The 68,178-nt window shown below is 42.4% G+C and overlaps 2 protein-coding genes across 2 annotated transcripts; both read left to right on the top strand.

Moving 5' to 3' along the window:
- The first annotated feature begins 18,202 nt into the window (after positions 1–18,202).
- TTC5 (tetratricopeptide repeat domain 5) lies at positions 18,203–37,182 on the top strand. Its single transcript, XM_018558202.1, has 10 exons — positions 18,203–18,288; positions 24,572–24,704; positions 24,807–25,018; positions 26,460–26,610; positions 28,350–28,441; positions 29,464–29,520; positions 30,231–30,377; positions 30,625–30,803; positions 33,277–33,421; positions 36,604–37,182. Exons 1-10 carry the CDS (start codon positions 18,235–18,237, stop codon positions 36,721–36,723), a joined length of 1,290 nt encoding a protein of 429 aa, XP_018413704.1. The 5' UTR covers positions 18,203–18,234; the 3' UTR covers positions 36,724–37,182.
- Positions 37,183–43,971: 6,789 nt separating this feature from the next.
- On the top strand, positions 43,972–55,114 carry LOC108788429 (sialic acid-binding lectin-like). Its single transcript, XM_018558187.1, has 3 exons — positions 43,972–44,068; positions 47,478–47,512; positions 54,698–55,114. Exons 1-3 carry the CDS (start codon positions 43,972–43,974, stop codon positions 55,112–55,114), a joined length of 549 nt encoding a protein of 182 aa, XP_018413689.1.
- The last annotated feature ends 13,064 nt before the right edge of the window (positions 55,115–68,178 follow it).

The raw sequence follows: 68,178 nt of genomic DNA, 5'->3' as shown, positions 1-68,178 counted from the left end.
CTTTTCAGGCATAAAGTGCATATAAATGTATGTTCCATTTCTGCTTGACTGAGTGAAATCTCCTAAAACGGTCAATAATTTGGCAGCCTAAGGCAACATTCACACAGGGCATTCTGGAAGTCCTGCTGCAGGAATCTCAGGTGTTGCATTAAATTGTGGCCACTTTACTTATTGAAGTAAATGACAGGGTGACAACACCTGCATTGGTCAGCGGCAGTCAACAAGGAGTTGCGTGGTGCATCTATCTTGCATTCGGGAACCATTATCCATCCCAAACCACATGTAATCATACTATGCTGTTCACTAGCATTGCAGTACCATAGGGGGTGCTGCATTTTACATCTGGTTTGACTTGTCCTTCCGTTTCCTTGCTGTTTCTACCATGTTTTTCTCGGTCTTTGCTTTCTAAGCGACATCTGTTCCTCTCTTAGCCCCAAGATATGGACTGTGAGATTTTAGGTTGTCGCAGATTAATAATTACCTTTTTCACTCGGAGGTGTGTTATGGTGGGTTGGCTACCTCTCCACACGTCTGAATTTTGCGGGGTAAGACAGCTTCATAACATAAGGTGTTGTCCTACTTAATACTTTGTGTATATTGAAGGAATAGATGTTGGATACCTCAGGTTGGCTGACATCTAATAAATTCTTTGGGACCCTGCCCGAAGTCACATGCCACATAACGCCTCAATAGATTGCAGCTTGATTCGCATATTACTCACTCTGCTGCTGTAATGTATCACTGACATTTAGGGATGCATCGATACCGGTTTTTCATCACAAGGTGGTGAAGCATCGAGCCATCTCTGGCCAAGCAGGGGGGTGAGAAATTACAAGCTGGCCAGCGTCTTGATTGGCTGAGCTCCATGCTCACTGTTGATGAGGGAGCATAGACCGGCCAATGGGGTAATCTTCCATTTGTAATCTTTTTTTTTTTTATGAAAGATAATTGGTATTGTTAAACACGTGGCATCCTGTGCTTTGAGAGTTTGCAGGTAGAAACTGACCTAAAAACTTTGGATGTTGCTTGGTCTGTCAGTTATGGCTAGTTGAAACAAAAGGAATATATGTTTACTTATCTGCAACTTTTTAAAATGTGCACTTTATCTGAGGAAACCGTACCACATACTAGATCTAATGTGTGCTGTCATGAAAGAAAAATAACGGTTAGATCTATTTATCCTGTATAGATGTTACCGTTTCTTAAATCTATAGTACAAACTGTTCACCTGATGGCTGCCCATCTGATTGTGAGATGACAAAAGAATATATTTTTATTTTACAGCATCACCTATGGACTTCCTGGGCTAAGTTGAGCCCCCGGCCTTACCAGAAGCTTCCAATCATGATTTTAAAGATGTAACGTTCTACAGACTTGGCCATATATTGGGGTAAGGAGCAAAAGAATGATAAAACTTTGACGCTAAACTCCGGAATTAAATCTTAGAAATACATTTAAATACCTTAACTAGTAACAGAAATTGATCTTATTTGTGTAGATCCTCAAATCATCTCTGAATTGGTGCTGACACTGTCCTTCCTTCTGGAGGGTGGCTACTTTTTTGTTCCTCATCGTTCCTGTGTTGTAAAGTAGCCACCGCTCCAAGCTCACTCCAGTGATGGATTGCAATCTCGTGTTCCATTTACTAATTTGTATTGAGATTGTAGTCCATCCCAGGAGTGAGCTTAGTGCGGTGACTACTTTATAACCGCTTGGGGAACAAAAGTAGCCCCCCTCCAGAATGAATGACAGTGTCAGCACCAATTCAGAGATTTGAGGATCTACAGCTGAGTGATACACAAATAAGATACATTTGTTATTAAGGTGCTTGAAAGCATTTTAAGATTTAACTTCTTAATTTAGTGTCCCTTAAGTTTGGCAGTAAAAAAAAATTAAGGGTTTTAATAACATTTTTGAATTAACAGACTTTTCAAATGATCTCTATTTTTGCATTTGAATATCCTTTTTTAAGTCTAATTTCTTTTGGCAGAATATGTATCCTTTAGTACAGGGGTCAAAATTTCAAGTGCTGAGCTACTAGCCAGGTCTTAGGAGTTACTCGCCACCATTTGCCCACCTAATCCCTACCCTGCCCCAGCCTTAAAGGAGAACTATGGGGTTAAGGCTTTTCCCCATAGTTCTCAGGGTAACGGGAGGACACAAACTAGCGTCGGCCGTCACCCTAGGCTCAGTATATGGCGAGCTGTAGCTCGCCGTATACTGAGACGCTGAAGCGGATTCCGACAATTGTGCCGGGATACGCCCAGCTGCGTGACTGACAGCTGGCTCTGCCTACCTAGAGGCAGAGCCAGCTGTACCCTCCCCCGTCCGTTCCGCCAGTCAGTGCTAGCGGAGCGGGCAATCGAGCCCCTCCCCTGTCACGGCAGAGAGCCGTGACAGGATCAAGAGGTGAGCGAACGCCAGTATGTGTTTGCTCACCTCCCGATCTACTGAGGCGACCTGTGACAGTCTCATTGTCACAGGTCGGCTAGAACTATGAGGTGAGTGAAAAGCACTCACCTCATAGTTCTCCTTTTAACTTCGCCCCTAAACACACCCTCTTAAATCTTATAAATTACACTGTTAGATGTTTTTATGCAAAATAAAGATACAAAAATAAATTAACTTTAACAATATTACCATAAAGCTCCCTGCACCAAATATAAAATGATACACTCCGCCCTGTTCCATGCACCCCCACATATATAATATTATCCTCTGCCCCCTCTCCCCTACACATTTTTAATAAGAATCCCCCCTGTTCCCTGCCCCCTCACGCACAAGATAAGAAGCACCCTGTCCCCCACCATGTAAAGTAAAACAATGAAGCCCCCTCACCTGCTTGTCTTTCTGCATGGAGGAGACTAGCAGGCAGATCCCTGGTGATCTGGTGTGATTAGTAAGGTCTGCAGACATTACTAATCACTCAGTTTTCAACCGGAGCTCAGTGAAAAGCTGTGGCTGACAGAACAGAGCCCAGCAGGAACAGCTGCTCCCACTAGTCGGGTTCTGACTCAAGCCTGACTGAATTTCCACTCGCCTGCACTGCATTTCCACTTGCCGCAGGCGAGTGGAAATTTTGAGCCCTGCTTTAGTAGATCTGTTGTATGGTGAAGTTATTGGTATTGCATGATGAGTTTTGCATAGTCCGTGTTTCACCTGACTTCTGTGATTATACTTTATGCTCTGAGCAATACCTAGCATTTTCTTTGTGCTGTGCAGGGCCAAGTTTAAATAATACTGACTTGTTCAATTTTTTCTTTTGCAGCCTGTTTTTTTTTTTTTTTTTTTTATTGCTGACTTCCTGATCATAGGTAAACCTTTATTTTTCTATACTGTTTGCAGTTATGGACATTAGTAGGACTTCCACTTTCATGCAGGAAATACACCTATTCACATGCCTTCCATTGCATAGAATTTGGTGACATTTTTCCCTAGTTAGGCTCCTCTGACACTAGAGGAAGTTGTTTCACAGATATAAGAATCTGCCGGAATAAACATGGTCAGTAAAGAGGCTGTAAAAGAGACTGGCTTTCTGTAGATCAGTGTTTTCAGCCTTTTTTGGGTCATGCCACACTCCAAAATCTCAAGGTCCCCCAGTCTTGTCACATTTGCTGCTTGTCAGCCCATTCATTTCAATTGGCTGCCCCACACAACAAATGCAGCAAAAAAAGCTCAGTCTTAAACTGTGGCCGTCGATGGTGTCTATAGCCACATAGGACATCAGTTGCTAAGCATCAGTCGGGTACCTTACTGAAACTCTGCTCACTCCCTTAGTACTGCAAGTGGAAACCATCAAGCACATTACTCTCTTTACAATAAGACCAGAGGTGTGCTGACATGTTTCATTTTCTAGTTTCATAGAGACACATAGAGAAGCGTTTTCTGGTTAACATGGTCTTGGCTGGGATTCAATTTTAAAATGGCTGACAGGTTAATTTTAGCACTAGCCATTAAGCAGTGGTGGTCATTTTAGAAAGGCTGTCATTCAGTCGTAAGTGTGAATTTTTTTTTTCCATGCATTGCTTGCTAGTAGAAAACCTCCTAAAACAGTGGCAATAAATTGTCAGCCATTAACTGTTGGGGCTCATTCACACCAGCTGTGGTGTGAACATATGCAGTATTACGTGCGACTTAACAGGCATTTACATTGATTTTAAAGATCTCCACTTGATTTAAATAGGAAATTGAAGCTTACAGGGTTTTTTAAATTGCTGCAATGCGTTGCTCTATAAAAGGGCCTTTTTGGCACAGGTAGATTAGCAAGCTGCCATGTATGTTTTCAGTGCATTTCCTTTCTAAGCGACATCTGTTCCTCTCTAAGCCCCAAGACATGGGCTATGAGATTTTAGGTTGTCGCAGATTAATAATTACCTTTTTCACTCAGAGGTGTGTTCTGGTGGGTTGGCTGCCTGTCCACACGTCTGAATTTTGCGGGGTAAGACAGCTTCATAACATAAGGTGTTAACTGTGACTGCAGTACTTACTATTGTGACTTCTAAACTTGCGTATTTTTTATTTTAGGCTGTGTATGGAATGTTAACACTGCAATAAAGCCGTTGCCCTGTTCTCCTGAATATGCAAGTGGTATGTAGATGTGATAGAACTTTCTGAATAATGATATTGAATCAATGCTTTGGGCCAGTTTTTTTTTTCCTCTTTTAGGCCTGCACCAAAAACAGTAGAATGTGCAGTCAGGTTCATATTCTGCTGCTGGGCCTTGTAAAGAGTCCAGCGACTAGTGAAAAGATTATTCTATATAGGCTAGTCACCATACTGCCATGTTCCAAAGCTTTAGTACCTCTGGGTCACTACCTTGCATTTCAAATATGCTTATCAGTGGTTCACATTCAGATTTACTTTGATTTTAGTAAAATAGACCTTGTGTATGGGTACCCATGGGGAAAAGATGGATCTCCTTTTATGGGGGGAAGTGCTTAACACTACCTGCCCTGTGTCGAGGGGGACATCAAAGGATCATTCATTTTCTCTACTTGTAATATTTACATAAATTAAGTAAATGGACACTAACCTACGTGTCAACCTGAGAGAACAGTTTATATATAGAGGTGCAGAGCTGTGCAATGTTTAAGTAACCGCTGTGGTTCATAACCTGCACAATAGAGAAAGGAGGCAGTTGTACAGTGCACTTGGCTACTGAATAAGTAACATGCAGAGAATCGCCTATAGGCTGTAGAAAAAGGACTACTGTGAAGTGCGGTTTGTAGGAAATGTATGCAAAGTTACATCCAGCATACAGATTGTTGTCTCCTTGTGAATTTGCATTTTTACTAGGTTAAAGAACCGTTCAATAGGATTTACAGAAAAGAATAACTGGCAGATTATATTTGGTCCATATGATATAGATGCTGTAGCTTAAAAAAAATTTAGCTTTTTTGGATACACAGTGGAGGGGGGGAAATTTATCAAAACTGGATCAGGCAATGTACATCTCCTGTCACGAAGGGGTTAAACAAACTTCTTTCTGGTCGCTCTTTTGCACCTAAAATTATGATTTTGGTTGACATTTTAGTGCAGAGAATGTGCTGTATACGTAAATTAGGTATTGCATGATGAGTTTTGCATAGTCCGTGTTTCACCTGACTTCTGTGATTATACTTCATGCTCTGAGCAATACCTATAATTCTCTTCTGGTTATGTAGGACAAAGTCTGCATAAAGTCTTCATATCATTTTTTTTTTTTTGCAGGCTCTTATATTGCTGGCTACCAAAATTTACAGGTAAACATTCATTTCTATACTGTTTGCAGAACAGCAAAAGAGGGTTTCCACCTTTAGGCAGAAAATGGAATACTGACTTCTTTCCCCACTGCTTTGTAGGGGAGCTTTAAACCCAATAATGTTTGGAGCTGCCAAGTCTTTGTTTTTAGTAGCTTTAAGGTGGCCATACACTGTACAACCATCGCAAGACTTTAGTCTTGCGATGGTTGTAAAGGTTTAAAAAAACGTACGATCTGCCTATCTTGGACAGGCAGATCGCACTCTCGATCATCGCAAGCCCACCCCCCTGAGGGGGCGGGCTTCCGATGACCGCAATGCTGAACGGGCAGTGTGCGCGTGCGCACACCGGCCCGTTCAGCATTTGTCTTCCGAGCACCGTTCTAACCAGCCGAGAATCGTACGATTCCCGGCTGGTTTTCGAACATGCTGGTTCGACAGAAGACGTGCGACCGTACAGTAGAAACGGTCGCACGTCTCCGTTCACACTGCTCGATTATCGTACGAAAAACCGATCGCATACGATTATCGTACGATAATCGTGCAGTGTATGGGCACCTTTACTCCCTTTGATCAGATTGTCAGGTTGCTCAAAGAGCCTTGGTATTCTTGGAACTATTCAGCAGTGTGATGGCTATCCATTCACTTGCTTTAAAACTAAATGCAAAACTCTAATGGTATGGGAACCAATTTGTCTGGTGGGGTCTTTTACTGCTGTTTGACCACAGAGGTTGGGTTGTGTAAATTTATTTTGAGCAGTCAAGCGCTTTAAACAGGCATTTACAGAAAAGGAGCCCAGAGCTCCATCTGTTTGCTGAACATTTAAACTAAACATTTCAAATGTTTCTTACTGGAAGAACAAACGGCATTTAAATGTTCCAAGTTTTGATTTCTATAAAGTGAACATATACAACCTTTTTCACGAAGTCCTGTCTAAGGGCCTGTTCACACCAGTTGCAGTGCGTTCCAGCCTGAGTCGGGCCATAACGCACTGCCTCGCATTGTGGCGGCTCACTTTTTAGTGGGGCAGGAGGGGGCGTGGCAGGCCATTGAAGTGAATGGCACCGTAGCCACGCCCTCCGGCTGCTTTGCGATCACCCGCACGGGATCGCAAGGCCCATTGTGCCTGCGGTCCGGTGCGATAAAAAATGCTGCACTATTGCCATGTGTTGTGTTTTTATTATTGTGTTGCCCATTTGATGCAAGTACATGAAACTTTGAGCGGCCATGCAGTATTCCTGCGTTGTATATTGCAGCACATTCTGCATTATTGTATCTGGTATGCATTGGTCCTTAAATTGCCCTACTTTTTCTGACATGGTTTTTAATGTCCTAAGTGACATCTGTTCCTCTCTTAGCCCCAAGACATGGACTTTGGGATTTTAGGGTGCCACAGAATAAAAATTACCTTTTTTACTCAGAGGTGTGCTATGGTGTTAGCTGCCTCTCCACACCTTTCTGAAATTTGTGGGATAAGACAGCTTAAAGTGTTTGCAAATATAGAATTACTTTGGTTTGCTGCTAATTTTATGTTAGGATGTGTATTAACATATTTTATTTTCCCCCTCTTGCAGACCGCACCCAAGTGTTTCCAGTAAAATGTGCAGACTATCAGATTCACCTGTTGGACCCTCTGCAGAGACTGAAATCTCACTGGACACGTTTAACAGCTGATGCTTAGTGTTTGATCAACGGAAGTAGCATTGCCAAAAAAAGGTGTGCCTAGAGCACAACTGTCAGTAACCTTCTGGATAAGACCTTTCCCCGGGTTTTTAATTTCTGTGTAAAAATGTATAAAGCGACCATGAAATGCAAGTCTACAGAATATATTTTTGTTGTGTGCTGAAGTGATGCTGATTTTGTCATTCATGGTGAAGTCTGCTTTCTGTAAATCTAAGATTGCAAGAATAAAACATTAAATTTAATTGTGTGTAGGTGTTTCTCCCCCCTCCCCACCCCCAACATAGTATGCTGAGTCTTTGAGCACATCTACTGTTTTGTTAGTAAAATTGAAACCCTAAGATTATGGAGTTTCTCCAAAGGTAGTTGACCAAAAAATTATGTAGCCTCCCCTCATTCTGAATATGCTAGTTACCTCGCATTTCTAGCATCACTTATTTCTAAATCGCTGACCTGGAACAAGTATGCCACAATGTGAGTGATTTTTAGAACTGCTTACTTGATTCAGTTAATGGTATCTATGATCAAAACCTAAGAATAAATATGTATTTCTAGATTGAATGTTATCCCACTCCTCATAACCATATGTATCTTAAGTTTGTTAGAAAAACCTGCCTTCTGAACTAGAAGTCAACGTCTGAACAATTTAACATTATCATTGCTTGCTGGAAGCAATGCATGATGGGATATGTAGTCTTGAGAAATCAGGATTACATCACATCAAGCAGAAGGGAAGGACATAAACCACACTGGGAACCGAGGAAAAAGTTTAAAGTGGTGGGCAAACCGAAGGCAACACTCTACATAAAAAGGATTCCCCTCCCCCCAGTAAACTTTGATTGCATTATAAGAAGAAAAAAAAAAACTTAGCAAGCCAACAGGATAGCCTATGCTGGGACCTTAGAACGCCTCTTAAATATTGTGCCAATTGGTAAAGAAAATTGCCAGGCAAGTAGAGTTGTGTTTGAGGTCAGCAATGGCAGTCTGTATAATGATGGAAATCCTGTACCCAAAGGGTTTGCAAATGATTACTTCCTGACCTTATTAGTTGGCTGATTTGTTGTGCTGACCAGGTCAGTAATTCAGAAGTCCTTATCCAAGTACTTGTTCCTGGTTAGTGACTTGAGTATTAAAGGAAGACTGACGGCTCAAGTGTCTCAGGAAAGGATTTCTTTAAAAGCTTGTTAGATTTGTTCCATCGGATCGTATAATTCTTTTCAGCAGAATGTTCTGTAAACCAGTGCGGAAGATCCTGTTTTTAGTAATGCACATAGGGAGACTTGCACAACAAGCTGTGCCATACCACCACTCGTGCACATGCCCAATATCAAGGAACATGGATAAACTATGTTGCATTCTTGGATGGCATTTGCGTGAAGACTATTCCACACTTCTGGCCATCGCTTTTGGCATGTTTACCAAAGCAGATGCTGTAACAGACATGTCAAAATCTTATGTGAATGCTAGTAGCAGTCTGCGTTCCCTTTCCAAGATGTGTTAGAATTGGGTCTGAGCTCTCAAAGGCGAACTATGAGGTGAGTGCTTTTCACTCACCTCGTAGTTCTAGCCGACCTGTGACAATGAGACTCATAGGTCAGCTTAGTAGATCGTGAGCAAACGCATACCGGCGTTCGCTCACCTCTCGATCCTGTCACGGCTCTCTGCCATGACAGGGGAGGGGCTGGATTCCCCCGCTTCGATCCGCCATTGCTGACTGGCGGAACGGGAGGGGGCGGGTACAGCTGGCTCTGCCTCTAGATGGGCAGAGCCAGCTGTCAGTCACACAGCTGGGTGGATCCCGGCACAATTGTCAGGATCCGCTTCAGCTGCGGCGTCTTGGTATACCGCAAGCAGCAGCTCACGATATACTGCGGCGTCTCGGTGTAGCTCGCGGTATGCTGAGCCTAGGGTGACGGGAGGACGCTAGTTTGTGTCCTCCCGTTACCCTAAGGAGAACTATGGGGAAAAGCCTTAACCCCATAGTTCTCTAAACATTCCCTAAAACTACCTGCTTGGGGAGAGTTGAAATGCTTTAGGTTTGTGAGATTGTTCATGCATCATTGACATGGGCACCATGTATGAAGTGGTATGACCTTACAGCTGCTTTAAATATCAGCCTGTATATTTCTAAACTACAGTGCTGCTTTGCAAGTGTGCACTATTGGAATGAATGGAAGAGAACCAAAGCTGGGTCAAGAGCATGTGCATGGCCACTTCTACAACCAGAGTCCTTTTTGTCTGCATTGTTAAGCAGAGAACTGACACTCTGCAGGACATAGTGTAGTATACAGCAAAATGAGGTTAGGGTTAGGACTCTGTACTCCACTTGGTAAAACGATCAATAGCCATGGTAATTAGCTGGCCCAACCCTTTAATACTGTGACCCCACCCCCTAATCAAACCTGTTTAATACTGGCTCCTACAATATATAATTTAATATATCTGGTACTGATTATCAACTAATTACTTTCCAGTTGTCCATATGACGTAGGTGAAATGGTGCTTGAGCAGCTGTCAAATGTATTTACAACTTTATCTAAACTCCATGAGTCAGGTACTGCTATTGGAGGCCAAGCATTTCATTGATTTTTGTAAAGGCTAAATCTGGCCAGACGCTGTAATATTTTAGTCAACCTGTTTGCTGAAATAAGAAACTATTACATTCCTTGATCAACTCTTAACCTCTTGCCGTCCGCCCGTAGTAAAAAAACGGACGGACGGCACTGCAGCATCTGCGGGTTGCAGTCTCCAGACGGCAATTTTTTTCTGCCTAGCGGGCACGCACGGGCAGAAAAGACCCGTCCAATGCGAACACCCGGTACCGGGTGTTTCACATATAGGCGATCAGTGGGTCCATAGCCCGCCGATCGCCTATATGTGCTCGTTCGCGTCCGGTAGCCCCAGCGCGCAAAAATTACAATTGCGCTACACATGTTACATATCGCCGCGAACGTCGCAGTGAGGGCAATCATTTTAGGGCCATCAATCACTGATAACACTAAACTGAGCGGTAACAGCTTTTAAAGCGTCGCCTAGGGCCAATTTTGGGTATTATCGTTTTTTGAGGTTTCGCGCGCACGCAATTTTAAGGCTTGACATGTTTAGTGTCTTTTTACCCGACGTGACCCCATCTTTTATATTTTACCAAAAAATTGGGTAATAATAAATGTTTTATCATTTAATATAGGGGAAACTGTTTTTTTTTTTAAATTTCGGTAATTTTTCCTTAATATAGTAAAAAAATAAAACCCCCAGTGGTGAATAAATACCACCAAAAGAAAGCTCTATCTGTCCCCAAAAAAGGGTATAAAATTAATTTCAGTACAGCGCTGCATGACGGAATAAATGTCAGTCAAAGTACCGCAGCGCTGAATACTGAAAAATGGCCTGGATGGGAAGGGGGTTTAACACCGCGGATGTCAACTGGTTAAGGGCATTGATTGAGGAATCTCCTGTTTGCATTTTATTCTGACCATGACCACCACCCGCTGTCGGAATACCCAGAGTTGGCAGCACACAATTGCAGCCTAGCACAAGTGATCTGGGTGGCTATACAGCTGCCCAGATCATATGTAGTTGAGGAGCTGGCTCTTGTCTGCCTGATGTCATTGGTTGCTAGGAAGCCAGTGGCCCTAGCAACCAATGACTATCAGAGGGAGGGCCTCTGCTGGGTTATGGCTGCCAGTGGAAACACTGGCCTTTGGGGCTGGTGTATTCACTGTCAGCCGTCCATAACCCAGTGCACGTAGGCAATTGTGGTCTGGCTTTTAGTGACAGATGTTAAACCATTACAAATGGATTGTGTTTGCAGATGTATTCCAGCAGGACCAGCTCTGTAACAATCTTTCTACAGTGGAATGATATGCCAACAAGTCTTAATTCAAAACATAAGAACATTTCTGTTAACCATCTTACTTCCCACCTTTTATATGTAACCTCTACACTTCAAAAAGTAGGCTGCCGTTAGTGGAGGCCTCCAGAAATGGAGAAATGCAAAATTCCTAAATGAGACCGGTGATGGATTTGCATGCAGTTATAACCTCACAACACGGAGTAAAACTCTTGGTGTCACTAAACTTAGGCGCTAAGTCTTACAAATGCATTTAAGTATCCTATTAAAATGTAACTTATTTGCGTATCACTCGGCTGCAGAGTCTCAAATCATCTCTGAATTGGTGCTGACACTTCTGGAGGGGGGCTACTTTTCTTCCCCCCATGGTTCTTGCGTATGTTGTAAAGTAGCCACCGCTCAAAGCTTCCTCCGGTGATGGACTACAATCAACATATATCTGTAAACTAAGCGTGAGATTATAGTCCCTCACAGGAGCGAGCTTGGAGCTACATACTGCAGTTTAGTGTGATTTAAAAAAAAAAAAAAAACCACAGGAAATGCAGCATTTTTTTGTGCAGGCAAATTATAATGAATGGTAACATACATAAAAGTATACATATTGTGTTTGTAGGGCATCTGGATCATGGAAAATACATTCTCCAGGTTTCGCTCTGTTTTCATAAAGCATGATAAACAAATTGGGTTTATAACATGTGCAAATACATAAATGATTGCACATCAAAAATATTCTTTAATGCATGTGCATATGGAAGCAGTGTAGTGGTCCCTGGTTCAAATCCCGGCCAGGTCACTATCTGCAAGGAGTTTGCATGTTCTCCCTGTGCTTGTGTGGGTTTCCTCCGGGATCTCCGGTTTCCTCCCACACTCTAAAGACATGCTGGTAGGTTCATTGGCTCCTCTCTAACTTGGCCCTGTATGCATGTGAGATAGGGACCTTAGATTGTAAGCTCCTAGTGTGCAACTATGTAAAGTGCTGTGTAAATTGTCGGCGCTATATAAAAACCTGTAATAAATAAAAATAAATAAATATATTCCAGCACTGCTAGGCTTGTATGAGCAGACAAAACTAATTTGAATAAAGCCTGGCTTGCTTAAGGACCCATTCACACTTCTGCACTTGTATTCATGTGTTCAGACACTTTAAAATAAGTCAACTCGTTCATTTCACATGTTCTACCAATGCACAAATAAACACGCATGCACTACTTGGCCAGCCCAGTGCATCACGAGACTGGAGCAGACAAAATCTGGAGCAGTTGTGCATAGCAACCAATCAGGTTTATGCTTCAGTTTGTTCAATTAAAGCTGGCGCTACACCATACAATTATGTGCAGATTTTCTATGGTCAGATGGAAAAGGTGCAACAGATTCCTCCTTCTATGCTAAGCTGTGTGGATGGAGGAATCTCCCACCTGGGCCAATCTGTTGCACTTTTTCCATCTGACAACAGAAAATCTGCAGATAATTGTAAGGTGTGTGGGCACCTTTAGATTTGAAAATTAAAGAGCGAGGTTGATTGGATGCCATGCACAGCTGCTCCAGATTTGATAAATTCCCCTCTGAGTATTTACATCTGTGCATTGTGGTTAGGGCTGCAACAACTTAAAAAAAAAAAAAAAACCACAGGAAATGCAGCATTTTTTTGTGCAGGCAAATTATAATGAATGGTAACATACATAAAAGTATACATATTGTGTTTGTAGGGCATCTGGATCATGGAAAATACATTCTCCAGGTTTCGCTCTGTTTTCATAAAGCATGATAAACAAATTGGGTTTATAACATGTGCAAATACATAAATGATTGCACATCAAAAATATTCTTTAATGCATGTGCATATGGAAGCAGTGTAGTGGTCCCTGGTTCAAATCCCGGCCAGGTCACTATCTGCAAGGAGTTTGCATGTTCTCCCTGTGCTTGTGTGGGTTTCCTCCGGGATCTCCGGTTTCCTCCCACACTCTAAAGACATGCTGGTAGGTTCATTGGCTCCTCTCTAACTTGGCCCTGTATGCATGTGAGATAGGGACCTTAGATTGTAAGCTCCTAGTGTGCAACTATGTAAAGTGCTGTGTAAATTGTCGGCGCTATATAAAAACCTGTAATAAATAAAAATAAATAAATATATTCCAGCACTGCTAGGCTTGTATGAGCAGACAAAACTAATTTGAATAAAGCCTGGCTTGCTTAAGGACCCATTCACACTTCTGCACTTGTATTCATGTGTTCAGACACTTTAAAATAAGTCAACTCGTTCATTTCACATGTTCTACCAATGCACAAATAAACACGCATGCACTACTTGGCCAGCCCAGTGCATCACGAGACTGGAGCAGACAAAATCTGGAGCAGTTGTGCATAGCAACCAATCAGGTTTATGCTTCAGTTTGTTCAATTAAAGCTGGCGCTACACCATACAATTATGTGCAGATTTTCTATGGTCAGATGGAAAAGGTGCAACAGATTCCTCCTTCTATGCTAAGCTGTGTGGATGGAGGAATCTCCCACCTGGGCCAATCTGTTGCACTTTTTCCATCTGACAACAGAAAATCTGCAGATAATTGTAAGGTGTGTGGGCACCTTTAGATTTGAAAATTAAAGAGCGAGGTTGATTGGATGCCATGCACAGCTGCTCCAGATTTGATAAATTCCCCTCTGAGTATTTACATCTGTGCATTGTACTTAATAATCGGCTAACTAATCGATTTTGAAAATAATCGTTAGCTGCAGCTCTAATTGTGGTGCAATGTAACACAGATGCATTGTGAAATCCTGGCTACTTGGGTGAGTTAAAGGAGAACTATGAGGAGAGTGATTTTCACTCAACCTCATAGTTAGAGCCGACCTGTGACAATGAAGCTGTCACACGTCGGCTCAATAGATCGGGAAGTGAGCGAACACATACTGTTGCTCGCTTCTCGATTATGTCCCTGCAGAGAGCAGTGACTGTCACTGCTCCCTGCAGGGATTCCCCCCCTCCCCTGTCCGATCCTCCAGCGCTGACTGGAGGAAGGGGGAGGGGGTGGGTACAGCTGGCTCTGCCTTTAGATAGGCTAGAACCAGCTATCACTCACGCAGCTGGGTGGATCTCGACAGTAATGTAGTGATCCGTCCCGGCTGCGGCGGTCTCAGTATACTCTGATCTGTAGCTCGGAGTATACTGCGCTTTGGGTCATGCGAGGACATTAGTTTATGTTCTCCTTTGACCCTTAGGAGAACTATGGGGAAAAACACTTACCCCATAGTTCTCCTTTAACATGCAGCCTTATCATTTTGAATTGTTTCCCAATGCAGTGCACCACCCCATGCACAATAGTTCATTACCATAATTCTCAGAGCACTACAACGCGGAGGTATTGTAAATGTGTAAAAAAAAAAAAAATTTGAGTGTGCAGCGCTATTAAAGTGAATAAAGTGTAATCCCCTCTTCGGGTATATCAAAAATTTATATAAATAGGTTACGAACAAAGTTAATCGATCCTAAAGGGTATTGGATTCTGTAGAGTGAATATACAGATTTGATATATATATAGTGACAAAATAATCTATTGTGTTCCAATGGCGGTGAAAAAATATTTGTGAAATGCCACAACATAAACAATTGTTATATTCTTATATCCTCCTGGTGAAAAGAAAGACTGTGCATCAAATAATATCTAAACTTTTGTGTACGGTTATGTTGCCCGTGGACAATACAACTTAAAACAATCCCAACTGGTGATCCATTCTTTATGCAAAAAAACAAAGAATGTGATCGGTGATAAATTAAAAAAGTGAGTCCAGTGAAATCTTCAACACTTGTTTCAAGATGGTAGATTACTAGATAGCTTAACCCCACACCAGCGTGTATCAATGGTGGTAGTCCAACGTAGGTGATGGGGCGGTAGCTTTAGCGGCCTGTGGAAGTAATCAGTTTCGGTGTAAAGCCAAAAGGTGGTGGCAGCGAAAGGGTTGAATCCAGACATGAATTGTATAGGTTCTATGGCTGATTAAATTCAGGTAGGACACTAATTTATTTTAACTATGGAACCAGCAGCATAACCTGTGTAATGAATTAAAGGGATGAGGTGGCACCAGGGAAGCACTGGGAACTTTTGGCCAGGAGGGCAAACTCAACCAAGTGGCCGTTTCATGTTTGCTACAGATTATGGTGAGCTGAAGAATGTGTACAAATGCAAAGTGTGCCCTGGTGCTTTACCGATTGGTTGAGACCTTAGTGCTCCCAAATGTGGCCATTTGCTCACATGACATCTCATAGCTGCAAAGGAAGCTCTTGCTGGAAAACGTCCCTCGACCAAAAGCAGTAATCACAAGCCTGAGCAGGGAACAGGTCCTCCCTGCTCTTCCAGGAACTGCGGGTCCTACCCTAATTAATGTCTTAATGGTGAAGCTTCTTCATTCAGGTCCAAGTCCTTGTCATATTTGGACTTGCTTGGGGGGCCACAATCCCCTTTGCCTTTCAGCGGAGTGGTAGCACTATTGACAGGGCCAGATTTACCAAAAAGGGGCGCCGTGCATGTACCTACTCTGCCTAATTCCCGGTGTTTTGTCAACATACAACATTGGCAATAGCAAGGAGGGTGCATTCTGCACGAAATGCACCCTCCTGCTTCAAGACCAGCGGCGCCTACAGGAACCTCCGGCTTCCGCAAACACAGAGTAAAAGGCCCCAAAGCTGCGTAACACTGCCCTGTAAAATGCCAGTCCAATGCAGACAGGCGTTTAGGGCAGCCTTACGTGACGCCGGAGTCCTTCTCTGCATATGTGAAAGCCGGCGGGTCTCGCAGGAGGTAAGGGCGCTGGCTCAGGGTAAACAGATTTACATTTGTGCCTACAGGCGCCCGAAATGGAAATCTGGCCCTGATTATTGACCCTGCAAAAAATCTCCTACATCCCCAAGAGGAGTAGTTCAGTGCACCTATGTGTACATGCAAATAACTTCCATTGCAGCACAAGAGGAAATGGCGGGTGCACACTGGTCAAGCCCGTCTTGCTCCAGCATCAGCAGTTACTCACAGAAAAAAAAGTCCAGTCGCACACCGCACATTGCAGTGTGCGACCGGACTTTTTTTTTTGCTTTGAGTAACTAAGGGCCCTTTTCAAATAGGCTGATCAGGAGAGTATCTGTGCATGGATCAGATCTGATGGAGGAAAAAACGTAAACTGCCGGACCCCATGATGGTCTATGGGGAATCTGATGTAAATGGACATATGTCCGTTTACATCAGATTGCCCCCAATCCAGCACGATCCAGGCCGGCGAAATGGATCTCTGATCCGTCTGTCTCTCCAGACCCTGCCGGAGGCGGGGGTAACCGGGTGTAAACGGACGCTCGTCCATTTACACACAGCTTCCCATAGACTTGCATTGGGCATCCTATCGGGTCCACCTGAAAAACTGACAGGCGGACCCGACCGGACTGGCCATGTGAAAAGGGCCTTAGTGTGCATGCAATTTGTTATAAGCCCTTTTTGGGTCTATATATACATAGATATGTAAAGAATGACCATAAATGTATCCTTATTTGTATTGGATTTTCTTATAGATAGAAGAGACCATATTTACATAAAATTAACAAACTTATTCAATAAACGTTCTTATTCTTTAGTGCAATTATACAACAAACTCTCTGAATGCTGAGTGATACAAGATGAACCTTGTTTGTTTGTTATAGGTTAAAGGAGAACTATGAGGTGAGTGCTTTTCACTCACCTCATAGTTCTAGCCGACCTGTGACAATGAGACTGTCACTGGTCGGCTCAGTAGATCGGGAGGTGAGCGAACACATACCAGGTTCGCTCACCTCTCGATCCTGTCACGGCTCTCTGCCATGACAGGGGAGGGGCTGGATTCCCCTCTCCCCGCTCCGATCTGCCAGCGCTGACTGGCGGAACGGACGGGGGAGGGTACAGCTGGCTCTGCCTCTAGATAGGCAGAGCCAGCTGTCACTCACACAGCTGGGCGGATCCCGTCATCTACGTCGGGATCCGCTCCGGCTGCGGCGTCTCAGTATACCGCGAGCTGTAGCTCGCGGTATACTGAGCTTAGGGTAACGGGAGGACGCTAGTTTGTGTCCTCCCGTTACCCTAAGGAGAACAATGGGGGAAAAACACTGACCCCATAGTTCTCCTTTAATGCACCTACAGTAGTATTGAACCCTCCTCTTGTTTGGCTGTACCATATTCTTGTGTATGTTGCAAACATATATTGCAGTGTGTTTGCAAAACATCTGAATTGGTGCCGACACTGTCCTTCCTTCCTTCTGGAGGGTGGCTGCTTTTGTTCCCCACGGTCCAGGTGTGTGTTGTAAAGTAGCCACCGCTCCAAGCTTGTTCCCATGATGGACTACAATCTCACGTTTAGTTTACTCATTTGTTTTGACATTGTAGTCCATCACAGGAGTGAGCTCTACTTTACAATACACACAGGGACCATGGGGAACAAAAGAAGCCCCCCTCCAGAAGGAAGGACAGTGTCAGCACCAATTCAGATTTGAGGATCTACAGTCTAGCGCTATATATGAGGACAGTGACAGCATGAATTCAGAGATGATTTGAGGATCTACACCCAAGTGATACACAAATAAGATACATTTCTGTTAATCATTAAGATACTTGAATCTATTTTTAAGATTTAACTCCTGAAATTAGTGTCACTGTAATTTAACAAACTGAAGAGAGAAGCTGCAACTGCTCCAGATTCTGTCTGCTCCAGTTTTGATAAATCCCCCTCATCGTTTATTTGGTGCATGTCACGTACTATCACAGAAATGTGAGAACACTAGTTTATTGGGCCTAGTGTATTAGTGAAGACAGTGGAGCAGAACCTACTGTAGACTTGTAGCAGGAGCAGCTTTGTTTGCAGTAATTCCTCCTGAGCGCTGGGTGGCGCTGTGACCGGACTCCCGCCTTCCCCTTCACTAGCAATCCTTTAACAGAGTCTCCGGGAGTGAAGCATAGAGCTGAAATGATGGCAGAAGGGGGAGCGGAAACGGAGGCTGAAGTGAGGAATAAACTGCAGGTACAGCTCTTGTCGGAGGGATAGCGGGCTGTAAACAAGCTGTGGGCGGGCTATGACTTGAGTGTGTGAAATGCTCCATGCTGTGCCACCTGCCTCTATGTGTGTTCTTATTCCTCCATGTGTGTTCTTATTCCTCCATGTAGTTACAGCGTGGGAGAGTCAAGATAGTGTGATGTCTGCCCAGTCATGGACATCGCTATTGTATATGTGTGTGGAGTCCACGTGGTGCTCGGCAGATGTGACTTCTCTCGTACACTCCACTAATCATGGGCAGTGTGCCTGCCTGCCTGGTGCACCGATCACTCTGCAAGTTTACACTCACTTCTGCCTGGTGCATGTTGTCATAGCAACAATGCTTGTGGACTCTCATGTAGTCTCCATCCATGGTGACCGTGTATAAGGTGTATACTCCCTGCTGGATTTTATGGACTAAAAAGATGTTTATCATCTATATACGTTTCTCATGCTCCATAGTCACACGTGGTTTCCTCCCTTTTATGTACTGTTCTGTATTTTCCCTCTGGATCAGTACATTGGTATTTTGCACCTCCAGACTTCAGTTCAACATTTTTACACAGAGAAATGCTTAAATAACTTTCAACCCCAGCTAATAGGTATCCTATTGACAGTTTACAAGACATTGCACAGTAAGTGTTGGATAAAAGAACGTGGCATACTTGGTGTATTTGGTGCTTTACAACAGTATTACTGTCGGGTACAATAATGAAATGAAACTGCTAATGTTCAGAGAAGAAATGCAGATCATTAAACTGACACTAAACTCAGGAGTTAAATCCTAAAAATGCATTAAAGTACCCAGTGGTGTATTCTGGTTTTGTGCTGCCCTAGGCAAGACTAAACTTGCCCCCCCCCCCCAATCTACATTTGCCCCCCCTCTTCCTAATCCATGAAGCTATGAGCGTGACACCATGGATTCAGCGAGGAGTCTGCGCTGAATTAGAGACCGCCACCGGCGCTGAAGGGACTCCTGAATACAAGTGGAAGGAAGAAGATGATCGGATCAAGAGGCATCATTTAGGGTAAGTCCTTAAAGCACCATGGTGGGGGGAGGAAAGTAATTGTGACTTTAATGTTCCTTCTAAGCCTTCGATGATTCAAAGGCAGTGTACAAGAATGTATTGATTCTTGATGGGGATCATGTACCTAACATTGTAGGTGTATTCTGGTTTTGTGCTGCCCTAGGCAAGACTAAACTCGGGTGCCCCCCCCTAATCTACATTTGCCCCACCCCTTTTCACCCTAGAGCCCCGCCTCTTCCTCGCTGTACATTAAAAGTGGATTATGAATGCCTGTGCGGGGTATTAGGGGGCTGTGCGGGGCCTTAAGGAGCTGTGCGGGGTCTCAGGGGGGATGTGCTTCAGCAATGCCCAAGTGCTGATCCAGTGCGATTGCAAAAAATAGTGCATGCATTTATTTCATGCACTATTTTTAGTGATCTCACTGGACTGGAAGCTGGGCATTGCTGTACCATGCGTTCTGGTGCGGACAATCTCACTGTGGGCGGGTTGGGCATGTCTGCAGTGTCATTTACTTGAATGGCACTGCCACGCACCCTCCCACCCCAGTACGCAGGGAGGCTTGCTGTATGCAATCCAGTGCGTTCCGGACCCTAACTGTGCTGGAATGCACTGGATTAGGTGTGAACAAGCTCTAAATATAATGGATCCCAGCACAAATGGCTGCCTGTGGTACAGGTAACACCTGCATACAGGTATATACAGAGGCATAACTAGAACCTTCAAGGCCCCGGTGCAAGAAACCATGAAGGACCCCCCCACTGCCATGGCATCGCATGGTTAACAGAAAGGATGCTGAGGTCCCCAGCAAGCGCGGGACCTCGGGCAGCCGCTTCAGTTTAAAAAAATTTAGTGCGGTGTTCTGTCGAGAACGCCAACCCAGTATCTGGTTTTACGTACAGATGGGATTATCGAGGAAACCGCCATTTATTTACCGTCAAAGTATTTGTTTGTAATGGTTAAATGTGACCGTTAATAATATGGCGTCCAAGGCAGTAAATGAAGGATGGAATATTATTGACGGTCACAATTAACGATTTCAGTGAAATACTTTGTGAATAGATCCGTTTCCCCCGATAATATTGGTCTGTGCGCAAGCACAGATGCTGAGGTTGGCAAATTTGACTACGTTGGCGTTCTCAACAGAACACCGGTATCTACGTTTAGTATCGGGGCATTTTCCCGAGTATAAGTACTCGGGAAAATGCCCAGTATTGGGACTGGTGCATCCCTACTTAAAAATATAATGCATTGCTGGGAGTTGTAGTCCTACATACTTGGTGCTATTCTGCATTGCTGTATAATCCATCATACAGCAATGCAGAATACCACCAGCTATGCAGGACTACAAGTCCCAGCAATACATTGTAATAAAAGTCAGCAATGCTGAGTGCCACCAGCCCCCTTCCCCTTACCACTCCAGACTTTCCTTCCTCGTCTCCCTGACCAGGGGCGGAGCTAAGAGAAGAGGGTCCTCACAAAGCAGAATGTGCTGCCTGGCGGTGCCTGCAGCACATTCTGCGGGACTAGGGACAGCCTTTCCAGCCCTGCCGCACAGCCGCCTGTACATTCTTCGGATGGCAGAGCGGCAGGAAAGCAATGGCGCAAGAAGGGGGGGCCTCTTCTCCCTCGCTGGGCCCCCCCAACAGGGCCCTGGTAGTTCCGCCAGTCGGTATATATAATAGATCGCAGGGATCTCTATACCTGTGTCACACAAGTATAGAGATCTATTATATATACCACAGGCTGTGTGCAAAGATATATTAAACAAATCTGCCTATAGCACACATTGCACTTGCAGTGATCTTTCAGTGCTCCAGTCCACAGGACCCCATCCCCCACTGCTCTGCCCAGTCCCTTACCTTCAGCAGACAGCAGCTGAGCTCCATGGGCTGCCGCTGGTCCACCAGTGTTCAGGTCCCTGGGGGTCTTTGTTGCATTCTCCGGCCGTCCATTTCCACGGCTTTGCTCTTGAATGCCTGAGAGCAGAAGAAGAATGTCCTCGCCCCCAGCCTGTCAGCAGTGAGTATTCTTCTGCTCGGCTCGAATGCGGGAGAAAGTGAAAGTAAAAGCAGCAGCGGTCAGTCATTCCTTCGGCTGCTGCTGCTGTACACCCCCGCGTGCATTATCCAGGCTGGATGTCCCCTCGGATTATAGGAGAGGGGAAACGGGTCACCTCACTGGTTTCGGGGCGGCATTTTTGCCGCTCCCAATGAAAATGCCGCCCAAGGCAAACGCCTTGTTTGCCTTGCGGTGGATACGCCCCTGAAAGTACCCCAACTATTACCAAAAATGTAACTTATTTATGTATCACTCAGCTGTAGATCCTCAAATCATGTCTGACTTGGTGCTGACACTGTCCTTCCTTCTGGAGGGTGACTACTTTTGTTCCCCATGGTCCCTGTGTGCGTTGTAAAGTAGCCACCACTCCAAGCTCACTCCTGTGATGGACTAAGTTAGTCCATAGCGGTAATGAGCTTGGAGCAGTGACTTCTTTACAAAACACATGGGGAACAAACATAGCCACCCTCCAGAAGGAAGGACATTGTCGGCACCAATTTAGAAATGATCTGAGGATCTACAGGCGAGTGATACACAAGCTACATGTTTGTTAGTAGTTAAGGTATTGGATTAATTTTTAATATTTAACTCCTGAGTTTAGTGTCCGTTTAAAAAATTGTAGTGGTCCCATACACTGCTGGTCAGTGAGGAAGGGCCCCCTAACTAGGCAACAACTAATCGATTGCCAACGATTCGCATTATTGATTACAATGATTCTCATCATCGATTAGTTGCCACTCCTCTGTTCTGCACTCTGGTGCTGGCTGCAGAGGTCTGTGTCCCTTTCAATCTCTGCTGCTCTCCCCGCCTGTATCGGCAGAGGCAGCGGGGACACAGACCGCTGCAGCCGCCACCATGGGGAGGAGAGACCACTGTGACTCTGCAATCCGCAGTTGCTCCATTCCTCTTTCTCTGCACCCCCCGTTTCTTCTCCTCTGCCCCGTCTCCTGCTGGTTTTCTATCAATCCCTCGGACTCGAGTCAAAGGGATTGATAGAGCACTGGCGTCAAGTCTCCCATCAGCGGCTGGAAACAATAGCCAGCCTGCTATTGGATACTTTAAATTGCAATAGCCAATAGCAGCCTGGCTATTGCACCCGCCCACTGCCTCCTGTCAGTCAACAGAGGAGGACCTGATGGAGAACATTTTCCTTCAGTCCCCTCATCTGTTGATTGCGCCCGCCTGCTGTCAATAGCCAGCCAGCTATTGGCTTTTGCAATTTAATATATCCAATAGCAGGCTGGCTTGTTTCCTGCCGCTGATAGAAGACTTGACGTTGGTGCTCTATCAATCCCTTGGACTCGAGTCTGAGGGATTGATAGAACAACGACAGGAGAGGGGGCATGGGGGAGCAGAGGAAGAGGAACAGCGCCAGCCTGCTATTGCAATTTAAAATAACCAATAGCAGGCTGCCTATTGCTCCAAGCCCCTGCCTGCTGTGTTGACATTCAGCTGCCTCAGCAGCTGAATCCAGTGAAGTGGAAAGGTTACACTAGTGGTCTAAAAGACCCCTAATGTCACCCTAAAGAGAACCTGTCATCTCAAATGTGCCATCACATAGGGGGCCTGTGAGCTCCACCATGCATTGGCATTGAGGTAAAAAATAAAATAAGATTCCCTCCAAAAAAATTGAAAGTCCCCCAGCCCTGCAAACGCACATATACTTAGGGTTAGTTCACACCAGAAACGGCATCACAACTGCGTGCATCTGCTCAGTTGCATTGTGATCCGTTTTGACGCGTTTGTGATGCTTTTTTTTCCCCTGCATGTCCCTGGATGATGCCACAATCCTGTATTTTTTTTCTCCCCTTTGTATGTGTTCTGTTGCGTTTCATTGCGTTTTGATGCGCTTCGGGCAGTTAGATGCAGGTAAAATAGGACAAGCAGTACTTTTTCTGACTGCATCTGAACAGACTGTAATGGTGTGAATTAAACGCAAGAAAGCCCATAGGAAAGCATTGTGATGTATTTTGACTGCCTCACAACTGCACATGGTGTGAACTGGCCCTAAGAGACACAGAAGTCGGGTGCACCTACATGGAAAACAGACGATTGCGCTGCACATCTCAGGTATCGCCAAGTACTTTATTTTAAATTAAGGACGGTATTTTATCCGATTCTATCGGAATAATAATCGCTAGCTGCAGCCCTAACATTTGGGGTCAGTGTAATGTCTCCATGTACTGGTGGTCCATGAAGTGCTGTGTACATTGGTAGTAAATGGAGAATGATCCCTCTTAGCTTGGTAGTCAGTGGAGAAGGGCCCCATTACAATGGTGGTCAGTGAAAAAAGGCCCCATTACACTGGTGGTCAGTGGGGAAAATGCTCCTTACTCTGGTGGTAGGTGGGAAGAATGCTCCTTACTCTGGTGGTAGGTGGGAAGAGTGCTCCTTACTCTGGTGGTCGGTGGGAAGAATGCTCCTTACTCTGGTGGTCGTGGGAAGAGTGCTCCTTACTCTGGTGGTCGGTGGGAAGAATGCTCCTTACTCTGGTGGTCGGTGGGAAGAATGCTCCTTACTCTGGTGGTCGGTGGGAAGAGTGCTCCTTACTCTGGTGGTCGGTGGGAAGAATGCTGCCTACTCTGGTGGTCGGTGGGAAGCATGCTGCTTACTCTGGTGGTCGGTGGGAAGAATGCTGCTTACTCTGGTGGTCGGTGGGAAGAATGCTGCCAACTCTGGTGGGAAGAATTCTCCTTACTCTGGTGGCGGGTGGGAAAGTACTGCTTTCACTGGTGGTCAGTGGGAAGACTGTCTCTGGTATGTAAAATGATGGGAAACCCAAGCACAAGAACATTATAAGAGATCAAGTTTCCTAATTTGTTCTGGTGATAACGGTGTAAGAGGGGACTTTCCCTTCTTTGGAGAGATCTACTCTTGCATCCTGGTGTGTCTCAGAGTCAAGAAATAACAGGAAATCTTCCTGATGGCACACTGAAAATGGAAAGGGATCTCCATCCAAAACTAAAAAGAAGAAAACTTTGGCCTTTACGTACACTTATACAAAGTATTACCTCTTGTTTTCTGCGGGAAAAGTTTAAATTTCTCTTAGTGTTTTTTACTTTAAAACTTGTGTGACAGCACATACTCTTCAATTCCAATGATTGCCATCTGTCTTACTATACACAATGTTACTGTGCATCATTCTCATTCTTGACATTGAGTTTAACACGCATTTCCTTTTTCAGGAATTTGTAGACAAGCTTTATTATTTTCGGGACCATTACTTTGACACCCACAGTGTGGAAGATGCTATACGTAAACAATATGATGTCAAGCAGGAAATGGATCAAACCACTTTTCTAATAGAGGAGACTGATGGTAATGGCAAGCATGTTTAGGCTTATTGTAATCACTGTTGTGTCTGTTAGAAAAACAGTACTATTTTTATTTGTCTATTGTGTGTCTATTCTTATAATGCAGATGTTTGGAAGAATAAGGCCTTTTTCTTAATGCTGAAGGGAAAAGCTCTCAACGTATCGCCTAACTATTGTCAAGAAGCCGAAGAGCTTCTGTCTAAAGCTGTTAAGCTGGATCCTGGCCTGGTTGAAGCTTGGAATCAGCTTGGAGAGGTGTACTGGAAGAAAATGGATGTTGCATCTGCTAAGTCCTGTTTTTTGGGGGCTCTCAACCATGTAAGAATCCATTTACAGTTTTGTCTCTTAACTTTTTGTCATGTATTTTAATTTCAAAGTGAAGACCTTCAAAAACCAGACTTTTAAACATTCGTGATCAGTGTTCTTATATTTACACTAAATTGCCAAAAGTATTGGGATGCCTGCTTTTACACGCACATGAACTTTAATGGCATCCCAGTCTTAGTCCGTAGGGTTCAATATTGAGTTGGCTCACCCTTTGCTGCTATAACAGCTTCAACTCTTCTGGGAAGGCTGTCCACAAGGTTTAGGAGTGTGTCTATGGGAACGTTTGATCATTCTTCCAGAAGCACATTTGTGAGGTCAGGTACTGATGTTGGACGAGAAGGCCTGGCTCACAGTCTCCACTATATTTCATCCCAAAGGTGTTCTATGGGGTTGAGGTCAGGACTCTGTGCAGGCCAGTCAAGTTCCTCCACCACAAACTCACTCAACCATGTCTTTATGGATCTTGCTTTGTGCACTGGTGTGCAGTCATGTTGGAATAGGAAGGGGTCATCCCCAAACTGTTTCCTGAAAGTTGGGAGCATGAAATTGTCTGAAATGTCTTGGCATGCTGATGCCTTAAGAGTTCCCTTCACTGGAACTAAGGGACCAAGCCCAACCCCTGAAAAACAACCCCACACCATAATCCCCCCTCCACCAAACTTTACACATGGCACAATGCAGTCAGGCAAGTACCATTCTCCTGGCAACTGCCAAACCTAGACACCCCCATCGGATTGCCAGACATCACTCCAGAGAACACGTCTCCACTTCTCGAGTCCAGTGGTGGCGTGCTTTACACCACTGCATCCAACACTTTGCATTGCACTTGGTGATGTAAGGCTTGGATGCAGCTGCTCGACCATAGAAACCCCTTCCATGAAGCTCTCTACGCACTGTTGTTGTGCCAATCTGAAGGCCACACGAAGTTTGGAGGTCTGTAGCTATTGACTCTACAGACAGTTGGCGACTTCTGCACACTGTGCGCTTCAGCATGCTCTGACCCCGCTCTGTGATTTTACGTGGCCTACTACTTCGTGGCTGAGTTACTGTTGTTCCCAGTTGCTTCCACTTTGTTATAATACCACTAACAGGTGACCATGGAATATTTAGTAGCAAGGACATTTCACGGATGGACTTATTGCACAGATGACAACCTATCGTGGTACCACGCTTGAATTTCCTGAGCTCCTGAGAGCGACCCATTCTTTCACAAATGTTTGTAGAATAGAATAGGTCTGCATGACTAGGTGCTTGATTGTATACACCTGTGGCCATGAAGGTGATTGGAACACCTGAATCCAATGATTTGGAGGGGTGTCCCAATACTTTTGGCAATATAGTGTATATATCTCCAGTTTAAAGACCTAAAAACTGACGAAAACCCAGTATACTTTTAAATACATATGTTATTTGTTTCATTTCTACTCGGCAGTGTAAGAACAAGGTCTCCCTACGTAACCTGTCAATGGTAATGAGACAACAACGATCACAAGATGCTGATGAGAATTCCAGGAACATCATGGACAGTGTGAAGCAAGCCAAGCAAGCAGTGCAGATGGATACAAGAGATGGGACATCCTGGTGTAAGTGGCATGTATATGGCAGCCAAGTAGGCACTAGGTCAGCAATACCTACTGATCAGGGTTCTGTTTGTGGCGCCTTTCAGTGGAGAGTATGACACAGCAGTAGTAAAAGGAACTCCAGTTGTTGTAAGTTTTCCTTGCATGTATTAAGGCTTTGCTAAATATATGAAATATTTGCCAAGCAAAGCAGTAGATACATGCAGATAATGATGTCTATACTAAAGTATCCTAATCCTTTAATAGTGTATTGGCCATGTTTGCATTAGACCAAATTGTTCTGCATTGTAGTCTCATGACTTCTCAAAGGAGATGAATGCAAGCACACCTATTAGACAGTCAAGTTGGTGAGCTCGATTTTCTGCGCTGCAGTTTAGTAATGACGTTTGGTTACTGATGAATTCACAGCTCACTGATTGGGCAACCACAAACTGTCTGTGCGCTGACTCTGCTCCCCACTTCTATAAGCAAGCTTTCAGTGATGGGCTGACGGCGCTGTAAATTGCAGTCAAGTCCAGTTGGCTCACAGTGCTTCTCCTCTCTCCTCCAGTCTGATCCTTACTCTGCAGGGATTTGCAAAAAGTTAATATGAAGACAATTTCTAACATGCATGCTGTTTTAAAGAAAATCTATTTAAAATATATGAATGAACTATCTGTGAAAAAAAAAAATATGAATGAATGCATAACTAGCTTCAGTTGTTTTATGTCTCCCTAGAGTCCTGCGTTTATTCTCAGGGTGTTAGCTGTACGTTTGGATTCCCCTGTTTTATGCTGGCACATACTATTTTGACTGTACACCTGTAAGAGAAGGCAATGATTTGTTCGACCATTTTTTTTATCGCAGTGCTCTTTTATTGGTCCAGTTTATACTGGATGGATTACATCTCTTTTTGGTCTAAGAATGCCATGGCAATGGTTTAGGGATCTTCAGTCTGTGGCCAGGCAAAACAAAGCCTGATGTCCTGTTATACTTCTGTCCTTCAGCCACCACTAGAACATGCTAAAAATTAGGATCATTTTCTGTGACTGTATAAAAGTACTAATGTGACTATATGAGAAAGCATATGTCTTTGTAATATCCCCTTCACACACTGTATCGATGTACCCCAAAATCTAACGGGTGGATGGCGCCACAATATACAATCTAGAAGATATGTTGTCCGCACACCATTCTGCTTCGGAATGTCCTTTTTATTCATATTCCTTTAGTGTGACATGTGAATGCAACATTTCGGAACCTCACAGGACCCCTTTATCAGGTGTCAACCAGCAGGATACATTGCTTGACTGAGGGGTCCTGTGAGGTTCCGAAACAAGGCTTTCACATGTCGCGCTACAGGAATACAAATAAAAAGGACAATCCAAAGCAGAATGGTGTGCGGACAATATATCTTCTAGATGAGAAAGCACTCCTTTTGCAATGGGGCAAGCAGAGCCCCACTGATGGGAATTAATGTATGTGTTGGTGGGGCTGGTCTTTGACCTATTCTTTATGTGACCAGCCTGTACTCCCATTCACAGAGAGCTCTCTGTAGCATTATGCTGTTAGTGGGGCACCACTGGATCCACACCTTAAAGCTTGCATTGTATGAATGATTCCTTACGCGGGTACAAGGTGTCCATAGTCTGCTATAAATAGACTCTGACATTTTTAGAGAACTTTATGATCAGAAGACCAAACAATATACTGATATCTATCTTCATGGTTTACACTGTAATTTTTGCAATTTGCTTTCTCAGATATCCTGGGCAATGCTTATCTCTCTCTGTTCTTCTGCACTGGACAGAACCCAAAAATTTCTCAGCAGGCTCTGAATGCGTATCTGCAAGCGGTGAGATTGCTTTTTATATGTATTTGTATTCTTAATATATAATTTTGTACATACAGTTTAGTAATGGATATTTATTGTGGTCAACCATATGTGATGTATAACCAGACTCTGATAAGTCTGCTCATACATTGTCACATCTATGAAGTCACTGCGTTCCAGTTCTCAGGTCTGCCCAGCAGATGTTACAGGGGGTCTCAGCCTCACCGTTGTACCTTTTTATTGACTCTTCCTGCTTCAGCAAATAGAATAAGATTATTATTGTATTATTATTATACAGGATTTATATAGCGCCAACAGTTTGCACAGCTCTTTACAATATAAGGAGGACATTACAGTTACAATCCAAGTCAAGACAACGTGGTAAGGAGAGCCCTGCCCGTGAGAGCTTACAATCTAACAGGGAGGGAAAGATTGCATATTTAGGGGTGGAACAATCGGATAATCATGGTGGAAATGTCTTTTTGCTGGACATGCAGATAAGAAGCCAGTGGGTTATTCAGCACACCTTCATTTGCAAATAATCAAAATGTCAAATTTATTATGCATGCTTAGTGATGTATTTATAAAACATTCGCAGAAGCATTAGTGCCAAACTGCATGCACATTTGTTCTGTGCAAATGCAAGACAAAAATATTTTTGGTATAATTTTCTTTCCAGCTCTAATGTAATATCAGGAAAATACCACATAATTGCAACTAGGTGCAGCTGGGTAGCATAGCAAATAAATACGTCTTTCCTTTCTGCTCCTCAGCTCCATCTAGTGGCCATAATGTTGTATTTTCCTGACATTACATTCAACTTCGAAAGATAATCTACTAATAACATATTTGTTTCTGCCTCCTTTGGCACAGAACAAATCTACATGCAGTTTTGCAGGACAACTGGCTCTGTGACTTGTTTTTACAAATACACCCTTTAGAGTGGGGAAAAGTTTTGGTACACATACAGAAATATTGTAGACTGTTTTACTCAATTGATTACTTTTACCATTTAATTTTTACTTTTTTTTTTTCCACTGCAGGAGAGAGTTGACAAGACCGCCTCCAGTAACCCAGATCTGCACCTCAACCGAGCAACTGTAAGAGGTTAAGTGATGTGAATGTGAACTTAGGATGTTTTACATATAATCCTGTATTATTGTATGTGCCTGGTAGAATGTTAAAGCTGTGGTGATATCCATGGTAATATTAGTTACAGAGAAAGAATAACTAGATTTCATTGTTATATTTATAAAAGTTGGAATAAACCTCATCTGAGCTTGTTATAAAGCTTTTCAGTGACTAGTGAGGCCTGAAATCCGTCATAAACCAGATTTATTTGCTAGTCTTTTACTGAGAGCGGATACTATTGTATATTAAATGGTGAATATAACAAATTATGTATAGGGACTATATATTAAAGGTAATGGAGATCTCCATTAAATATAATACAGGGGACATGGCTTCTCTAGTGCTTCTGATTGTCACTCATATTTTATCTGTGCACCTAGCTTCTCTTCCTTCCAATACCCTGTAGTCACCCTGGTAAGTTGGTCTTCTTGAGGTCCTTGGTTCCTAGCTTCTGAATAAACAGGTCAACGAGTCTTCAAATCCTCCTTATGAAAAGATAGATGCACACTAATATAATATAATCTTATCCTAAATGATTTTTCAATGGCACAATAAAGCATTTTGTCACTAAAGGGTTTATGTCATACTGCTAAGCTGTTGGAAATGTTTGTGTGTAGATGAGCTCTTTTGTATTGTGAGCAGTGGAGAATCTTTGTTTGATGCAGTTTTTTCCTGCCAGTTGTGTAAATATGAGGAGAACTACCAGGGAGCTCTGGATGGTTTCTCACGAGCCGCTGCTCTGGAACCTTCGTGGACTGAACCAGTGATGAGGGAAGAACAGCTGCTTGATTATCTGGGCAGGCTGTATGGCCTGCTGAGCAACAAGGTATTGTCACTTAAACCTCACTGTGCTTTCTCATCACCTTTATCATTTGCTGCAGGTTTTTTACATTTTTTTTTTAATTGGAGCTGTTTTATAGGAGGACTCGGAGTCCCTTCTTCCTTTTTTCTTTTTGTGGGGGGGCAGGGTTGCATGGTGCACTCAAATGAGACATCTCTCTATTCCTCAATGCAGTGGCTTCTTTTACTTGTCATTGTTTTTTTGTTGATCTGCTTCACTCATATTTTAACAGGGAAAGATACGTGGAAAGCGACTCCAGAACATGCTGAGTAGTTTAAGTCCTGTTCTTCTAGGTCATTATGGAGGCCTGCAGCTAAAACCACTTAGTTCTCTACAGCCAGGAAAAAATTCTGGCTGTGTGGTTCTCGGAAGGGTTGTATTCAGCTTAATGCCTGAGGAACGGGTGCCATTGTGAGTATACCATCATCCACATGCAACATTTATATATTTAGCTGACTGAGCTAAACCTGAGGTTATTGTAAAATGACAAAAGCAGTAATTAATTATAAAGTAATTAAATAATAATGTAAGCTGATCTTAGAGAAATAACTCTCTGACTTACTGCACTTGTCTTATGATGTGTGTATTGGAGTCAGAGCCTTAGAATGACTGCCAGACAACGAACATTTTTCTAAGGCGGTCAACTGTTGTCATCCCAGTATTTCTATTGGAATAGGGTTTCCTTTAGGACCATTTTCTATGATTCCTTGTAAAACATCTTATGGCCCTGGCTTTAGTTTTAGCTAAAGTTTGTCTAAGTGTACTAACACTTGCTTGAAACTATTGATGATAAAAAGTGATGATTTTTTAAAAAAAAATCAGATTTTATTTTATTTGAAACCTTTTTTTTTTTTTTTTTTTTTTTTAAATTAATTTTAATAAAATGCTTTTTGGAGTAAAAATCTATCTAGAGATAGTTTTTCATTTAAGATACATTAATAATTTAGTCTATTCAGCATGAAATGGAGCTTAGTTATGTAGCATGAGGCTGTATATTCTGCAATATTTAAATTTTTCATTCAATGAATCCAGGCTCTGCAAGCTAAGGTAACATGCACTGCATTGATAAATTAGTAAGCATCGATGTTTAAGCAAATACAATAATATGCAACATAATGTTATTGTTTTAATTAAATAAAAGAATGAGTAGTTCTCCAACTATGTGTGATTAACCTATTAAACTCAAAAATCGGTTCTGATATCGCTGTTTTACTAGCCTGACAGCTTATTATTCTAAAATAGGAAACCTTTATTTTGTTTGCAAATAATAATATTAAAGATTCTTACTACTAGCAAGAATGAGTCCTTACATTTAAAGAGCACTTAGTGGGAATCCACTCACCTGCTGCCCGCCATGTCCCTCACCTTGTTGTGTCACTGCTGCATCACCAGCCGTCCCTTTAAAGGGAATGGGACTGCCGGTGAGTCAACAGCGGGTCAGAGGAGGAGCCACTGCAGGACAGAGATGACAGTTGCTCTTTAAAAATTATGATTTAAATCAAGCCTTTTTACTAGTTATTTAAATCGTGATTTCAATCGAAATCCACCCTGCTAGCTACTAATTCTATCTAAACAACAAAAGTTAAATCACGCTGAAAGCTCTGACTTTTCTTTTGGGTGAAGGCATGAAAAAAAATAAGAAAATAAAAATGAAATAATAAAATCTTGAGAGGCATTCTAATTTACTCTTGTATAAAATAATTTTTACCCCCTCACTGCTCTGACACCTGCCAAATAGACAGTATGTGGGGAGCCCTTGACAAAGACCCCTGTGGTCAAAACATATTCTCCTATTCATATAAACTGTGTACAGGCATTTGCTGCGCTGTTAATGGAAAAATAAGCAATAGATGTTACCCCATGGTGGTGCTACTCTACTTTGGAATTGTTACATCTTTTATAGTAGACCACACAGGTCATGCATCCCGGTCACATTTCTGGTATGAATGTATGGAGGGTAAAATGGTTATTTCTGTTACAAGTAGAGAGACTTTACCTCGCTTTTTGCTTTTTGCCTGGTTCCCAGAAGTAAATAAAAAGCCAAGAGGTTGTAACCCTTCTCCACTACATCCTAAAATAAAACATACATCTTGGCTGGAGATGGCCTTTAAGGGTTGTTATACAGAAGCAAATATGTTGCTCTGAATTGCAGTTAGTCTTCACATCCTCAAATGATCCCAGTAGGTCCCAGTTTAACTAAAAGCTCACTTTGAAAAATTCTCCATAGGAAAAGACAACATGTTATCTGTCATTTTCCAGTGACAAAGTACTTGTATAAGGCTAGAATATTGGAAGTGCTGCTAAAGTTGGTAACATTGCTTATACTGCTCTGTGTGTGGACACCCTTCATCTTACTCTACATTAGTTGGAATTAAGTTGAACTCCAGACACGCATTATTGCAGCTCTGTAATAATTTATACATAATTAGATATGTCTTTTAAATGCAGGCAGTGTACGTACCTGAATTTGACCTGGTATCAGCCTCTTACAGTCCTTGTACATCAGGACTGGAGAGTGAGAGGAAGAAGCAGTACAAGGAGCCAATCAGTTTATGTGCTAACAAGAAGCATGCTAATAAGAAGAGAAAGCAAAGTGACAGACGGATGATCTCATCACTGTTTGGTCAAAGCCTGGGGTGTGTCAGAACAACCTGGGCTCAGAGGAAGTAGGTTAAATGTACCTGGCCTTCAGGCTGAGGATATCTAGCTGCAGACAAAAGTATTGCATGAGAAAATCTTTAGACTGAGGCTGAATATTGCAGCAACATGTGGTTTAGAATTTATTGGGTATTCATATTTGGCTGAAGATCTGCTTTAAATATGAATTGTCTTGTTTTGTGATTATTTGCATTAACATTGCTTTTGTATTTTTTTTTTCCATTAGTACATTTGGGCTTGTGGATACGGAGGGGACGTGTTACTCTATAATGGTTTACAACATGGTGGAAAGTTGGGGTGTCTTGATTGCAGATTCTGTGACCATCCCAGAGCCCCACCTTAAACACCACAATGTACAGCATAAAGGACAGGTGAGAACTCACTCCAAATGTTCTGTATACACTACACAGCCAGCTCTATCGTGATGTCTAGATCAGGGGCGCCCACAATTTTTTGTGTTTAAGATCTACTTTTTACATGACCAGCTCAATGAGATCTACCAAAGGATGGCACCGCAACGCACCTCCTACAACAAAACACAGGGTAGGTGTGATTGCGATGAATGCACTGTACTATTATGAATAGTCCCTTAGTTAGATCTGGCACTCTTATCCGAGGAGGTAAACTATGGGACTATTACCTATAATAAAAACAAAAAACTAACGCTCCTAATCTCAGTCTGTGGGGGCACAGTCTGTAGGTGGGGTGCAGGCCTGTGTACAGTGGGTAAAGATAACACGGGCTGTGGTGCACAATGCGCCCTCCCTCTGAGAAAGACCACCACTCACTCTGCCCAGGCCTGTGTAGGATTTGTGTCCCCCCAAGGGAACGGCTCTCAGATTCCCCCAGAGTAGCTGCATGCTGAGCCACGGCTTCCAGTGTCAGACGCTGTTCCAGGACACAGCGCCACCTGCTGGCCAACACAGCAAACTGCACCCAGCCACCAGCAGCTGAGCTCCCACATAAACGGAGCAGCTGATTCCAACTTGCGATCGCGACCTACCAGAAACAGCTTTGCGATCTACCTTTTGGGCACCCCTGGTCTAGATGATGCCCAAGGGTTAAACTACGTGTTATGTCCTGGCCGTGAAAACACTAGAGAGGAAGTTCTTTTGCATCTATAAAGATTAATTATTTGTGGCTGGCAGAGAAATGTGGCAATTCTGTAGCATTCATTTCTGTTAACATTGTCTGTTAATGTGGTTTCCTATAACCTTTCTTAAGCTGACCATCCCCCTCCAGATGGAAAAAGTGCAACAGATTCCTCCATCTACGCTAAACTGTGTGGATGGAGGAATCTCCCACTGGGCCAAGATTCAGTATCTTGCTAGTCAGCCTGCTTGCTCTCAAAATACCTAAACAATACCTGATGATGCCTGATACTGAAATTTTTGGGTTTGATAAAGAGTTGCACCAATATCATTTGCAGCTGCCACCATTTTATTCTTCAGGGTCTATGCTTTCAGGAAATATATAATTCTGGTGGTTTTAAGTAATTTTCAGGCCTAAATTGTGGTTAATATAATTTTTCAAAAAACAAATTGGCTTTGGCAGTGAAAAGGTTAAGCTATCAGTCTGTATAACCCCGCCTCCAAACATAATGCCTCAGTTTTTTGCTCGTGTCCTAGGAGGCAGGATGCTTTACATCCATTTACTATTTCTTCCACCTCTTGATTCTTGATCTGTATGAAGGAGATCTGTGAATAAGACATGTTTTTCCCAGTCTTCATCAGCTATGGCTGTTATACCTCCAAGGCGTTCAGTCTGCCTCTCACTCGCACTGCAGATATTAGAATCCATAGCCTTTTATTTAAGATTTCACCCCTCCATATAACTAGTGGCCTCTGGTTTGATGTTTCTGTTGGGTCCATGGATAATGAAATGGTGTGCCCTCCTTGCTCCAACAGCCGCTGACATCTCCCGGTTTTTTCCCTCAATGGACTCCAATTATACAGTACTGTGCAAAGGTTTTAGGCAGATGTGAAAAACGCTGTAAAGTAAGAATGCTTTCAGAAATAAGTGTTTTTAGTTTATTTGTATCAATTAACAAAATGGAAAGTAAATGAACAGAAGAGAAATTCAAATCAATATTTAGTGTGACCACCCTTTGCTGCCTTCTAGATACACTTGCACACGGTTTTTGAAGGGATTTTGGCAGGTAATTTGTTCCAAACATCTTGGAGAACTTCTCATGTGGATGTCGGCTGCCTCAAATCCTTCTGTCTCCATGTAATCCCAGACAGACTCCATGATGTTGAGGTCAGGGCTCTGTGGGGGCAAAACCATCACTTCCAGGACTCCTTGTTCTTCTTTATGCTGAAGATGGTTCTTAATGACTTGGGGTTGTGGTCCTGCTGCAGAATAAATTTAGGGGCAATCATACGCTTCCCTGATGATATGGCATGATTGTTAAGTATTTGCTTGTATTTCTCAGCATTGAGGACAACATTGATCCTGACCAAATCTCCAACTCCATTGGCAGAAATGCAGCCCCAGACGTACAAGGAACCTCCACCGTGCTTCACTGTTGCTGCGGACACTCATTATTGTACGGCTCTCCAGCCCGTTGGTGAACAAACTGCCTCCTGCTACAGCCAAATATTTCAACTCATCAGTCCAGAGTACCTGCTTCCATTTTTCTGAACCCCAGTTCCTATGTTTTTGCACATAGTTGAGTCGCTTATCCTTGTTTCCATATCGGAGGTATGGCTTTTTGGCCGCAAGGCCCCAGCAGGTGCTCTGGGCTGATGAGTCAAAATGTAAAATATTTGGCTGTAGCAGGAGGCAGTTTGTTCACGGAAGGGCTGGAGAGCAGTACAACAAGGGGTGTCTGCAGCAACAGTGAAGCATGGTGGAGGTTCCTTGCAATTTGGTCAGGATCAGTGGTGTCCTCAATGCTGAGAAATACAAGCAGATACTTATCCATCATGCCATACCATCAAGGAGGCGTGTGATTGGCCCCAAATTTGTTCTGCAGCAGGACAACGACCCCCCAACATACAGCCAATGTCCTTATGAACTATCTTCAGTGTAAAGAAGAACAAGGAGTGCTGGAAGTGATGGTTTGGCCCCCACAGAGCCCTGACCTCAACATCATGGAGTCTGTCTGGGATTACATGAAGAGACAGAAGGATTTGAGGCAGCCGACATCCACAGAATATCTATGGTTAGTTCTCCAAGATGTTTGGAACAAAATATCTGCTGAGTTCCTTCACAAACTGTGTGCCTAGAAGGCAAAGGCTGGTCACTCCAAATATTGATTTGATTTGGACTTCTCTTCTGTTCATTTACTTTCCATTTTGGTAATTGATCAAAATAAACAAACACTTTTATTTCTGAAAGCATTCTTACGTGTCGCTAACCTCACTTAGAGAGGTTAGTGACACGGCCAGACTTGCACAGTAAAATACTTTTCCCCCTGAAAAGAAATGCATTTGCTGTCAGTTACGGAGAACGCTTTAACAATTGCAGGATTTACTTGATCGTATTAGTTGTTGCCTAAAATGAATCTTTAACTTGCTGCATTAATTTTAATTGCACTTCTCTTTGACAGACGTTTGTTTTTCAAAGTATACGAGTTGACTCTCCAGTTCAGTTGTTAGTGAATGGCAAGCCCCAGGGACCAAGCACTCAGGCCAGTGCAACAGTGGCTTACAGACCCCAGAGCGAGTAACTCCAGGACTGTGGGATTTCCTGCTGTAAGCTGTGAAAAATGGGGTATAAGAGCGGGACGGTCAGAGCTGCCGATGCCCCTTGTGTTCTGTGCTGAAGTGAAAACACTCGCAGGGATAGAAGAGACTTCCAAAATGCACTTCCTTTGGTACAATAGTTCACTTTCTCTAATGCCTTGTTGAAAGCCGATCCTCCGAGTAAGAGTAAAGTCTGCCCCCCTGCTTTTTTATAAGAGCCGTCTACATTCCCTACTGCTTCTCGTATGTGGCATTTCACTCAGCTCTTTGTGTTGTTTTACTGGCCGTAGTTGTATTTATAAAGCAGATTCAGATTGTGTTTATTTATTTTTGCCAACGCCTTTCATTGCCCTCGCGTTTAGAGGAAGATTAATATTATGTTTCTTTTTTTTTTGTAAAAAAAACCCCAAAAAATAAATTTGCATTTATTTGCTAATAATTTACATTGCATTTTGTCTGTTGATGTTTATATTTTGTGCTGTAATTTTAGCTTTTTTTTTGGCCTGTCTCCTTTAAAAAAAAAAAAAACTAAAATCGTCAGCTCACTATTTGTTTACAAGGTATTTATCATATAAATGGAACGCAAGAAGAAAAGGTATGGCTTTCTCCAGAAAGCCCTTTACTGTATATGGGGTACTTATGACTCTGATAAGTAGCAGGTCTGGATCTGGAACAAACAGCTCTGGTGGTGGTGGGAGTGATTTTAAACAAAGCCTGACTCCAATTGACTTCCACTCCTCTTACAGTAAACCTTTACGATAACTGGTTTACGTAAATGGCGTGCCGCCACTGTTAATACTTTTCTTTACTCCCCTACTGTGAAAGTAAAGAACGAACGCCCTGTGTATGGTCTAAACTGAGTTAGTTAAAGCTTGAGGACTCTCCCCTCCACAACACGAACCGGACTGTCTACCTGAGCTGCTGAGGCATCCAGTGTTGCATCATGGGAGGAGCTGGTGAGGGTAACGTGCTTCCCATACCCAGAAGTATCGGGTATTTCCTTTTATAAATGGAGTGGTGGGCGAGCTAAGTGAAGAGAAATGCGTGCAACGTGAAAAGGGCAGCATTTAAGTGACCCTGTTGCTTTTTGCCGGAAATGAGCAAAGTGCAGTTTGAGTTTAACAGCAAGTGTATAATGGCGGCCACACACCTGTGGATATGATCATTAAATCGACCAAACTGATGGAATTGAATGTCAATCACAAAGCAAATACCCTTCCTTCAGTTGATTTAGTGAGCTCTCGATGGTCTTTGATTCCAAGCCGTAATGGATTTTGTATCAATCATATTGCATTGATCTGAATGTGTGTTGGAGCGCTAATTGTAATTCAGATTGATCAAATGATCATTTCTAATTGTTTACATTTTTAACTGATCTTGTTTTTGATCGATACTTTCAGTCAATCACAGTGCGGAACAATACTAAGGGATATTTTATTCGAAAATGAATGTCTTGTGCTTAAATCGATCACAATTTGCTACACCACCTATGGCCACCTCAAGGGCTTGTGTAGACAGACAATAGCATGCCTTCCAGTGCATTCTGTTTGCATTTAAAATTCGTTTTTTTGTTTGTTTTTAATTCTTAATTTTAGAAAAGGCAGGGGAATAGCAACACACACTGATACATGAAAGTGTAACATTGGCATAACTCAAACATATATAAATAATCGTAGGCAACTTAACAAGTAAAAGTAGTAGCACTGATATTTAGCATTCTTCCATGTGCCTTTCAAGAGCAACCTCATTGAGAAAACCATTTCCATGTAAACCATCGAGTGATAGAAAGTGTGACTATTCCTCCTATGCGATTTTTACAAAATTAAACAATAGAAAATGAAGGTGTACCGAAAATTAGTTCTTTTTGAGCTTCTTTAAGACCCTTTCGTATTCTAATTGACTTGCATGGCTAGAAAAGCAAACCATTACCTGTGTACGCAAGCCTTAAGGCAGAATGATCTGTCCTGACTTTGGATTTAGAGCTTTAGGTTTTTTTGTTTTTTTTTACAAAGTTAAATGCCGGATGCGTTTTTAGTCATACATAATGCCAACATATCTTTAAAGGAGAACTATGAGGTGAGTGCTTTTCACTCACCTCATAGTTCTAACCGACCTGAAACAATGAGACTGTCACAGGTCGGCTCAGTAGATCGGGAGGTGAGCGAACACATACATACTGTAGCTCGCGGTATACTGAGCTTAGGGTGACGGGAGGACGCTAGTTTGTGTCCTCCCGTTACCCTAAGGAGAACTATGGGGTAAAGCCCTGACCCCATAGTTCTCCTTTTTAAATGTACGGACAGAAAAAAAAAATTCCTATATCTTAAATGAGCAGGCTATGCAAAAATGCATTTGGCTGTAAAAGGAGAGTAGAGCGCTGTTACCATGCATAGTGTTTGAATACTATAACTAGTAAAAAATTAGGGAAGAAAGGGCAGATAATATAAAGTCTGCTATTGGGATCCAGTGTAATGTCATTGGCTGATCAATTGTAAGATCATCACTTACAACCCATTTTTGAAGGCCAATAGTGTAACCTTACTGGCTTATGTAAAGTGAAAATATGGAAATAATAAATGCAAAGACTGCTCACATCACGTATTAAAAGTTTTTAGGGAAATAAACGTTAAAAGGTAAGCCCACTTTCCCAGGTGAGTCTGGGAAAAGGAAATACCCACTCCAATCTGTCATGTCCGTGTGTCCCCCCCATACTTACCTTTCGGCGATAGTACACCCCTACTCTGTCAGTAGGGGTGTACTATCCGTACCGGGCCCTGTGCTATATGGATTATGAATTTCGCTCACACATGGCGAGCACTCATTTGGTCAGTGTGGTCACCTGACTGCGCTGACCAATGAGAAGCGATTCCTAGTAAGAACTGCTTCTCATTGGTAAGTGCGTTCAGAAGCTGGTCTTATTGACCTATGAGAGCTCGCCATTTCTGAGTGAAATTCATAGTGCATGGCTGCGCTGCATGGCATTATGGGGTATGGATAGTACATCCGTACCGGTGGAGGGAAAGGAGCGTTCGCAGAAAGGCAAGTACAGCAGGGGGGGGGCATTGTGATGGGGTGTAATTCAATTTTCCCAGATTCATCTGGTAAAGTGGACTTACCCTTCTTAAGTGCAAATACAAGATACCTGCTATCACCGTTAGGCAGTGGACCCAAATTTCTGGTAATTTTGATGACTGTCAGATGTCCAAAGAGCTAGCACCTTGGTCATAAATGTGTCATCTTGAGAAACCACAAGTTTCAACATTCGTCAAGTCTTAAGTTCAAAATGACAGATGTATCATAAAACAGAGTAATATATATATATATTATGCATGTATATAATTTTTATTTTTTTTAAGCCTTATAATTCATGCATTGATGCCATTTTGAATAACAGATGCAATTTTAAGTACATATTTCTCCTTCAAGTCCTATAGGCTTCTGATCCTTCTTGTGGATTACATCATTATTCAGGATTATTTAGTCCATCGTGTGCTGCTGATGTTTCAATTCAAAGCTTGCATTGGATAGCCTGTTTACATTTGAGATTTGAGGAGATTCTTGGCAGTGGTTGATTTGAACAAAAGCTCTTTTAAGTCTTCTATTTAATTTGGTTTTACTTGGACTTGTCTAATGAGTTGTCTAAAACTTTGCCAAGAAAGCATAGCCTCAACCCCGTGAAATTACTTGCCAGCCTTTCTTTAGCACTCGCAAATGACATCTATATGTGTTGAGCAGATTGAAAACCATACAAGCAAGCCTGGACACTGAAACCAAAAATGGTGCAAATATTGACAGTGCTGTACTAAACCTGGGAGAGCTGACAAGTGGCAGAATCGGAATAGCTAAAACAGCGCACAAAGGTCATTTATGGTGCAATACCGCTCATACAAAGTCCGTAAACATTAGTGAGTACAATAGAGGGATTTCCACTTACATTTTCTCTGTAGTCAGACATAAGCTAACAGCCCAAATCAGATATTTTACTTCCAAGGCCAAGATTGTATGTTTGTATAGGCAGGACTTCCACGCCCATCTAATCTTGTTATAGCTTGAAATGTTTTGTTCTAGAATTCTAAGTGATTGGAAATGTTTTATTTACTTACATTCTATACAGTAGATAATACATCCTGTTCTGTATCATTTACACTGTACAGTGCCATGGGAGGTTATGTTGCGATCTAAATCCTTAATAATTACAACTAAGCTATGACTCACTCTTATTTATATACTCTGCATTGCGGATAATCCATTGGGGTACTTAACACAATCATTTTGACTTGGGTGTGGCATTTGGGCAGAACTGGGAATTCTGGTTATACCTCTGGAATGGTCTGAATGAGAGATCTGAGATCTAAGAAAGCATATGATTAAACTTGTAAACAATCTCTTGTTTACAAGTGGACTGAGAAAATATCTAGGCTGCCATTGCTGCACTCTCCTTTTGAAAATGCACATTGGCACTTATGATGTTCTAAAAGCTTCAGTCATTGAAATTGCTCACAAGGAACAATTTACTCTGATCCGTAGTTCAGACCTTCATTGGAGTTCACTAGTTGCATGTTTGCTCCAGGTCAGTAACTCAGAATGTGCTGGGGGGGTAGTATATTTAGGACCAAATTGACAGCTTGTCCTAATCTCAGTACAGGTTTCCCTTTAGAAAAACAACTAAATACACAGTTGAAATACATGTGATTTAGCTTACTTATGGATTTGTATTCATGTTCGGCTAGTTTTCGAGTCCAGGCCTCTTTGTCAGTCAGCACTGCCAGGCACTATACAACCCAATGACCACTTTTCCCCACTGCTATCAAAGTATCAAAGCATGGTGAAGGCTGCGACTGGATTGTGAAGGAGCAGCAGCTGACTGATGAGGCCATTTTCTCCAGTCAGAGAGCATTGTTTTATTTTACACTTTTTTATGGAAATATTTTAGTTACATATTTGGATTATTGCCTGACTGCATTGTGTGTGTGTGTGTGTGTGTGTGTGTGTGTGTGTGTGTGTGTGTTGTCTTGATTGCCTACCTTTCCACTTCAAAATTAGTTGACCTTGCTTGTAGAATGTGTCCCTAATAAAAGTTACAAGCTGACCAAATTGCAGGTACCACATGGAGCTGGTAGATACCTCAGGTTGTGATAAATGTTTTCTAGTGTCCACTATTACATGCTACTGCATACTGATCCACGATGGATAGATTTTCACTGTGTTGTGTATTGTTAGTTTACTGTCTGAACTGTCTAATTGTAGGCTCAAAATGTAAAGTAAAACTATAGCCTTCCATTTAAAAATTATAACACCCATACGTACATCTGCAGTTTGTTTTCCCCTTACAAAGTTGCACTAATACATGTTGATCCTGCCAGTTAAGACTACCGTATATACTCGATTTAATTAGGTACCTCGGCTTATATTCGGGACGGCTTATACTCGAGTATATACGGTACCTAATGTAGCTTCTTGTGATGGTCTGGTAACGATGCTGCTCTGCCTTTGAATTCACAGCAGAGTTGCCACTCATGTAGGGTGTGTCTGCTTGCACTACAGGGGATCATAAAAACAAAGGTTCTAGAGAACGTGGCTATCAACATAGTCACGGCTGATTCCCAAGCCTTTCTGGATTGACAGCATAACTCCTGTTATTGAAACCCCCCAAGTGTAGGCTACAGTGTCTAGAAGGGGGAGTGTGAGACAAACGAAGGAGGAATTGCTTCAGACAAGGAAGTTTTTATTTTTTGTTTACTTTATCTGCATCACATAGTAACTGGATTTGGTACTTGTATAGACTGTCCTAAATGGGTCTTTAGTTGTACTTTTAAATACTCTTGCAGGATATGAATGGTTAACATTATTAGATTTTATATAGTTTGCTTTGTCAAAAGATTCTAACTGCATATAGAGCTTGTTCATACCAAGTGCCGAACAGTTGCAGAATGTATCAAAAACGCATTCAATATATTCCAAATGGTATTTTGGGCTCTAGTTCACACCAGAGCGTTTAGTTCCAGAGCATGTGGAAAAACTGCAGCATGCCCTATTTTTCCTCCTGTGGAACGCACCAATAAAAATGTCTGGGAACTCTTCAAAAACGCGGCAAAACACACTGCACTGCATGTGCAGAAACTCGTGCAGATCCGGTCCGGATTTGGTGTGGACAAGCCCTTAGTCAAAATGTGTGTTTACACACTTACCGTTTGGTTCTTCTCAGAGAATATAGAAGACCATCAAAACGTTTGGATGGAAGATGTTCGCATGAAGGCCAAAATATGAGAAAATGCGAGATCAAGTTTTAAGAAATAACTTTGATGGAATACCACCACCTAAAAATGAACAAGCCTTATGTCACAGCTTTTCACCCTCATGGCTCCCAATAGTTTACAGGCATTCTTTCACTGATCACAATAGCATAATATCCAGTTTTGTGTAAGTACTTTGTATATTCTCACCATATCATGGACAGCCCCATCTTGATCGGTTGATCTCATATACAGGCTCTGCTTTCTAGGCGTGATGTATTGGCGTAGATACTAGGTATTCAGAGAAAAGCCTTTAACAAGATTTCCGGCAAACAATGCATTTATCTACTGAACCAGTCAACTTGGTTACAACTGTTGCATGTTATTGTTGTGGGAGTCCATCTATGTTATTTCATTTGATAAAATTGTCCTTTTCAATTGCAAGCCTTTCCATTCAGTTCATAGGGTATGGTGCAAATGATTGAATTCTGGATCTCTTGTACTCGCAATACATGGCCTATCGTGAGCATGAAGATTTGTGTGTATTACAGCGTCTTATACAGCCTGACAGTACGGTGCATCCTGTGATCCTAGTGGTATCCTGTAGATTTTTTTTAACTTATGTGTATATAGTCCAACGGGCAGTTTTTTCCGAAGTTCTGTTTGATGATTTTCCTTACCTTTTAATTCCTTAGTGTATACACATAAGGATTAAGCAATGGTACGACTGCACTAGTTACAATTGCAACTGTCTTGTTGTAGTTTGTGGACTGGCCCTGAGTTGGTTTTAAGTAAGTAAAAATACAGCTACCATAGGCTAAAGATACGACCAGTGCATGGGAAGAGCATGTTGAAAATGTTTTTTTCCTTCCCTCTATAGACGGAATATTCAAAATAGTTTCCACTATATTTACATAGGAGATGAGAGTGACTAGTAGAGAACTAAGCAGTGTAATAGAAGAACTAATGACTTCCTGAAGCTGAATTGAGGTTGTGTTAATGCACGAGTTCATTAACAAGGGAATGACATCACAGAAGAAATGGTTCACCAGACTGCAGCAATATGGAAGTCTCATTATCCTAATGGATGGAGGAAGTATTACCAAAAAAGCCAAAATGAATCCACTTACAATGAGCTTAATGCACAGCTTTTGGTGCATGATGGCTGGGTAATGTAAAGGATGGCAAATAGCAACATAGCGGTCAAAGGACATAATGGCCAAGAGAAAGAAAGTTGATACCCCTACAAAGAAGAAAGTATAAGACTGTGCAAAGCAAGCCAGCAATGAGATGGTCTCCCCACCAGGCAGGAAACCTTGAAGCATTTTAGGGACTCTGGTATTGATGAAACAAATATCCAAAATGGACAAATTGCTTAAAAATAAATACATGGGGCTCTGGAGACGCTTCTCTGAGAAGACTAGAACCAGGATGAGAAGGTTCCCAGCCATGGAGAAAAGGTATAAGACTAGGATTAAAAAGAAGAAGGGAGTGGCAATCTTTGGCACGTTAGAAAAGCCCAATAAAACAAACTCGGATACCAGTGTCACATTTTGCCCATCGAGGATCAAGTGGATATTGTTCCTGCCACAGTCACCTGCATAGGGCAATGTCATCACTACAGGACAAAGGATATGTAATGTGAGATATAGTAGAAGATAGATGGAGGGATAGATTAGTAAGTGATGGTAACCTACCTTGTCTTCAGTGATCATCTTATTCTATGTGCCACGTGGATTTTCTCCTCTCTTGTGGGTTTATTTTCTCTAAAGTTTTTAATGCAGTCTCTACAGCCATCTCGTACTTCAGACTTTCCAGCTTTAGAGTTTGGAAAGTCTGTAGAGATTAATTAAGCATTTACTTACTCAAAGGTTTACTATGGTCTCTAGTGGATTTACTTACAACTCGATGTTACCAATAAATAATTATTTGTAAAAAGTAAAGTTCTGATATTTACCCACCTGAAAAGTTCTACGATGGTTTACAGAAGCCAAGCAACAGTTTTACCAGGGTCCAACCAAAGATTTGTTTGATGTTCGAGCAGCTCTGGCTTCTTTAAATATTTGACTTGTTGGTGCTTTTGTTTAGCAGTAGTACTGCTCCAGTTCACTTTGTGCTGTCATTCAGATAAACGAGTCAGGCCTGGAATGGGTATCTGGCAATTTGTTGTCAGACAGGGTTTCAGATGTTTTTATTAAAGGCACTTTGCAAACATTATTGATTCACACTAATCGGTTCATTCTGATTTATCCTTCATTTTATCTTAAATTATTCTAAAATATGTTATTGGCTTTGCTTCTTGGATAAATTGATATATAGAAAGTTACACTGGCCATTGTGTTACTGGGCGCTGTAGCAGTTGCATTATCTTCTATAGCTGTATGTATGTGCTTGTTTATGTTCAAAGGAGAACTCATCTAAGTACTCTTTGCACTTAATCTGGACTTTTCGTAGGTGTGCTTCTGGTATCAGTCAGTGGGGCAGACGCAGACTGATGTCTGCGCCACTTAGCAGAGCAGACCAGCTTAGCAGATCAGAAAACATGCATATTAGCAGACACCCAGCTTCAGAAACTAAAGCAAACTTACCGGTTATTCATACATCTAAACAAGGCTTTGCCTGACCTGTGAATGGCCAATAATGGGACTTTACAAATGTTCAACCCCACCCTGTACAAGTCATCTCTCCCAGCATTCTTTTGCCAGGCTTTTCTGGTCGGGTATGGATGTTAAGGTGGCAACCCATACAAAAAAAAAAACAATTATGTGGAGTCTCCCCAACATCTGTTAAGACTCTTTTCTGAGCATACAGCCTAGCAGGCTAGTAAAGGGGGGTGCATAATCTTGCACCTCCTGAACAATACTAGGCCACATGCCCTCTTAACATGGGGGAGGGACATCATGCCGGGGTAACCCCCCTTGACAAAGTAACTTGTCCCCATGTTGATAAGCGCAAGAGCCTCTTCCCCACAACCCTGCCGCAGTGGTTAATCAGAACCTGGAAGTCCCCTTTAATAATAAATGGGAACCGCAGATGCCTCTCCCCATGTGAATGATTAAGGGTACATAGTACCTCTACTCATTCACACACACAAAAAAAAAATGAAAGTAAATAACACATTTAAGAAGTAATTAAACACAAAGTTGTACATCCATCATCAATCATATATCAGATGCAGATTGTCAATCATGGCGAATAATGCCTGCCAACCTTTATTGCAGAATGTCATCGACCATTCTAAATGGGCCGTTATTCTTCTTTATCTTGTGCCATTTTCTCTCCTATCAAAAAAAAACACCTTATCTGGGGTTACGGTTCAGGAAGCAAAAGCTTCCCACATGTTCAATCAGCTGTATCACCCTTTCCCTGAATGACCTGAATATTGCGTCAAGTGATATGACCCTCTCCAATCAGCTACCGCTGCCCACCTGTAGATAACTAGAAGATCTTGAGCCTCCATAAAGTGGGAGCATGGGACTTGAATATATCTCAAATGGCAGTGCCTCCACCCAGCTGGGTGGAGGCACTAAACTCAGGAGTTAAATCTTAAAAATGTATTCAAGTACCTTTAACTATTAACAGAATTGTATAATTTGTGTATCAATCAGCTGTAGATCCTCAAATCATCTCTGAATTCATGATGACACTGTCCTTCCTTCTGGAGGGTGGCTACTTTTGTTCCCCATGGCTGTGTGTTTTATAAAGTAGTCACCACTCTAAGCTCACTCCTGTGATTAAACTACAATCTCATTACTAATGAGTGACCTAAACGTGAGGTTGTAGTCTATAGCTGGTGGTATTCTGCATTGCTGTATAATGTATTGCTGGGGATTGTAGTCCTCTTTGGCTGGTGGTATTCTGCATTGCTGTATAATGTATTGCTGGTTTGTAGTCCCTGTACAGCTTGGAGTCGGTGGCTGAACTACCAGAGATGCAGTGTTTGCAGCTATGACTGGGCCCTGGCACTTCACCACTCTCCTTAAAACCATTTATTTGCATTGTTTTAGAAAAACTGTCTCGCTAAAAAAAAAATGTCTCGGTAATTGGTATTGACGAGTACTTCAGGAAAAGTATGGGTACTCGTACTCAGGAAAAAAATTGGTATCAGTGCATCCCTATTAAGGAGTAGAACATCTTGTACAGATGGGGTCATGTTAAAGACTGAAATCTAATCACACAGAGTAAAAACTTCTGGTTTTGGAAGGTGGGTGGAGATGAGAATTCAGAAGGCTGCATTCACCCAAAACTGAAATCTCAGTTTTTATTAACTTCCTGTAATACCGTAGTGGTCATTATCATTGACACTAAAGATTACATAAGTCAATTCAGCAAGCCACTTCCTGCAAGGGAGACAGTCTGGGTGCATTTATTCATTTTTTTGCAAAAGAATGAACCTTTGAAGTGACTTTCAAGGCTCCATTTATTCATCCACATGAACTTCTAAAACAAAGTCTTACAATGTTTACTGCTGCTTCATCTTGTACAGTTTCCCTGTTTTAATTTAGTCCCTTTAAGTGTTGCCCTGCCTTCCGGATCTAGGGTGGCTCTTTTCTCTTGCAGAGTCTGCGGGGAGCCACCCTTTCATGCACACACTCTGAATCGGACTATGGGGGGGAAGTGCTGACACTTCCTGCGTCTACATGCATAGGCAGACAGAGATTACTACACAAAATAAAACATGGGATGGAAGACATAATGGGACTTGTAGTCCCACTGAATGATAGCGACATTATTTGTGTGCTGTCTCTGACAGGAAGTTTGGCGAAGCAGCGCATCAGATACAGGAGGAGAGGGGTTACTATACTCATAACAAAGGAAGTGCTTATGTACAGTTTATAAATAAAATGTCTATTGTGCTGTAACATGCTAATGATTCTTGTTTGCAGAAAGGAAAAGATGCTCTAGTGCCATCTTCAAGAACATTAGCCAGTACATTATAGCTATTTATATATGGAAATAACTAACAATAACATTACAAGTTGATTTAAAAAAAAAAAGAAGACTTTTCAAGGGTCGAAGGAAATCCCGACTGCCGAAACCTTGGGGTCATTGAAGATGGAAACAAACTGGCCAAAGGCCAGATGCCAGTAGAATTAATTTTCGGAATGTTCAGTGTTAAATCGAAGATCGATTATGACCACAGTGATGAGAAAAAAATGAAATAGCAGGATGAAAAACGTTTCTCAAACAAATGAAATTCTAACAGTAAATGTGGGTTAATTCCAGAAACTCCTTTCATTTGAAAATTGAATATTAAAACCAAACAGAAATTCGAATGACATTTGTCAAGTGTCTGATGACATTATCCAATGTTCTGCCCACATTTTTCCTAGGAAGGTTTGTTGGAAAATCTAGGAGAGCGGGGCCAGCATTTTACAGAATGGTGTGATAGAGAAGGATTATTCTCTCTGCTAGCACTAGAGGGTCTCATATAAAGAGTACAGAGGAAGTCCTTTCCCAGAAATGCCTTCAATCTCACTAGTAGTGACTCACGGGAAGAGGAGGAGATCCTGCATGAGCAGATGTACGGAGTGTAAAGCTGCTACAGTGACAGCAGACAGCCTTGTCCTGCACAAGAGAACTAAAAGATATCAAGATCTCACCATATCAAGTGTTTGGATCTACATAGCCACGGGTGAGTCTTACAAATGTGATCCACATATGGTATTGTTGGTGCAGACAGTTGTGTATTTGTGAAAAGTGTGTGCATCAGTAGTATCTTTCAAATTAGAAAATGTCATACGATTCCAATGCCAAATGAAACAATGGCCAGGCACAGCTTTTGTATTCTTAAATACACTGCCTGTCCAAAAAAAGTCACACACTCTTATTTCTTTGGACTGCATTTAGCTTTGATTACAGCATGCATTCTCCATGGTATATTTTCTATGAGCGTATGCAATGTCACAACATTTATTTCTGTCCAGAGTTACATTAATTTTTCACCAAGATCTTGTAATGACGTGAGAGCTGGACCACTATGTAATGTCTTCTCCAGCACATCCCAAAGATCCTCAATGGGGTTAATGTCTGGACTATGTGGTGGCCAATCCATGTGTGAAAAGTATATCTCATGCTCCCTGAACCACTCCTTCTTTTTTTTATTTTATTTAAATTTGATCCCGATGAATCCTGACATTGTTATCTTGGAATATTCCTGTGCCATCCGGGAAGAAAAAATCCATTGATGTAAAAACCTGGTTATTCAGATAGGCAGTGGACCTCATTTTTGGGCATATAACATTGCTGGACCTAGACCTGACCAACTGAAACAACAATGTTTACGAAACACTAACGGATTCTTGTGTATGAACACACTTGGCCCTATTATATTCCTCAGCCATTATGTATGGTTACATTTGGGACATATTAAAGAGATAAGCAATAATAATATACCTAGTTTATCAAACATGACTCCTCTTAAGATGGCCATACACCTATAGATTATCTGCAGATTTCCTATGGTCAGACAGAAAAAGTGCAACTGATTCCGTCATCTATGCTTAACTGTGTGGATGGAGGAATCTCCCACTGGGCCAAGCTTCAGTATCCTCCTAGTCGGCCCCGCTGGCTCTCAAAATATCTGAACAATCTGATTGGATGCAGGCATTGTTCAGGCATTTTGAGAGCCAGTGACTAGCAAGATACTGAAGCTTGGCACAGTGGGAGATTCCTCCATCCACACAGTTTAGCGTAGATGGAGGAATCTGTTGCACTTTTTCCATCTGACCATAGCAAATCTGCGGATAATCTATAGGTGTGTGGTCAGCTTTAGAGAAGGCACCAAATTTCCAAAGTATCTACAATGGTTAAAAAAAACTGTAAACTGAAAATACACTAGTGTGGAAAGCCTTCGTCATTCGTCAGCCTGTGTGGAAAGCCTTCGTCATTCTGAAAGAAAGTTTCATCTATGCAATCAAATCTTCCACACAGACTAATAACTAAAGAATCCATTTTACACAGCTTCCCAACAAACATGTGGCAGAGCAATTTCTGTTCATGACGCTAGTATAATTAGTAAGTGTAAACAGAAATCCTGTACCTTCCCTTCCTGGCTGTCCTCTGAGATCACACATTCCCCAGGCCTGGCTCCTCTGGGTACACGGCTGACACCAGCAGATTTCCATTCAAAAGTTTTCATTTCCGGAACATTCATTCGATCTAATGGTTTATTGGGCTTTAATTGTCCGCTCCCGGGAAGGACAGGTGCTGCGTGTGATTGTACGCAGCAGCATGTTCTTCCCTACGGGAGGATGCGGCCGTACACCACCATATGCTCACCCGAGCCGCACATCCATCCTGCCTGCGTACAAGTACGGAAACCCACACAGAGTGCAGTTCGGGTGAGCGTATGGCCATGTACTCCCATAGAGAAGAACAGGCTGCTGCGTGCAATCACAGGCAGCACCTGTCCTTCCCGAATGAGGCCTAAAACATCTGAGATTCCATTGAAGTAGCTGGTCTAGATGACCTAAGCCCCCATTTACACCTGAGCGATTTGAAGAGCGTTTCCAGAAGTGATTCAACGCTCAGCTTTTTTTTTAGGTTATACTATTGTGCCTGTTTGAGCAATGTGTCCTCGCTCAACAATCAAAGTACAGGAGCTTCTTTTGGGCATGATCACATGTTTTCGGCCCCTATACACTTTAATGGGGGTGCTTGAAAAACACATAGGCACAAAATTGTGTGAAAAATCATGCTAACGATGTTCTCCTCCTGGTAATTGGCTTTCCATTGGCTCACACAAAAATGCATTCAGCCCCGGGTTCCTCCACACAATGCAAAAATGCTTAGCTTAAATGTCAGAAGTGATATGTATGTTAACCATTATACTAATACCACCCATTGATAAGGCCTCATTCACACTGGCAGTGACATACATGCTTTTTTAGGACATTTCCAAACACATGTAATGATTTTTTAAATAAATCTCTTTATTACATTTTGCAATAATAAAGAAGCAACAAGCTCAACAATACACAACACAAATAAAGGAAAGAGCACACAATCACATGAAAACATTCCCCAGGACAAAAAGAATTGTCCGCCTGTGATGATTTTAAAAGGAATCATTCACACTGTGCATTTGCCTGCATTTAGGAGCCGTCGGTCTAGCTGGGTTTAGAAAAAAAAATAGACTTCTGTATGACCAAGGGCAGATTATGATGGGGCAGATTATGATGGGGCAGATTATGATGGGGCAGATGTATGTAAACGTGTGTGTTTGCGGTTATGTTTAAACACAGGAGAAAGTGATCCGGGCAACATAAAGTCTGTTTTATTCCAGGTTAAAAAACACAGGAGGCTAATGTAAATGTAGCCTAAAGCTGGGCATGTATGTGTTATCACAACACACGTTATCGCACATTAGGGGGAATTTACTAAAGCCAGGGCAACCAATCAGCTTCTCTCTTCAGTTTGTTGAGTTAAGCTTTGAAAATGATAGAAGCTGATTGGTTGCCCTGCACAGCTGCTGATTTTGTCTGCTCCAGTTTCGACACATCCACCTCATGTGCATTTGCTTGTTGCATTGTCAATCCTTTTGGATGACAAGGCAACGCAGCTTCGTCACTAATGTTGAAGTGCCCCACAGCGGACCGTAGCGCACATGCCCGTTTTTTTGGTCTGTCCCTGTGCATTGACAGCCCGCTTAAAATGAATGGGACGCCTTCATATACATGCAACGCACAGGGACAGAGAAGTGCGAATGAATGTAACGTCAGGGTTAATCTAAAGGTGGCCATACACTTTACAACCCTCGCAAGACTTTTGTCTTGCGAGGGTTGTAAAGTAATTTAAAAACCTACGATCTGCCCATCTTGGACAGGCAGATCGTACTTGCAATCATCGCAAGCCCGCCCCCCTGAGGGGCGGGCTTCCGATGACCGCAATGCTGAACGGGCAGTGTGCGCGTGCGCACACCGGCCCGCTTGGCATTTCTCTCCCGAGTATCATTCAAACCAGCCGAAAATCCTACGATTTTCGGCGGGTTTTCAAACATGCTAGTTAGACAAAAGACGTGCTACCGTACAGTAGAAACAGTCGCACGCCTTCCATACACTTTGCGATTATCGTACGATCGTGGGATTTCCCGGGATTATCGTACGATAATCGCACAGTGTATGGGCACCTTTTAGAAGCAATTTAGCTCCAGCGTGCTTTCAAGCTTGCATCTGAGCTGCTTTTGTGTGCAATAACATTGACTAATATGGGGGGAAGAAAGCAGTTCAGATGTAAAGCAAACCCTGCCAAATTACACTCTGTGTAAGATTTTGTGTGCCAAACTGACTCACTTATGAGTGCGTAGAAGCAATACACAATATGAGTGAAAGTGTGAGATTCTGGTTGTCCAGTGTCCATTCTGTTATTGGTAAAATCATTTATTCATTAAAACTCTTGTGTTGCTAACACAATGTTTTGTATTTCTGTATCATTTCACCTAAGGCCTGGTTCACACATAAGGCTCCATTCACACCTAGGCGACACCTGTTACGCATAGATTTTGGCACATTCATCTGAATGGGTAAAATGCACGCAAAAACGTGCAAAAGTAATCGCAACACAGGGGGACCAAATGCGCTGAAATCTGCCCAAAAGTAGCTCATGTACTATTTCGAGTGGCAAGCGTATTTTTGCTTGTGACAAAACTTACAGGAGTGAAAACTAGGGCCATATAAATTAGCCTGGAGCGACAATACGCCTAGGTGTAAACAGAACCTAAGTGTCACAGCTGAATAACCGCAACAAAGTGCTTCACAAAAAAAATCCCATTAATTCTTATGGCCCCTGTTCACACCTAAGCGTTTTGTCGCATTAAACAAAACACCTGTCGCTGGAAAAAGTACATGAGCTTCTTTTTGTCAGATTGACTCTGTTGGGACAAAACGAGCTGTAATCTGAAACGCTTGGAAATGCGTGTTGCAATTGTTCCTGCGCTTTTTGCACATTTACATCGATGTGTTACAATCTGCTTATGAAAATGTGTGACTTATTGCACAAAAACATGCACGAGTGTGCAGCAACAATTGCGGCGTTTCTACGCGTGAAAAAGCTGTCCCTGATGTGATAATCAGGCCTTGTAAACCCTGATTCTGAAGTAAAGAATTTATTAAAAAACATTAAAAAAAACTCTTGTGGATGTACATAGAACATTGCAACTATGATGATGGAATGGTGGACTCATTAACAATGACAAGAAATGATAGAACAGTGTAGCGCTTTAAAATGAAAACAAAGTGACTAATATACAAAATAAATGTGTCAACAAATATAGTGAAAGTGCTTCTGCTTAAATTATAAACAAGATTAATAAGAAAGTTCTGTGTCTTTACAAATTCCAAACGCCAGAAAAAAAGCCTCTGAAAGTATCACCGCTGAGAGTGTGCAAAATGGAACTCCAATGTGTATTACTGCTACTGTGAGTAAAGCTCAATACCGTGTCACAAGATAGCATAGCCAGCTTGGTGACCTCACATTTCTCTGATGCAGTTAGGCCTCATTTGGATGGGTGGCTGAGGGCTGGTACAATCTGGAGGTTGACCTGCGGTTTTACTGCTCCCCAGTTGCCCAGTCGGAGTGCTAGCATTGTACCCGTTACGGTGCTGTATACATATACAAAATTATACAGCATTATGCTTTTGGCGGACCTGCAAAACATGACCATAGGTGAATGAGACCACGTTGCAATTGCTTGCCAAACGTGGTTGTGGCATCCAAAACACTGGTATTCAGGAGCTGGTAATATTGCCTCCTGAACGCCGGGCACCCACTTCTCTATTGCCCTGTGAAGTGCAGTCCACCACGGATTACCTTTCTGATGGCCTGCTGCCTTAAGCATAACAGTTTGGTCATTTACCAGCTCGTTCACCTACCTGTTCCCAGTGTGCTGGTTGGACAGCCAAAAGCAATATCACACTAGTAAGATTGTCATTCTCCTCTACTTCAATCAGAAAGTTCCAAGTGTTAAGGTGCCCATACACCTGCCGATTATCGCCGATTAAATGCCGTGTACGACATACACCTGCCGATTATCGTACGATAATCGCAGGTGATCCCGCGATCGTACGGTAATCGGCAGGTGTATGGGCAACGTGCGACCACATCACACTATTTTCGTCTTCCTAGCTGGCTGGAAAACCTGCCGAAAATCGTACGATTTTCGGCGGGTTGGTAGTGTGCTCGGAAAACGAAAGCCGCACGGGCACACACTGCCCGCTCTACATTGCAATCATCGGCAAGCTCTCTCCTCAGCATGATTGCAAGTACGATCTGCCTGTCCAAGATGGGCAGGTCGTACAAACTTTTAATGACCAACCATCGCACAATGAAAGTCATGCAATGGTTATAAGGTGTAGGCAAGCTTTAGACTGACAACACTGTTTAATGCAACAGAGCCTAATCTGCTCTTATTGATAGTGTCTTAGTTTTGCCTTTCAGTGGATTTTAGGAAGCTAATATTCACTTAACATGGAAAAATTCATCAAAGTGACCACTAAATCTGTTTCCTGAGCCATTGGATATCATAACCGGTGTCTGACCAAGCTGAAAAACGATGTTTTGGCCACATGCTAGGGATAGTATACATGTGAATGTTCTGCTCTTTACCTATAGGCAGATGGTGACTGTCTTTTCTTTCTTTTTTAAGATCAGAATCAAGATGTCGTCGGGTTGGTTTGCCTTCTTCATGCTTTGCATTTTTGGCAGCTTGTCTATAATTACATGTCAGAACTACAACAAATTTATGGAAAAGCACATTGTTCAAGATGAAGAGAACATAAACTGCAATCTCACCATAAGTAATCGGAAGCTCAGTAGTAATAATTGTAGATATCACAACACTTTCATCCATGATACCAATGCCAAGAAAATACGTGCCATGTGCTCACCATATACGTCTCCTCAAGTTGTTAGCAGCAGTGGATCCTTGAGGCTGACTGATTGCAAGCTAGTAAAGTCTCCAAGTGCTACACATTGTGCCTACCACCAGAAAGGAATCAGAGGAATAGTGTATGTAACCTGTGAGAACCATGTACCAGTTCACTTTGTCAGATTTCATGAAAGCTCCAGTCCTTCTTGGTTTCCCTGCATTTGGAACCTGGTTCTTCTCATTCTTCTAAAAGAATTGCTGCTAACTCAATTTTAATAGGATATCCATCAGGGAACGAGCAGAGTCTTTTAAAACCATTGCATTCATATTTTAATGTATCTTGTGGTGACATCTGTGAGCAGTTTTCTCACACAAGTTGTTACTTCTATGCTTTATCCGGAAGATTTAAAACATACAGTTGAAAAGCTTGTTTGTGTTTCTAGCAGCCTGTGGGGCATGTAGATACAAGTACAGTATATATATAGACAGCTCTTATTTTGCTTATGCAACTCTAAGACCCCTTTCACACGGACGGCGTCTGTTTCCATCAGCAGGGGATCTGTGCACAAATCCCCCTGCTGATCGGAGCAGTATGGAATGGATGTCATTCTTGTTACATCCTTGTCCATTCAGTTTTATCCTCCATAAAAATTGTACTACATGGACCCATGTTAGTTCTGAGGGGAGTCAGATGTAAGCAGACATATGTCTGTTTACATCTGATTACCTTCAATCTGTCCTGTTCAGGCCAAAACAGAACAGAGCAAAATGTAATCGATATAAACTGACACACATCTGTATACATCTGACCCCCCTACAGACTAACATTGAGCTTCTGATCACACCAGATCCGTTGACATCCATTTTTCAAATGATGCCAAAGCAAGGATATCTGAAAATGAATGGTGAACGGGAGCAGTCCTCACCAGTGCATTGCGTTGTGTTTTCCTATGCTGAAAAAAAAGTAGAGCAGGCTCTACTCTTGTTCAGCACAATGAAACACACAACAGACTGGTGTGAACTGCTAACGTGTGTCAGTACCTTATATAGCTTAGTGTAAATATCAGAGAACCCCCCCGTACCTCCATTTTTGGTTCCAATTCCGAAATGAATGCACATAAAAATCAGGATATGTGTTAAGTCAACCTGCAGTGGAAAACAATTACATAATCCACACTGGCAGCATGTAGCCAACACCTCCAAAACCTGCATTTTTGGACCATTATTCAATTCAGTCTCCCGGGGGTAGGCGAATCCAGGGACAATCTGATATACATCTGGCTTACTGTGTCAAAAGCTAGGCCTTTATTGTCTTTTCACTGTGGTGAGTAGTCTTGCTGGCCAGCAATGAAATTTAGAAAGCAGGAAAAGGTGGCGTCAGCCACCAGGAAGCTGGGTTGATTTGCACATATCAGAGTGCCCAGGGGCTCAAGGCAACCTGAGGACTGAGGTGGATAGTGAACCTGACATGCACGCACCTGGTGCTGTTGGCATGGATTAGGTCCTCATGTTATATTTTTGGTTCACATTACATAGGTTTAAAGGATAACTACTTTGTCCAACTATCCTTTAATTCAGGTGCAGGCAGCCTTGGCACTCCAGCTGTTGTGGAACCACAAGTTCCATTAAGCATTGCAAGACTCTGTTAGCCACAGACATGTCTCCCAGTAATTTCACCACAGCTTGAGGTGCTGTGGTTGCCTACCCCTGCTTTAATGGAAACCCCCCTAGCACTGTCTTAGGTCATACTGATCTGTGCATGCTACTGCAAGATCCCTGATGTGCAGTTAGCTGGGAGTTACACAGCCGCCACTGCAAAGTCTCCCAGTCGAGAAGCTTCTTCTTCTGCACATTTATTCCAATGGAGGGGCCATCTGCCATTGGGACACATAATACAAGTCCTCTCTATGGTACTGAATTAATATTTTTTTTTTTGCACACTTGTAAAATGAGGACAAGGCAGAGAGCTGCCGTGACCAGGTCCAGGTCTTCCATTGACTGCATTGAACTACATCTAGCCTATTGTCTTATTTGTCTTCCAGCTGGAAAATAGGGGCTAGGTCCAGGTGATGTTATCAAGAGCCATATTATCACAAACAACTTCAGTCCCATACAGGCCAGTAATCACATAAAAGTGCAATATCCAGCAAGTAAACTAAACTAGAAGAGACAAGCCATTGCATCATGGAGATATTCACTATTAGTCCCCTGAGATAGCAGTAGGCTGTGCAGTGGCTTGAGGTCAGCACACACTCAGCCTTTTAAAGCGGAACTAGATTGTGGTGTGTGTGGCTGAGCACACAATTCTTGCACACTTACCTCTCTGTGTCTCCTCCTCTAGCAATGACAGGTGACCACTGGTTACATAAATCCTGCACATTTGCTAAGAGTTACATCGCCCGGGACACCTTGCTCTATTCTTAATGTAGGGAACTGTTCTTTTATACGCCTTCTGTGGTTTTGTTTACATTAATGTTTAGCCACTAGCATCGAGTTCTGTTACATATTCTTCCTTTTCATAGTCTGTGCTTCCTGTCTCCCTGCTAAAAGGTTAGGAGACCACACAATAAATATATATATATAAATATATATATATATTTCTTCAAGTGAAACCCGAACACTCTAGAATGAGAATGAGTTGTGGGTTATTTACATGTAAATACCTACCCATTCATATGTAAATATCACAATTGAGACTATTTTTCAGTGGCGGGGCCAGTAGCCCCCATCTTAATTTTGGTTGCCCCTGTCTGTCTGACATCTTGTGTCTGGGTTTCTGCTGCCATGAAACCCAGACACAGCATTCAAAACTCGGACTGTCCGGGTGAATCCTGGTCAGGTGGCAATCCTACTCCTGTCAGAGGTATCTCTGATTCAGTATCATTGAGCTATTTGCATACTGCAAGATAATTGTGGTTTCTCAGATGTATGAGAGTTAAGCTCACCTGACTAGGTCTTATCAGGTGAATCTTCTGTTGTTGCAGTGCACACTTGGGGTTTATTATTTAAAGGAACAGTGCCCTTTTTGGTTTGGAATTATTTAGCTAGTGTTAGCTTAGAGAACAGTAAACATTATAGGGTAGAGGTAGCTTAGGCATCCGACGGCCACTTAGACAGTTAGAGGCCCGGTTGCATTGATAGCCTAGAAATAGGACGGACCAAGAGATAGGATAGACAGGTCTGTTTTGTTTTATAGGTAACACATTACAGATTACCTCCTCAAGAAGTGTATTCGTCTGCTGCCGCTCCAGCATTGCGTCTTCTCAAGCCGGATTGGACTCCGCCGTAAATATAATCTCACCAGGGGCCCCACTGCAACTGGACTTTGCTGCAATTCATAGTTGAAGGTATCTGTGCAAAGTGACAATATATTTATAGCCGGCTATAGGTGCACCATTCTTATAGGACATATGAACATTTTATTTGTCACTCCTGAATGTTGGTGCTTGGATTGTATGTAACATTATCTGTTTATTCTATATAAAGTTTGCATTGTTTACATAGTGATGCGCCCACATATATTTCTGGTAGAAATCTATGTTGGGAGCAGTAGTACTTTTGCTTTGAGTTATATTGTGTAAGTTACTAGTCAATTTCCTAGGAAGGGAGCATCTCCTCATATGCAGGAGCCCTGTTCTAGGTGGAGGCACTGCCAAATTTATTGTCAAAACCCATCCTTCCATTATGCGAAGGCTCTGGCTCACATAGTTACCTGCAGATTAGTGCAGTAACCTATTTAGAGAGGGCAGTTTCATTTAAACCCCCTTCTCAAAAAAAGAAAACAGGGCCACATTAGCATGCTGATATGTACATTCCATGGTGCATGTGCTGTGCAGTGTCCATAGCATGGAAACAACTGCTAGAAAGTGTGAAAAGGAAAGTTTTTTTTTGGTAAAAGAGACTTTGCCAGAAAACTAACTACTACAAATGTATTTACAGCAAAACATTAGTTCAGCTTTAATATTGCTGTCATTTTTGCCAGAAAACTAACTACTACAAATGTATTTACAGCAAAACATTAGTTCAGCTTTAATATTGCTGTCATTTTTGCATTCTGGGCAGCCATACAGGGGGTGGTTGGATCACAATAGCATAGACATTAAATGTGTTTGTCAAGAAAAATAGTTGCTACAAACAGCATATTCCGTTGGCATGTGTATTAAACTGTTTTCCTTAAAAGACAGTTATGACAGAAAATATTAATTATGTGTTATTAAGGTCTGGTTCACACAGTTGTGCTGCGGTAATGCACGTTACATGTGTAGGCAGCATACTAAAGAGTCGGACTGCTGCACTTAAACCGAGTGCAGCACTCCCAGTCTCCACTGGTGCAACACACCCCATCCTTACTACTCCAGTCAGCAACACTTATGCTTCCTGAGCAGCATTGTTGGTTGGAGTACCGAGGAGGACGCGTGTTAGACTGCTGGAGGCACAGGCTGTTTGTTAGAGTAGCGGTCCGGCTTCGTGAACAACTTAGGACACCAACACATCAGACATCCCAACTCTCCCGAATGCTCCGGGAGTCATCCGCTATTAGATAGTGGCTCCCGACCCCCTTTCAGAGAAACATTTTCTCCTGGAAAGGTCTAGCAGAGTAAACCTTACCCTGCTGTCTGGTTTTTTTTTTTTCTGAAATTGGGGGCCGCCGTCAGTCAGAGGAAAAAAAACGGCATAGGAATGCATAGCTAGATTGCTATTGGCTATTTCACTTTGCAATAGCCAATAGCAGACTAGCTATTGCACCTGCCCACTGCTGCTGTCAATCAGCAGAGGGGACCCTGAAGTTCTCCATCCGGTCCTCTCCTAGTGATTGACAGCAGCAGAGGGTGGGTGCAATAGCCAGCTTGCTATTGGATATTGCAAATTGAAATAGAAGTAGAACATGCACTACTTGTTTTCAGCGAAACGTAACGCAACCGATCTGGTCCGAACTAGCCCCATTCACACCCATTCATTTTTTTCCGCGCCCTTCCATTAGCAAATTGGAAGGTACAATTGCAAGTCAACTGACACTCCTTTTCCTTCCCATTTTTGGTGTGAATGCACCCTAACAGTGTTTCTCATTTGCTGACAAGTATATACTGTATTTCCTATGAGGAGCTTTAGCTCCATCTAGAGGCCATAATAAGGTATTATCCCCATTCACTCTGTTACATGTGAATACACATATTGAATTACATTTGACCAGAAGAGAAATGACAAAGAACATTTTTTCCCCATTCTCACAAAGTTGGTTAACTCGAATTTATATTTGTTGGAGGAATAAGCTTTGCAAATCTTTTATAAACAGACCCCATAGTAATATAAAAAAAAAGAAACTAATGCCATATTGTTCATTTGTTATTCAGCCTAACTGCATAACATGTAAAAAAAAAAAGCAAGGCTTCAGTTTGCAGTTAAACAACATTCCAATTATCGGTTCGTGGTGTAACTTTATTTTCTATCATCGGTATTTGATTTATTACTCTGTAGTACTACATTCAGGTCCTACCACTATTTTAGGAACTTTTTATTCAGCTGGACTGTCTGTGAGAGTGCCACTTGTCACACCACAGATCTGTCCCCTGCCTGTCCTCCACACACATACATAGCCTATAATAAACACTTGTGCTATTTTTACATGCCAGCAGCAGAGTCTACAAAGAGATCCAAGTGTGTAGCAATTTCCCAGTGGGCACTAAAGGCACTGATCACTATATAACATTAGTTCACAGACTGAAAAAAGATTTTGCAATGCTATTCTACAGTTCTACAAAGGGAACCTTCAGTTAGAAAAATAAGATTATATAGATATTTTACTAACCCACTAAGTCGTGAAGCAAGAATAAGGTTATACACCGATAACAGCATGTTTAAAATGGCAGCTCTCATATGTGTATTCACAGGTTCACTTTAACACTCTTCAAACTTTTTTGTTCTTGCCAATTTTCTAAAACGGTGCACTAGAATAGCAAGTATTGTGGTCCAAATCAGTATTGTACATGGATAGGCTCAGTCTATGATGGCTGGTACATGTTTAATGACATTTACTAGAGGTAATATTTCATTTTTCAGAAACTTATTTGCACTAAATATAACAAACTTGTCAATTCCCGACTCAAGCAGGAGTTTGGGAAGATCACACCAAAAGCCTGTCTGGTTTCTCTAGTACTATGTAATGCCAGATGTACAGTTTTTATTTTCTCTGTTGAACCCGAAATAGCCATTAGCAAATTAGCAAATGGCTCAAAATAAAAGGCAGCTGTTTATCTTTTCATATTAGAGGAATTTCTAATTCTTTAACTTGAATGAAAGAATTTACCAGCCACCAGTATTAGTATTGTGGCTAAAATCATTTTGATTGCTACTTCTGGGTTATTAAATATAGTCAAATCAAACCCTGGAGATTTGTTAATAAACCTAGCAAACTGAAGCTTTGAGAATGTGTGCCGACGTTTAAAATAACATGCACCCCACTCCCCCCCGATATCAGCCAAATCGGCAACTGGAGAGCTCTATGCATTCTCACACAATGAACTAAATGGTACCGAATTTCAAGTCATTACAGTCCTGATGTTGATGAAGGCGGTATTTGTATGAGCCACCAAAACCCATTGGCTGTTTCTATACTGCCCCTCAACCCTATATTGAATAGAGATGTATCTGGATTATTAAACGCAGTGTGGCGCTTCAATTCACAACCCTGAAATTTGGCAAACCAAGGAGACAGTGAAGATCCTTTGGAATGTAGAGGCTGCCCGTCCGGTAGTCAGATATTGTATGCCAGTGGTGGGGGTGCTTTAACTACAAGTTCCAACATGCCCCTGCCTCTGGGAGTCATGCCTGTAACTGTCATTTGCAATGCCTCGTGGGGCTTGTAGTTCAGAACAGATGGAGGGCCGGAGTTGACCACCTCTGACCTATATGGACACTTTCAAATCATAATGGCCAGCCACACCAATAGGATAAAGTGTGCGGCTCCAGTGCTTTTATACCAATTCTTTCCACAAAAAAATAGACTTTTAGCAAAGCCAACCAATAGCATTGCCAAAAAAGGTACTACAAATATAAGGGGCCTTCTCACCAGATGCTTTGGGCTATACAACCCAGTCCAAATGTATAGGCAAGTCAATGTGCCTTGCTTAGTAAGTTTACACCGATGCGTTGTGGTAGTGTGCACTAAAGAAAAGTACTGCATGCATAACTTTGTTTAGCCTCAGCATGTTGCAACGCATTACACCGCAAGAGGTAACCAGAACTGAATAAAATGTCATTTTCAACAAAAAAAAAAGGTAAACAGTGTGACGTGTTGAAATAATTACACCACTTCCTGCAGTACTACAGTCAGGTCCTTCCACTTGTTTAAGGACCTTTTATACAGCTGTGGTCAGGCCTGCATTGTCTGTGAATCAAGCCACAGATCTGCGGTGCGGTGGTGTGCGCTACGCTGAAGAAAAGTACGACATGCAATGCTTTGTTTAACCGCAGCATGTGGCAATGCACTACACCACATTGCAGCATGCTGAGGTGAATAGAACTGAGTGCATTGCACCGCTTCCTGTACAGCGCACACCAGCGGCAGGACGGTAGTGCACAAACAAAATGTCATTCTACTACAACACTGACATATTTTCAGGTACTGGTAAAACTGCTTTTACGCTTTGCTCTGTATTCATATTCATGTCGGCATTACTCCACAGTGTTAGCATTATAGTAGTGTTTACATCTGAAATTCTGTTTAACATAACTATGGGGACTGGATGTTTTCTTACTCTTAGCCTCAGTGTATTGCTTACAGTGGTGAATATTTGCTTTTCATTGATGTGTCTTTTGCTATGCATGTAATCATTGTATATGGTTATGGATATTTAGTCCTACATAACTGCAATATCTTTCTATAAAAGTACATTTATCCTTTAAGGAAGAACTCTGGGCATGTTAAACATTAAAGAGGAACTTCACCTTTATCTTTAAAACAACAATAAACACACCTTTAGAAATGTTTAGTAATGACAATCTACAAACACATACTTCTAGATAATTGCGGGCTTTGTATTCTTTGCATTCCTTGTTTCTCTTTTCTTTTCCAGTCTTCTGACAATGGCCATGTTTACTAAGGGCAGATTACAAGCTCCCCCTTTACTTCTCGAAACACTGGCACATGTGACTAGGACATGTGACCATACACATCATCTCAGGGGAGGAAAATGCCTTTCCCTGAGATCTCATGAGATTACAGATGAGATTTCCCAGCAATGCTCTGCTGATGTAACCTTCCCAGGATGCAATGCTTGGGCACATTACATCATGTGTGCCAAAATGGACCAGGAAGTGGATGAACTCTACTTGTAAGTAAATGAAAAACAAGTGTGTTTGACTGATGAATGTAATAGGATTTTATATCAGCATGCAGAGCTGTATGCTGATGGGATTTTTAGTCAAAGGTCCACTTTAACCCTGGCAGTAGGGCTACTCCAGCATTGCAAGGGTAAAGTGCTCGTTTTGGTCTAGGGTGTAAAACAAAACAAGAAAGATATAATTACCCAATCCTTAGTCCTGCCTGGTTGCTAGACCAGTCCCATGCGCTCCAGCGGTCTAAGGATCTGTGATGCCATCATATCCATTAATTTGCATTGGACATGAGGACGGCAAGGGACATTCCACAGCTGGAGCAGAGGGAGAGAGAGGTGAGGGGATTGGGTGACTGAATCTTCTGTTATTTTCCTCCCTAGACCAAAATGAGAACTTAACTCTTGCAGTGCAGGGGTAGCCCTACTGCAAGGGTTAGTGTTTAATATGCCCAGAGTTCTTCTTTAAGGCGGACCTTGCACAAAAAGGAAAGGTCTGCTCATTACATCAGGCCGCCCTCTCTCATAAGAAATCATTACATGAAAGAAAGTAAAGGTTAGAAAGTATGCTTACCTTACCCCTGCCTATGTGATAGGTAAGTCTCTTCCAGCAATATTTTGGAAATGATTAGGATCCTAAATCTCAAGGGAAGACGCTACTGCACTGTGCTGCAGAGTCATCTTATGAGATTTGGGGTATTCGCTGCACGATCGGTGACATCACTGTCTGCAGTCTAGAAGCTGGGGGTAAATATATATTGGGACTTTGTTTCGCCCACTGGTGTTTTTTTTACCAATAACATACAGCAGGGATTGAGGCCTGATGCAGTGTGTGGGCCTTGCCTTTTAGTAAGCTTCTACTCAAAACATAGAAAAGAAGGTTCATGGCCGGTATAGGCAACCTTCACACTTCAGCTGTGGTGAAACTACAAATACTATCAAGCCACTGCCTCTGGGAGTCATGCCTGTGGCTGTCAGAGTCTTGCAATGCCTCATGGGACTTGTAGTTCCACAACAACTGGAGTGCCAGGGTTGCCTACCCCTGGTGTATGGAGAGGCTTTGCGTGTCAATAAAGTAATTGATGGGACCTCATTAAAGAAGAACTCGGGGCAAACTTTTTCTTAACCCCTGCAGAGGGGCTTCCCCATACTGTTAGAATACATAACAAACAAATACTCATCTGATCCTCTGAGCCGGCTGGCTGTGACAGCTCTCCCTCCAGCCTGTCTCCTTGACCCCAGCGATGGTATGCTCCTCAGCGTCCTCACATCCTATATACTGTGTATAGAATGTAATGACTCAAGGACCTTAGACCACTGCAGTGGAGGGGGAGAGAGGCTACAGGGACTGGTCTAAGAGGATCAGGTGGGTATAACTTTTTTTTATTTTTGCACCTAGAGCACAATGAGCACTTAAACACCTTAGATTGTAAGCTCCTAGAGAGTAGGGACTGATGTGAATGCGCAACTATGTAAAGTGCTGCGTAAATTGTCGGCGCTATATAAATACCTGTAATAAACAAAATAAATAAACCCTTGCAGTGCGGGGGGAAGCCCCACTCCAAGGGTTCAGAAAAAGTCTGTCCGGAGCTCTGCTTTAAGTATTAATATTGTATTAGTAATATTATAGGAATTGAGCATTAATATGTACATTTTGTGTGTGGTGGTCACTATGCACAGACAGAGGTACATCACACTGTAGAATGAGGCAAAAAAAGGAAATGGACACATAGTTCTGAATGGAATGGGAAAGAAAGGGACTAATAAAATAAGTTATAGAAATGGTTAACGATTAGTTTTTGACTTTGGCTTCCACAGGTACACTTACCGTTTACCATTCCTACTGCCGTGTGTTCTATTTTTTCCCTTTCTCCCCATTCCAAATAGAACTATGTATACATGTTTCCCCTTTCTTATCATCATTATATCACTGTTTTGTGAGTCTTTTATCATTTGGTTTTATCAATAATGAGTACCCTGGATACTACCTGTTTATCAGCCATCTATTCCCATGTATACCGTAATTGTACCCAGAGCTTTTCTACTTTGGCCATGCATATTGTCGTCTTTTTTTTACTGTTTGTTATAGCCTGAGACACATTGTGTACTTTTTAGTCTGTTATACTCAAATAAAACCTAAATGAAAGATTATCCTACTTTCTAATGCCTCATCTCTTTGCACTGAATTATTGATGATTGTCATGCCTACTTTCATCCTAGCTTTCAGGAGATGACTTGGCTTTTATCTTATATTAGAGAAAAGTGGCTCTGGTGGACGAAGGTGCAATTGTTCCTGGCCTACCAGGCTGGATGGGCCTAAACTAACCTTCACACTGCTCCACGGTAGGGAATATAAGGACCCCTGCATGTTCCATGTTCTACTTGTCAAAAACGCACGGGGGGGGATTTATCAAAGCAATTTTGAGTGTTTTTGCCTCTTAGATCATTTTTTTAATGTGCAAATCTGTTTAGCTGCTCCCTTTAACATGTGCGCCCGTTTTGACCAGAGCTTGTACTATATTCCCGATTGCGCCTGTTTTGCAAAAGTTCGCAACTGTTTACATCTGCGGTTGTCGTGCGGCTGGCTGAACCTGGAGCATGACCTAAAAAAACAATCGCTACTTAAGAAGTCTCCATGACCACTTCTTCAAGAAGCGACAGTTAAAGTGATATTAAAGGCTATAATGCCCCATCCCCCATTGCTGCTTTAAGGATTTATCTTGGTCCGATCATGTTCTTCTGTCCAGTAGTTTTCAGTAGTCCCTCCAGTGCTGGTGCCGGTCTCTAAACCAGCGCTGACTGCTGTATCTTCTGTGTCCCACGGAGTCTTTGCATTGACTTACACTGTGTCTCTCCTTCTCCCGGCTGAAGATCTCTACTGCGCATGCTCCCGCCCCATGATCCTTCACAGCCGCTTGAGAATTTTTCAGATCTTTGGACGGGAGTGAGTGGCGGAGACACAGGTAAGTAATAACCTTTTTGCTAGCAGTAGATATATGCAAAAAAGAGTAAGGTTTAACCCCTTCATGACTGAGGCCTTTTTTTCATTTTTTGTACCTATGTTATATTCCAAATTTTAGGCCTGAAAATTACTTAAAACCCCCCAACATTATATATTTTCTGAATGCCAAGACCCTATAGAATAAAATGGTGGTAGTTGCAAATTTTTATGTTGCGCAATATTAGCGCAACTCCTTTTTTAAACCACAATATTTAGTGAAAAATTTAATTAAATGCCCCAAAACACAACAAAATACCCATTTTTTTAATGAAATATAAAAGATGAGGTTACAACGAGTAAAACGATACCCAACATGCCCAGGTTACAAATTGCGTGCATCCGTAAAACAGCGAAAAACCCCAGTACCCCAAAAAGTCCATAGAAGACGCTTTAAAAGCCCCCACAGGTCATCAATTTAGAGATACCCCAAAATACTGGCCCTAGAATTATTGCTCTCACTCCGGCGTGCGCGGCGATACCCAACATGTGTAGCGCGTTCGTCGTTTTCATACGTAGGCGCACCCGACGCGTGTTTACGTGGCGACGCGCGTGCTCGCGGGGGCGGGGGACTTTTACATTTTTTTTAATTATTATTAGATTTATTTTATTTCATTTTAATTTTAAAAACTGTTTTTTTTTTTTTTTTTACTTTACTTTGACTGCTATCACATGGGGGGCTTTGCAAGCCCCCCCATGTAATAGCAGATGGTGGTGACAGGTCCTCTTTAAGGTGATGCTGGGGGTCCAAAAGACCCTCAGTGTCACCTTTACACTGGAAATAAGCTATTGAAGTGCAGATCGCACTTCAATAGCTTATAGCTGGGCTCCAGGAGCCCAGAACTGACAGCCCAGGGACCGGAAGTGATGCAATCTGCATCGCTCCCGGTCCCATAGAACGGGGAGGGGATCGATGAACGGAAGTTCGTCGACCTCCTCCCCAGCTCCCCGCGGACACAAAGATCGCCGGTCCCGGGCCCGTAGGAGGGGCAACGGAGCCCGGGAAGCACGGTGGGGGTGTCCGGCCCCTTCTTCGGGACGCAGAAGTGATCTGGCGACAGGTAAGTCGCCAGGATCGCTTCTGTTGTAAAGCCGACAGTCGGCTCTACAAGTTTAAACAGAGTCCCGGCGGCAAAAGTCACCGGGAGTCTGTTTAAACAGCCCCGATGCTGGCGACGTACACTGTACATCGTCAGTCACGAAGGGGTTAATTCTACTTTAAACTTTTTGCTGAGTTACGAGTCTTCTTTTCTGGAGTCTATTTAATCTCATTTCTGAACAACATTACACTAGCAACATAAATCTGACACAAATATATCCCATGCAAGCGCAAACTCTTGCAATTCCTATGATAAATTCCCCCCACAGTATTTTCAATTCTGACAAGAGAGGTACGGTCACCTGATTTATCATGTAGGTCCAAAAATGTGCCTCTAACCCCTGTGCTTTCATTTTGTAGATGTTAGAGAGCTAAACCACTTGACTGTTGCTAATACCTCTCAGGAACTCTGTTGGTAAAATGTCTCTGCTTCATATCTCTACAAGCCTGCTGGGGCCCTATATAAGGGGCCCACTTCACTGTTGAATTTTATATTATGAAGAATGCAACGGTGCTGGAACTTGCAAAGGTGGACAGGAACAGAATTGGTTATGGCAGGGAGATTACGCTGTTGGATAATCCAATACATATTTGAAGTGAAGGGCCGATTCACCTGTAACTAAAATTTTATTGTATACTAAATCTGAAAATGTATCACCAAAAATGATAGTTACACTGGTGTCATATATGGTAATGAACACACAATATGCTTCTGCTTCCCATGGTTTCTTTTTTTTCCCCCAACATTGGAGCTACCCACAAAAAAAAATACCTTGATGCAAGTATTTGGGGAAAACAATATCTCCCTGCATTTCATTGTATGGCCTGCAGATTCTTGATTCCACCCCCATACTGACAATGTCACTCCTTATGCAGCACCCTCTATTGTAATTCTGGCTCCCCCAAGCTCCTT

Source organism: Nanorana parkeri, unplaced genomic scaffold (genome assembly GCF_000935625.1).
Source record: "Nanorana parkeri isolate BGI_ZX_2015 unplaced genomic scaffold, ASM93562v1 scaffold325, whole genome shotgun sequence".
Classification (NCBI taxonomy): domain Eukaryota; kingdom Metazoa; phylum Chordata; class Amphibia; order Anura; family Dicroglossidae; genus Nanorana; species Nanorana parkeri.
Note: the sequence above shows the minus strand (reverse complement) of the source record. Positions and strands in the feature narration are given on the sequence as shown.

Bases quoted from the DNA above. Each gene is read 5' to 3' on its own strand.
- TTC5 (XM_018558202.1), top strand. From the start codon at position 18,235: ATGATGGCAGAAGGGGGAGCGGAAACGGAGGCTGAAGTGAGGAATAAA. The intron at 30,378-30,624 runs GTATTGTCACTT...ATATTTTAACAG, and splicing joins ATGGCCTGCTGAGCAACAAG to GGAAAGATACGTGGAAAGCG. The intron at 30,804-33,276 runs GTGAGTATACCA...TTTTTCCATTAG, and splicing joins CCTGAGGAACGGGTGCCATT to TACATTTGGGCTTGTGGATA.
- LOC108788429 (XM_018558187.1), top strand. From the start codon at position 43,972: ATGCACGAGTTCATTAACAAGGGAATGACATCACAGAAGAAATGGTTC. The intron at 44,069-47,477 runs GTATTACCAAAA...GTTTTAATTTAG, and splicing joins TATCCTAATGGATGGAGGAA to TCCCTTTAAGTGTTGCCCTG. The intron at 47,513-54,697 runs GTGGCTCTTTTC...ATTACATGTCAG, and splicing joins CCCTGCCTTCCGGATCTAGG to AACTACAACAAATTTATGGA.